The sequence below is a fragment of the Muscardinus avellanarius genome (genome assembly GCF_963383645.1).
Source record: "Muscardinus avellanarius genome assembly, chromosome: 20".
Lineage (NCBI taxonomy): Eukaryota > Metazoa > Chordata > Mammalia > Rodentia > Gliridae > Muscardinus > Muscardinus avellanarius.
The window spans coordinates 15,811,922-15,884,010 of NC_137806.1; the positions used below are offsets into that span (position 1 = coordinate 15,811,922).

At 40.3% G+C, this 72,089-nt stretch overlaps 2 protein-coding genes across 5 annotated transcripts in view; both read left to right on the plus strand.

Annotated features, from left to right (window-relative positions):
- Nucleotides 1-2,842: 2,842 nt before the first annotated feature.
- Nucleotides 2,843-40,007, plus strand: TRDMT1 (tRNA aspartic acid methyltransferase 1; the record flags this gene model as incomplete). 4 transcript variants are annotated; one of them, XM_080717107.1, is made up of 11 exons in its annotated part: nt 2,843-2,906; nt 24,242-24,351; nt 28,547-28,623; nt 31,953-32,024; nt 32,631-32,696; nt 33,720-33,789; nt 34,857-34,940; nt 35,334-35,674; nt 37,504-37,561; nt 39,441-39,570; nt 39,907-40,007. In XM_080717107.1, the coding sequence occupies 11 exons, from the start codon at nt 2,843-2,845 to the stop codon at nt 40,005-40,007; spliced, it is 1,173 nt and encodes a 390-aa protein (XP_080573233.1). The 4 variants fall into 4 exon arrangements, with proteins under 4 accessions (XP_080573233.1, XP_080573234.1, XP_080573235.1 ...); XM_080717108.1 differs by having other exon boundaries at nt 35,334-35,653; XM_080717109.1 differs by lacking the exons at nt 31,953-32,024; nt 32,631-32,696 and having other exon boundaries at nt 35,334-35,653.
- A 22,280-nt stretch (nt 40,008-62,287) lies between these two features.
- CUBN (cubilin) overlaps nt 62,288-72,089 on the plus strand; it is a gene marked incomplete at both ends in the record, with an annotated part of 282,744 nt that continues 272,942 nt past the window's right edge. The window contains 6 exons of the mRNA XM_080716933.1: nt 62,288-62,400; nt 63,099-63,228; nt 64,125-64,220; nt 64,757-64,795; nt 66,669-66,770; nt 68,100-68,203. Of these exons, the coding sequence (XP_080573059.1) occupies nt 62,288-62,400; nt 63,099-63,228; nt 64,125-64,220; nt 64,757-64,795; nt 66,669-66,770; nt 68,100-68,203 (584 nt within the window). The remainder of the gene's footprint in view (nt 62,401-63,098; nt 63,229-64,124; nt 64,221-64,756; nt 64,796-66,668; nt 66,771-68,099; nt 68,204-72,089) is intronic.

Consider the following 72,089-nt stretch of genomic DNA (forward strand, 5'->3'; position numbering starts at 1 on the left):
TCTCACTAAATTGGGGAGGGCCTCACTAAGTAGCTGAGGCTGGCTGCAAACCTTCTATCTCCCTGTCTCAGCCTCCTAAGTACTGGGATTACAAGCATGCGCCACCACACCCGGTTTAGAAAAATGTTTTTTAAAGTTAGCACAGAGAAAAAAAATTAAAAGAAACTGGATTTTAGGTAACTATAGGGAAGAACTTTATAATAATGCAAGCTCTTCGCCATTAGACAGCTCACTCTGTGAAGTGCAGTGTGATCCTCATTAGCAGCTTGGAAGCTTGGGCTTAATGCTAAAGGAGCAGAAACATCTTTGAAATCAGAGTCAAATATGTGGGAACTCACGAGTGGTAGATGACTTTGGGGACCTTTCTAATTCAGATTTCTTCCAAATATATTTTCCTCTTTTGGGGCTATCTATTGTCTGTTTTTTCCCTATGATGACTTCATTTTCCATGTAAGTCATAAATCCTGTTATTTTCTGTGTAAAATCAGCATGCAGTTTGTGCATTACAGAATTAGTGTATCCTCTCCCTGTAGGTGAGCCTCAAAATAAACCCAGGTCGCATATCACTGAAGAGTAAAGAATGGCTTGGATCATGGAAACGCTGAAATGATTGCCAAAATATTTTAAGCAGACTTGTTTAATTTTGTTAGATATTAATGGCAAAGCAGCGAAGGAAAGAGGAAGTGGCCCTGGATTCCAAGTTACACAACAAGCCTTCCAATAACCGAGAGTGTACTATTACTATTTTAATATCCTTGCGGTATTATAATATGACCTTAATTATTTCTGGTTTGCTTTAGCGCTGCCTTCATTTTCTAGACGTTAACATTTTCTGTCCCAAGAGACAATGCACGGAAAATACTAACACTCAAGTTCTGAGATTGGGTTGTAATTAAAAAAAAAAATGTGTTGAGTTTCTCTACTTAGAATAGAGGCGCTATTAGAATGTTTTTAGGATAACTTTATGGGAAACTGTGGGATCACAGAGCTTTTTTTCTCCCCTAGGAACATTTGAGATCCATTTTGAAAAAAATAATTGATAGATATTTTCTCTGTACCTGCTCTTCTCACCTTCCTCCTCAGCTACTCCCTATTGTGCCACCTCTGCCCAGCCATCCCCACTCTCCCCCAGGTCGCACAATTTGTACTAGTGACTGGAAGAGAGTGCATATATAATACAAGGGTACTAGCAGCTACAGATAATCATGAACGCTGATAATGGAGATAGTTTTCATTCTTGAAGTAATTATGGTTAGAAATAGAATTTCCTGAAGAGCCCCTGTTTTAATGTTTAGAGATAATGAATTTAAGTCACGAAGGCTGTAACCTCATCAGTGGAAAGATCCACTGTAATGGACTTACTGAGTGGTCACCTAGGCAGGTGAGGTGTGGCTGGAGAGAGTGGGTCCCTGAGAGTGTGGCCTTAGGGACTGTGCTGGTGTCTTTGAACTCCCTTGTTCTCTCTTGCTTCTGTCCTCATGGTATGAGAGCAGAGCCCTTGTCTCCTTTCTCTTTCTCTCTCTCCTCTCTCTCTCTCTCTCTCTCTCCCTCTCTCTCTCCCTCTCCCTCTCCCTCTCCCTCTCCCTCTCCCTCTCCCTCTCCCTCCCTCCCTGTTTTCTGGCCACCATGCCCTCAGCTCTGCAGAGCCAGCTTGACAAAGGCCTAATTCTGAGATCTCCAGAACACTGTGAGCAAATCAATTTTCCTTCCTATAAGTTGAGTGGTCATGTGTTTTGGACTGCAGCAGGGAGAATCCTGAGTAAGACCTTACTGCGCAGTATGCTCATACCAGGTAAACACTGGGACATAAGGAACAGCAAGGTTTAGAATTAGGAACAAGAGGGAGGGAATCTACATTTCAGCAGGTGAGGAAGATTGAGGAAACTGAAATGAGTCAGGGTTTCTAGCCTGGGAATCTAGAAGGAAGGTTCCATTTGAAGTGTAAATCTTGAAGAAGACTAGATTTCTTAGGGAAGGTAAAGAATACAAGTAAGAAACAGAAAGAGAGTAGTGAAGAGTATGGGTGGGGAATGCTGAGCAGTTTACAGAAGTGTTCAAGACAGGGAGAAACCAAAGTGAAGGAAGAAAAGTACGTTTGAGGCTACTCTGTGAGGATCTTTAAGTATCAGTTTGTAACCAACCTGTGAGGGGACGGGGGTTTAGCTTCTACTTGGGCCCTTATTTTAGTTTACAATTGAGGGCCTCCAACTCACTGGACCTTCAACTTACTGGAGAATCAAGGCCCACAAATGGTCCTATGTGATATTAACAGCATCCTTTCCCGGAGTATTTTACAAGTATCCTCTGTGTTATATCAGCTACTCAGGGGTTTGCTCTAAATATGAGTCGTTCTGGGACTTTCTTTACGGAAGAGGCTGGTCTAATTTATCTCCATTGCCCCAGTGCAGGCACATCACTGAGCATGAGGTACATAGAAGGAATATTTGAACACTTTTCTTCAGGACAGAAAAGCAGTTTGCCTGAAAGATGACATTTTCTGGATTCGTGTTACTTAAGGCAGCTTTTCAGCCCCCTACTGAGCTCTGGGTTTCTTTCCCACTCAAGGCCACCAAAAACTCCAACCAAAGAAAACAAAGTGTCAATCGGTCAATGGAGTGGCTTGCTCTTCGCTTGGGAGACCTATTATTTTCGGTCCTTTGTCTCCCTGCTGGCCCCTCTGCCCCTAGGACTCACTTCACTGCGCGGTGAAGTTCTGAGCCAGAGCCATCAGAGTGGGGGAACTGAAAAGCCGCGGAACCATATGCGCAGGGAGCGGCGCGGGAGCCGGGAGGCGGAGCGGACGGACCGGCAGGCCTAGTTCCCAAGCGGCGGCGGCGAGAGCATGGAGCCCCTGCGGGTCCTGGAGCTGTACAGCGGCATCGGGGGCATGCACCACGCTCTGAGAGGTGAGAGGACGGCCCGCGCCCCCCGACTGGGTCTCGGGCGCTCCTCCGAGCTCCGCGCCGGGGCGGGGCGGGGCGGGGCGGGGCGGCGGGACGCTCGGGCGGAAGCGGGGGGGTCGAGGCGCTCGGTTGCCCTGGAAACCGCCTAGTGCGTCTGCCTTGTCTGCCCCTGTCCAGGCCCGGTCCTTGGTCAGCGCGGTGGGAGCTGGCTTGTGGCTTGCGAGGAGGGATTCTCAAGGCTGTAAAGAAACTAAACTGGAGCCTACCTCCGTCTAGTGCCAAGCTCCACTGTGTGTGTGTGTGTGTGTGTGTGTGTGTGTGTGTGTGTGTGTGTTGTACTGTGGATTTAGCCCACGGGCATTCTAACCACGAATTACACCCCTAAGCCCTATTTTATTTTTGTTTTGAAACAAAGACTCACTAGGTTGCTGAGACTCTCACTACTTGCTGAAGCTCTACTCGAACCTACAGTCCTCCTGTCTCAACCTCCCAAGCACTGGGATTACAGGCGTGAGACTACTCCAGGCTCTAAGTGTGCTGTTACTCAGAAGATGGGGACTAGGTCCTTTACCTCGGAGGAAAGTCACAGCGGGCGGAGGAGGGAGCTCAGTAGGATGCTAACTATGATCCCAGATGGAGGGTAGTAAATAGGTTGGTGTAAATAGGACTGTAGGGCAAGCTTACAAGGAAGACACGTACAGTTCTACATTTAGAGAACTGAGTTCAAACTTGAATTCTCATTTTGTTGCAGAGTGACCTTGGGCGTGTTCTTTAACATTTTAAAACCTGCTACCTGGTTTCTAAGTTGGAAACACCACTTTGAGAGAGAGATTATTGTGATGATTCGAGATAAAGCATTTGAAATGCTTATTAGTGTCTGATACATCGTAGCATCTCGACATATTTTAAATTCTTACCACTGTGACTTTTTATCTCCTTTTTATTATGAGCGTTTTAGTTTCTTTGGTGCCGAGTTGCAACCGTAAGGTTTACTTTGGCTGATATTCACTCAAAAATATTGAGTGGGCCGTTTCATGGCAGGTACTTGCTCCAAGGTTTAGGCACTTGGAATTTGGAGTGACATACTTTGAACGTTTATGTTTTATTTCTACTTTGTTTTGCGGTTCTGGGAATTGAACCCAGGGCCTCACACAGTGCATGTTTATGCTAATGTTTCTAAGACAACCATAAAACAGAAACTTCCTTACTTCCCTTTTTACTAACAAAGGCAACAAGAGCTAACACCTTAAGCTACAATATCGGAGGTGTTCAGCATACAAATTTTCTGAGCAGAGGCTTTGATTCTAGACTAACCTCAGACTTTTCCATTCTAGCTTATTTTTGCTGTGATATCTTAGTTGATAGGTCTTATACAGAGATTCATTAGATTGCTGAGTGATAGGTCTTATACAAAGACTTACTAGATTTACTTACACACAAATATAAGTGTATAAGTATCTGCTCCAGCCCTTGCTTTCAGTTTTGAAGGGGTATTCCTAGGAATGGACTTGCTGAATCATATGTTAAATGCTTAGCTCTTTGAGGAAGTACCAAACTTTCCCGCAACAGCTGTATAATTTTACATTCCCATCAACAGAACATTAGAGTTCATTTGCTTATATTCACATTTTCTATTTGTATTTTTCTAAAATAATAGCCATGCCAATGCATATGTATTGATTTCCCATTGTCATTTTGATTTGTATTTCCTTAGTAACACAAGTTGTTGAGATTCTTTTCATGTGCTTGTTGGTTATTATATCTTCTTTTGAGAATTATCTACTGAAGTCCTTGGCACGATTTGGAATTTTTGGTTCTTTTTATTGTTGAGTTGTAGTTCTTTATATATCCTGGGTATTAACCCCTTATCAGTTATATAAGTTGCAAATATTTTCTTATATTAATGACTTTAATAGTTATAAAAAGCATATTTAATTTCTTTAGCAACATGATAGATTTGCCCAACCCCAATGAACATTTTAAAAACTCAATAAAATTTTTTATCTTTATAAGTATATACAAAGTACAAATGCATTGTTGCAGTCGTTACATAGATGCTTTCATAGTTTCTAAATTTTATGAAACTTTATATCTGCATGCCTGTGTGTTTACATAGTCCACATGTTGTACTGTAGCCTCCAACACAGTGCCTTTCTTCTCACAGGCTCTCCTAAGATGACTGTTGACTTTATTAGTGAATCGATAATTATTCTGTCAACATTTTGGTAAAAATATAGTGGTTTAGCCCAAATTATTATCACTTTATATCATACACATTTCTCAACTGCAAACCATAGAATTCGCTCTCTAGTTAAAATAAGCAGCAAACAATTTAAAGAAGGCTTGGAAGCTCCTGGATCCATGGGACACCCAGCAAACAGGTGAGGTCAGCCGGAGCACAGTCCAGAGCACGTGCTGGGTGCCCCGGTAAACCCCTGTGCTGACATCACAGCCTGCGGCAGTGCTGGGGACTAGATGCCACAAATATCACCACAGTTTTGTCCTGAAAGGTGATTGGTCTGCCACCTTCCTTGCCAAAGAGATGGATTTTCTCATTTACTTTCTCACATTGCTACTTTTCGTTTTGGTTTTGGTTTGTTTTGGTGGTACTGGGGATGGTGGAACCCTTCTCCGGGCTACACTCCCAGACCTATTCTATATTTTTATTTGGAAACAGGGTCTCTTAAGCCAACGAGGTTGGCTTTGAACCCTCGCGATCCTCCTGTCTCTGCCTCCCAAGCGCAGGGATTACAAGCCTGTGCCACCACGCCAGGCTCACATTGCTACTTTTGAATTGACCTTTTACCTGAGTACAGGTGGTTTGTGGGCATTAGACTCCACTCTACTGCTAAGCACACGAACCTTGGAAAGTGAGTTTGACATTTGTTTGGGGGAGAAAGGACTCGTGTGGCAAAGATTCAAACAGAGGAACATAAGCAAAGATTCTAGAGAGCCACAAATACAACAACATCCACTATATTCTTTATGTTTCCCCTGAATAGGAACGACTTAGTACACTCTTAGGTATTACTTATGCCTCTGTAGTCTGTAAAGTTTTGTGTAAAGAGAGTCAGCCAAGTGAAAACATCTCTTTAGCAGCAGTGGGAGAGGCAGCGTCTGGGCTGTGTAAGCATGGAGCCGCACGTCTCTAGCAGGTGAGACAGAGCTTCCAGTCTGCGCTCACTTGGTACTTCTTCTCTGGCCTCCCTCCCGGAGCTTTCGGAATTATTCCACATGTTTCTCTGAGCGACACAAATCAGTACCATTATTTAGAAACCACAGAGTTCTGCCTCATAATAGTTGTGTGGATCTTGAAAAGGTAGTTAACCTTTCTGAGCCTCGGTACCTAATTGTGGGATTTAGTTAAAAAATATAACACAGGGACTCAATAAGTGTTAATTCTTTTCTTTTTTCACATCGTTTTGTAACTGACTTCATTGTTGGGTTACCTTATTGATAAAATCAGGAACATATTACTAACTTTCTAGGGTTGTTAGGAGGATTTCTTTCTTTATTTATTGTGGGTCTGGGGATGGAACCCAGGGGTATTCGACCTCTGAGCTACACCCTCTGCCCTATTTTTTATTCTTTTTATTTTGAAACAGGGTTTCTCTAAGTTGCGAAGGATCTCACTAAGTAGCTGAGGCTGTCTGCGAACCGTGACCCTCCAGTCTCAGCCTCCTGAATGTGTTAGGAGTATTTAATGAAACACCATGCACTTAGTACACATTTGTTCCTGGTATATAGTATATGGTAAGATACACTGATGTCAGGAAATTGAACATTTCCATATGCTTTGTAACTTGTTTATATTATCATTTTTCTTTTTTTATTTCTTTGAAAGAGCATTTATTATGTGTAGGATATCAATTGCTCCTGTCCCTTTAACCTATCTTTATCTGTTGGTGATTTGTCCTTTAGTTTTGTTATATTTTTTCCAAGCAGGACTTTTAATGATGATTGGAGCTTTCCAGATAATAAGGGGAAGGAGACACCACACAGAAGGAACATGCCATCCAGACTCAGAGACATGAATGGCATTTCTAGGTGGAGATGTATACGTACCAGGAAAATATCACACTGTGGAAAGTATGTTGTTAGTAAGAAATGTTAAGGTAGAGTTACTCAATTATGTAATGGCGTTGACAACCTGCTAAGGTGCTTAGCTTTTTATCTTACAGATCTAGTTAGTGAATCTGTCTTAGTTGTGGATTACACATTTTACCCTCTGGCCGTAAGGGAGTGTGGACTGGAGGAAGGGTTAGGAGATGATGGTTGAGATGGTGAACTGAGCTGACGACTGGTGAAAGCCTTTGTTCAGGGGACACGTATAAGCTAAAAGTCAGTAACATACATTAGTTACTTGAATGCTAAGTAGCCAGGTTTCTGTCTAGGTGATTTACTATATATAGTTGCAGACCATGGATGGGAGATAGCAAGAAATAATGAAGTTTATTTTGTAGTTAGAGTTTGAACTGTAAGTGAAACCCATGGAAACATCAATTAGACTCCCACTTGTGGATTTTAGACTGGAAATAAAGCAGGAGTAAATATTTACACACACGCGCGCGTTCTCTCTCTCTCTCTCTCTCTCTCTCTCTCTCTCTCTCTCTCTCTCTCTCTCTTCTCTTTGCATCCCCTTCTCTGACTGTGACCTACCTCTGTCCTTGTGATTACACTGGGCCCACCTGTGTAATTGATCCTGGAAAATCTCAAGCTGTCCATGTCTGCATTGCCGAGTAAGGTAACATGCTTTATAGGTTTCAGGAATTAGTGTGTGGACATAGTTGGGGGTCATTATTCTGCTTACCATCCTTAAGATATGTACTGATAAGCCCAAAGTAACTTTTAAAACTTGACATGCACGTTCCCAGAACTCACTGAAATATCAAACCTTAATTGATGCTCACATCAGCCGAGAGTTTGGATCATACCCTGTCCTTTCTAGCATCTTAAAGTTTTTTTCACTTTTGATGATATGACAATTTTTATAAAATATTACTGTAGTTGGAAACTAGTTTAAGATATCAACTCATTTAATCCTCAGAAAACTGAAATTACTTTACTATCCTTTTACAAATGAAGACACTGAGCTTTCGAGAGCTTAAGCAACTTGCTTATGTCACACAGCTGGACATGTAAAAGCTAAAATTTAAACAGAAAAAAAGCAAAAAAGATAGATAAGTAGATAGATATCCATATCCTGAATCTTACTTCCTTGGAGTGTATGAAAACACACACACACACACACACACACACACACACACCCTCTCCATTACTATGTGCCTAAGAAAGCTTTGATAAAAAATAATACCTCATTTTGCTATTATGTGGCTTCATGAAAACAGATTCATACAGACAGGAGGAGGCTTAGAGAGGGGAAGTGAGGAAGGGAGCCACTGAACTGCACAGCTCTGGTGTCTAGCTTAGCTTTCTAGCCTAGTGCAGGACTGTGAAACTTCTTTTTTAAGAGCTGCTAGGAGCAGAGATTACACCATAACATTTGGAGGGCAGAATCTGAAACTTTAAGCCAATAGTGATAAAGACTTTAAGCTCTCGAGGATAAACCATGCAGCACAGAGGGCTCAGCATGGCAGAGCACATTTAGAGAGGATTTTTGTTAGGTCAGTTCGGGGATCGTTATGAGTGATGACTTAATTATATTTTCACACCAAGTCATTTAACATCTGCAGTTAACTAGATACAGCGCAATTAGTATTGCTGACGTCATTTTCAATTTCCATTGACTTTTCCCCGAATAGGTCAGAAATTTGTCACCTTATGAGACAGCATCAGCAAGTAACATTGTCAGCACTTTATGGTTATATAACATTCACAAATGCGTATGCACGTAGCAAATTTATGTAAAACTCATTCACAATCTGTAATTGGCCGGGTCACGTGTGCTTGCACTGCTTAACTATTTAGTTTCTATCCTTTGAATCTCATATAAATAGCTTTCAACATTACATTTTTGGCCATATGCTACTTTGCTCATCTTTAATTTTTTCTTTTGATTGTTGTTGTGTTGGTGGGAAGAGTTTTGTAACAGTTTACTGGAGTGTGTGTGTTTCCACGGGCTAACTGGTGTTGAGAATTTGCCCAGACTATTTTTGTCTGTTCTGATACTTTTCTTCCCTCCATCCCCGCTCAGGGTTATAACCAAGGGAGGTACGAATTCTTCTGTTCCTGATCAAAATAGTTCTTTGTTCATTTGCTTTGTACTGAATATAAAAGTACTATATCCTCATTGTTACAAAGTCAAGCCCACCATGGTGGCCCAGGCCTGTAATCCTAGTACTTGGGAGGCTGAGGCAGGAGGATTGTAGGTTCAAGGCCAGCCTCATCATTTTAGTGAAATCCTGTTTCAAACTAAAAACTAATTTGAGGTAAATTCAGAGGTAAAATGCCCCTGGGTTCAATTCCCAGTACAACATACAGAAAGAAAAAAAAAAACCTAAAATAATTGAAAGGAAGAAGTAAAAATACTGCCTTCAAAATTTCATCACTTCTAGATATCTAAATAGATAACTGCTATTGACACTTGTTTTTTTCTCTCTTAATTTCGTGCACATGTCACTTACACATATACTTTACAAAACCTGGATCATTACTCAACAAGTTATTCTCTAATTTGCTTTGTGTTAGTGAATAGTATGTGTCTCACTTTAGGTCAGTAATATGGATTATAATTTTTAACTTGTCTATTCTCATACATGCATATAGTACATACATGTATGTATGAGACTCATACATGCATGTACTAATATATGCATGTATGAGAATAGACACTTAAATCTTTACATACTTACACTTAAATCTTCACATACTTGTTCAAATTCTTCCTTAGGGCAGACTTTAAGATATGGACTAGTTAGGTTAATGACCATAAGAGTAAATTAGACTGTTCGAATGAAAATATTACATGCTCCTTAAAAATCTTTGGAGATACCATTTATAAGTAACTCCATATTTGTTATTTAATAGAAATAGGTGATTGAGTAGCCCCATAATAGAGTTCTGGCTCCAACACCCATAATTGGTGTCCTTTGCTGCACAAAAGCATGTTAGTGTAACGCGGTCCCATTTATTTCTGTACTGGACACTTGAGGGTAACTGACAGTGGTCAGAGCTGAGTTTAGATGCACTTCGCTCATTCTGCATCTGTTTATCAAGGGGTGTCAGGAGGTCATGGGGTGCCAGGTGTGCTGCCCAGATGCTGAGGTTGCCCAGCTGCATGGATGTGGCCTGGGCTTGGTCAGGAGGCACCTGTATGAGGAAGCCTAGAGTGTGCCCAGAGAGTGGGCAGCCAGCGAAAGCCCAGGGAAGAATTCATGCCTGATCGAGGGCAAGTCAGAATGACTTAGAACAGAGGAAATAGCGTCGGGCTGGGCAGTGTGGGCCAGGTCTTTAAACAAGGTGCAGATCGCTGGGATTGAGGAATAAAACTCACTTTGGTTCTCTATGTGCTCTTTGGTACTAGATGGGGGAAAGTGTGTGTGTGTGTGTGTGTGTGTGTGTGTGTGTGTGTGTGTGTGTGTGACTTGGAAGAGCCTGGGATTGGTCTAGGGCAGTGTCAAGAGAGGAGGCCGGACAAGGACAGATTGTGCTAAGGAATTTGGGTTTTATCAAGAGACAGTGGTGAGTCACCAAAGACTTCCGTGCCATGGAATGATTTGATTACAACCTAGAAAGAACCCTGGGGAGTCCTATAAGTACAAATTGACTGATGTGAACTCAGAGAAAGAGCCTCTAATGCTATCATTTAAAAATTGATATTAGGTGTTATGCATATTGATGTGTGTGTGTAGTTTATAAATAAACATATCCATTTAAAGTCTTTGAACACTGATAGTCTCCCTTCATGAGGTTTTTAAAATATAGGCTTTCTAAAAGAAACAAAAACAGATGAAGGTTTATTTATTTATTTTTGCGGGTCTGGGGATGGAATCCAGGGGCATTTGACTTCCGAGCTACACCCCCTGTCCTATTTTTTATTCTTTATTTTGAAACAGGGTCTCACTAAGTTGCAGAGAGCCTCACTAAGTAGCTGAGGCTGTCTGCAAACCGTGATCCTCCAGTCTCAGCCTCCCGAATGCTGGGATTACAAGCGTGCGCCACCACATCCGGCTATTTTTCCTTTAAACAAAATATAATTTTTAAAAAATTTTTTGTTGGTGCATTGTAGTCATTCATCTTAATAGAGCACAAGGTGGTAGAGGCGTACACACACACATCACCCAATTAGCCCTTACCCAGTTCCCATCCCATTCTCTTCCCCCTTCCTGCTTCTCATGTTTGGCTTAGTGATTGACTTTGATATGTTTGTTAAAGAACATCATGTGCATTAGAGAATTTCCCTCTCCTCCCCCATCCCCTCAGTTAGGTTGCCCTATTTGCTCATCTACATTATCTCCTTCTTCATCTAGAGTTCATCCTATGACCCATTTTCTCCCTAACTTCTACATATTAGGGAGGGCATCTGATTTCTTATTTTTTGGGACTGACTAATCTCACTTAGCATAATGTCCTCCAGTTCCATCCATTTCCCCGTAAATGATGTAATTGTGTTTTTCTTTATGGCTGAGTAAAATTCCATTGTGTACATATCCCACGGTTTTTTAATCCATTCATCTGTTGATAGACATCTTGGCTGGTTCCATAGTTTGGCAACAGTAAATTGTACAGCTATGAACATATATGCATGCTAATATTTGGTGGTTTGGTTTCCATTCTTTTGGGTAGATACCCAGAAGTGGCATTGCTGGATCATATGTTAAGTTTGTTCCCATTCTTCTGAGGATCCTCCATACAGTTTTCTAAAGTGGCTGCACTAATTTGCTGTCCTACCAACAATGTTTTAGAGTTCCCACTTCATAACTCTTTGCCAGCATTTCTTGTTGTTTTTGTTTTGAATGATTACCATTCTTGTTGGAGTAGGTGAAATCTCAGGGTAGTTTTGATTTATATCTCTCTGATTGCTAATGATTTTGAGTAGTTCATGCATTTATTGGCCATTTGAATTTCTCCTTTCGTGAAGTGTCTATTTAGTTCAATTGCCCATTTTTTAATTTGGTTATTTGTTTTCTTAGTGTTGAGTTTTTTTTAGTGTTGATTTCTCTATATATTGTAGATATTAGTCCACTGAAAAAGAAATCCAGAGAACATTTCCACTCAGCCTATCTCACAAAAAAATAAAATAAAATACTTAGGAATAAACTTAATCAAGCAGGTAAAAGACTTCTACAAAGAAAATTATAAAACATTGAAATAAGAAATCAAAGAATACCTTAGAAGATAGAAAGATCTTCCAGATAGGCTGAATAAATATCATCAAAATGGCCATACTTCCAAAAGTGATCTTCAGATTCAATCCAATACCCATTAAATTACCAAGGTCATTTCTCACAGACAGAAAAATCAGTCCTTAAATTCATTTGTAACAACAAAAAAACCCAGAATAGCCAAAGTAGTTCTCAGCAACAAAAAGCATGCGGGAAGAATCACAATGCCTAACTTTAAAGTATACTACAGAACCATAGTAATAAAAACAGTATGGTACTGGCACAAAAACAAATACATAGACCAATGGTGTGGAATAGAAGACTCAGAAACAAATCCGCATTCTTACAGCCAATTGATTTTTGACAAAGGGGCCAAAAGCATACACTGGAAAAAAGATAACCCATTCAACAAATGGTGTTGACAAAACTGGTTAACTATATGCAGAAAAAGGGAAATAAATCCCACTTTCTCACCCTGCATAGAAGTCAATTCAAGATGATTCCAAGACTTGGAAATTAGACCAGAGACCGTGAGGCTTCTTGAAGAACGCATAGGCATCACATCAACACAGGTAAAAACTTTCTCAACAGGACCCCAAAGGCACAAGAAAATAAAAACCGAATCAATACATGGTATTGCATTAAACTGAAGAGCTTCTGTACAGTAAAGGAGACTATCAAGGACCTCTACCGATAGCTAACAGAATGGGAGAAGATTTTTGCCAAAATATAATTTTAAAATATACAGACTTGCCGGGCGTGGTGGTGTATACTTGTAATCCCAGTACTTGGGAGGCTGAGACAGGAGGATTGCACAGGTTCAAAGAGGAAACAGAGCTTCCTTAGTGGTAGTTGTTTTTTCTCTTTCAACTAATCAATATTATGCTAAATTAGCTATGCAAAAATATTTAACAAGAGTTTACTGAAACTAGAAAACAGTGAGGTCAATTTTAATTGTGCCAGAATTTCAGCAATTTTGTTTTTGAGATTTTGAGTATAATATAATATTGTTACTAATATTATTATTGTAGATAATATTTTTCATATTAGATCTTTAATTTGTTGTTTAATCAATTTGAAATGTTTTATAAATTCATAACTATATTTTCTTAAATCAAGGGCCAGCATTTTCTTCCTCAGGAGAACACAGATGTGACTTTTAAAAAAGTAATGAGAAAGCCAGGCATGGAGGCTCAAGCTTGTAAGACAGGAGGATCACACAGGTTCGAAGCCAGCCTCAGCTACTTAGTGAGGCTCTCAGAAACTTAGTGAGACCCTGTTTCCAAATAAAATATAAAATAGGTCTGGGAGTGTAGACCGGAGGTAGAAAGCCTCTGGGCTTTACCCCCAGTACCACCATAAATAAATAAATAAATAAATAGTAATGAGAATATATAAATAAAATATAAAGTATAAAAAGTAATGAAAATAAATAAATAAAAAGCCATGAGAATATTTGCTTGGTGGAAATTCATTTCTTTTTCTTGTTCTTTTTCTTTTTTTTTGGTGGTACTGGGGTTTCTGGAAACTCTTCTACCTCCGGCTCCGGGTTACACTCCCAGACCTATTTTTATACTATTTTTATTTGGAAACAGGGTCTCTTAAGCCAGCATTGCTGGCTTAGAACCTGCGGGATCCTCTTGTCTCCGCCTTCCAAGTGCGGGGATTACAAGCGTATGCCACCATGCCCGGAGGAAATTCATTTCTTAAGAAAAACTGAGGAAAAATAATCTTATATATTAAGAGAAGAATTCTTGCACCATAGGGAAAAACAATGTTGTTTTACTTTTTTTTTTTTTTTCTGTGGTACTGGGGATGGAACCCAGGGGCATTCTTTTAAAACTCCTGGATCTTACATAGCAACCTCTGTATATCCTAGTAAAGTACTTTGCACAAAAGAACCAGCATTTGTGAAGAAAACTGATCTCGTCTAAATAGGAAATAAACCTGAAATTCTCTTTTTATTACACACACACACACACACACACACACACACACACACAAACACACACACACACACACACACGATTGCTCGTGCCCTCATCTAAACAACTGAGGTATCTATTAAGATTAGATTTAGGGTTCTATTATGACTAAGTTTGTCAGTAATAGAAACATCCAGGATAATAGTGATTTAAAGAAGGTAGAAGTTTCTTTCTCATGTTAAATATGTCTAGATGTGCTAACCTAGGCTGCCGTGTGACCCCCTGAGGTCATTTAGCTTACCTCCTTTCAGTTCTCAGCTTTATCAGCCCTCCAGAGTGGCTCTCCTCCTCTTCTTGGTCTAACAGGGTAACTGCAACTCCAGCCCTCTGCCTGTATTCTAAATCTACAGTACAAAGGCCAGCAAGCACTCTTCCTTTTCAGACCTCTTGAGAGTGTAAAATACTTTTCCTGTGAAGCCAGTCTCCCGGCCAGTCCAGCTGCAGAGGGATAACCTCCAGGCCACTCTCGCTTTTAGCTTGGTACGGTGCCCCAAATGCCGTAAGGGCTTTCATTGGGCCCCGGACTGCCGGTCCAAATTTAACTTAAAGGGGGAGCCTTTAAACTCCCAAAGGGGGCTTCCCCCAGCCCCGTTAAAAAAGGGGAACGGTTCCACCGAGACCCATTGGACAGTACCTCTGGTGACCGGGTTAAGACCCAAGATGGTCGTCACAATTGAAGATAAAAATTATAAATGTTTAATTGATACTGGAGCCGATCGAAAGGGAGTCGGGTTCAGATCCCCGAATCCGAAGTGGCGGAGATGGTCGCCACGAGGCGTCCAGTGCAGTAACGCGACCGATCCCGGAGAAGCCGGCGGGAGCCCCGGGGAGAGTTCTCTTTTTTTGTGAAGGGCAGGGCGCCCTGGAATGGGTTCACTCCAAGAGAGGGGCCTGTGCCTTGGAAAGCGTCATGGTTCCGGCGACGTCCCGTGAGCTCTCGCTGGCCCTTGAAAATCCGGGGGAGAGGGTCTAAATCTCGCGCCGGGCCGTACCCATATCCGCAGCAGGTCTCCAAGGAGAACAGCCTCTGGCATGTTGGAACAACAGCAGTTGAACATGGGTCAGTCGGTCCTGAGAGTTGGGCGAGCGCCGTTCTGAAGGGACGGGCAATGGCCTGCACAAAAGTTCAAGCCCTATCTGTAGAAGAGGCCATAGATTTTCATCGATTAACCCATGTAAATTGGAGAGGATTAAAACACAAATATCCTCAAATCCCTACTAAGGATTTAAAAAGAATTGTTCGTACTTGTAAATCATGTCAACCCTTCTTGCAACACCTCCCCCCCCCCAATCGTCCAGAGTTAATCCAAGAGGCCTAAGCCCCAGTGGATTATGGCAAGTGGATATAACTCATTTTCAACCATTTGGAAAACTCAAGAATATTTTTGTTTCCATAGATACCTATTCCAGGGCTGATTGGGCCTCAGCTCATTTGGGTGAAAAGACAAAACATGCTATAAGTCATTTTCTTCAATGTTTTGCTATTCTTGGTATCCCTGAACAAATCAAAACTAATAATGGCCCTTGTTTTATTAGTCAACATTTTGCCTCCTTCCTACAATTATGGAAAATTATTCACACTACGGGCATTCCATATAACCCAAAAGGACAAGCTTTAATAGAAAAATATAATCGTACCCTAAAAGTTCAAGTACAAAAACAAAAGGGGGAGTTGCTACCCCCACATGATCAATTAAGAAAAGCATTATTAACCCTAAATATTTTAAAATTTTCAAAAGATTACAACCTGTCCCCTTTTCATAGGCATTGGACCACAGAGATTCCCTTTTCCTCCATCAAAGTAGCTAGAGATTGTTGGCTTTATCTTCAAGTCAGACCACCTCAGCCCTTGGCCCTAATTAATCAAGAGGAGTCCCCAAAACTAGATCACCCCAATTGCTCTATGTCCTTCCCATTATCTGTTCAGCTGTTTAAAATATCAATAAATTGGCCGGGCGTGGTGGCGCATGCTTGTAATCCCTGCGCTTGGGAGGCAGAGACAGGAGGATTGCGCTGGTTTGGAGCCAGCCTCACTGGCTTAAGAGACCCTGTTTCCACATAAAGTTAAAAAATAGGTCTGGGAGTGTAGCCCGTGGGAGTGTAGCCTGGAGGTAGAAGGGCTTCCAGGAACCCCAGTACCACCAAAAAAAAAAAAAAAAAAAAAATCAATAAATAATACCTGTTACTGGGCACCCAACGTTGATGGTTCAAGTTTTTGCTCTATAAATATTACTGTTGAATCTCCCTCCCAAAATCTTTATCCCCCTCCCAGGTTGGTTTTTGTTTGTGGCGATAGCATTGCATATGGGTCTTTGCCCCCATCATGGACAGGCCTTTGCACCCTTGCCTCCCTGCTTCCCGATATAAATATTATCCTTGGGGAGGAACCAATGCCCACCCCCCCCCTTTTGATTGGGGAGGGCGAAAAAGGAGAGCAGTACAAGCCATCCCTCTCTTAATCATCCTGGAGATTACTGCCAGAACTGCCATGGGTGCAGCTGGCCTTGGGATGGCCTTTGAGTTACATAGGAAACTCTCCCTCCAAATGATGGTATTAAGGCTGTCTCAGAAACCGTCCTAGACTTACAAGCCCAATTAGATTCTCTAGCCTATGTGGTATTACAAAAAAAGACAGGTATTGGATTTATTAATAGCAGAAAAGGGAGGCATCTGCTTATTTTTGCAGGAACAAGATAAGATTAAACAGCTCCAACATGATCTGGAGAGGCGGCGACGAGATCTTCAGGAGAATCCGTTCTGGACCAGCTTTCATGGACTTTTGCCCTGTTTTCTTCCTTTGTTGGGCCCATTGCTGTTTATCATAGTTTTGTGCATCATAGACCTCTGTGTTTTTAATAGATTAGTTCAGTTTCTGTTAAAATCAACCAAATAGAAGTGCATTACCAAAGGCTTGCCAGCAAAGAAAATGAATCTTATGATTGGCGCTCTGAATATGACTGCCCCTCTCCTGCTTTACAAGTTCCCCAGATGGGGGAAATCGCAACATGTTAAAGGGCTGGTGACCAATGGCGGGTAAGATCCCCATGGGCTAGGGAAACCTAAGACAGTAGGTACAGCATAGATCTGTGCTATCCAATGACGGCTAATCTCTGCTACTCGATTGGGGCAACCCAAGACAGGCCCAGTCCCGATAAAATAAAAGAAAAAAGGGGAGATGTTGGGGCGTGTACATACAGCGCCTAAAGAGATGCAGCCTCCCTTGGCCTGAGCGGCCTGCAGGCTAAGGCAAAGCTTTAGGTAAAGTTTAAGAACTTCTGCAATAAAATGATTCAGCAGAAAAGGGGCTAAGATGGCACCTGGAGGAAGCTACGAAGGCGTGGTTTCCCCATTCATTATGGGTGGGGAGACTGAGTAGTTTTTCCCTTTAAAGGAGCTTTTGCACGCATGAATGGCCTGGGATTGGCTGTGAACTACGTGCTAGTGATCTTTATCCCGATAGGCTAGGCTATTCCCCCATTGGAAATTCCCCTCGTGGTTTTGTACTATATAAATGTTGCTTAAAGAGGGATAAATGAGATCTTGCTTGACTTGACTCCCGGCGTGTGTGTGTGTGTGTGTGTGTGTGTGTGTGTGTTCGAGCCGTCAGCACTCAACCTTCCTGATCAGCCTCGCCACTGACGGGCAGGACCCCTTCACTCACACATGTACATAACATCTGTAGCATCCACAGAAATTCCTCCCTTGCTACCCCCTCAGCCTGCCATGGGCAGGTGCACCTTCCTTGCTTTGTTGTTTTTTTTTCTTCATTATCTAAAGCCCCTCCTGTATCCTTGCTTTTTTCTTTTTTTTTCCAGTACTGGGTTTGAACCCAGGGGCATATTCCTTTGCTTTGGCAAAGGAGAGAAATCATATGACCTTTCTGTGAAGGGCTAATCTCAACATAATGTTCTCCAAGTCCATCCATCTTCCTGCAAATGACATAATTTTGTTCATCTTTACTGCTGAGTAGTATTCCATTAGTTTGTATTCCCTAATTTTTTAATCCATTCATCGTTTGTTTCTCTTCCTTGTAACACAGTGTACTCCCTCAGTGGGCTCCATTTTGAACATTAATTTGACATCTTCCTTCTCCAGATCTAATCTTTCTATTGGTATTTAGTTGAAAAAATAGTTTTTCAAAAGTGTTTCTAAGATGCAGTGCCAGGGAACTCATCAGGTCACAGATCTCAAGCAAATCCTATCCACATTTTGGCTGGTGGTTTCTTGTGTTTACTTAGACATTAGTAATAATAATTTCAAGCATGTCTTGGCCCAAAATAAGTTTTTGGTTGACTATTAGCTTAACTTCCAAGTAGGTGTTCTAAGGAAATTGAATGGATTTAAAAAAAAATGTTTTAAGATATTTTATTCATAGAAGTATTAGTGGATTTTTTTTTTTTTTTTTTTTTTTTTTTTTTTTTTGGTGGTACTGGGGATGGAACCCAGGGGCCTTCTACCTCTAGGCTATACTCGCAGACCTATTTTCTATTTTTATTTGGAAACAGGGTCTCTTAAGCTAGTGAGGCTGGCTTTGAACCTGCACAATCCTCCTGTCTCCACCTCCCAAGCCTGGGGATTACAAGCGTGCGCCACCACACCCGGAATATTAGTGGATTTTGAAGTACAAAAATTGTTAAGAACCCAGAACTATGCTTTGCTAGTTGCTATAGAAATATTTGACATTAATTTTAAATTTGGAATCCTTTTGGTCTGTTTGTGATTAGTGTTTTATTTCTAAGTAAACTGACACTTTGGACCACAAGCAAATAGACATTGGGTGTATTACACTGATCTCCCATTTCACAGCTAGATGTCAGTGTTAACATACCTGATTAATTATCTCAGGTGTGAACATAATGAGGTAATTAAATGCTCAGCTTATATGAAATACAGATTAGAAAGTAAATGATAAAGAAGAAAGGAATTTTAAACAACTACTTATTTCAAAGTGAGCTCATTAGTCTACATGCATTTTAAAGCATTGAATTTTCTCTCATATTATCAGAATGTTTGGACCATTAAATCATTTTTTATTTAGTTAGTAAGTCAGGTAGTTTGGGGTCTTCTGTCTTTTTATACTACTACTGAGCAGAAGTTCTTCTCTACAGCTTTCCCAGAAATGGAGATCAGAAAAAGAAAGAAAATTATTGCTAGTCAACTGAAAATTTCCCTTTTAAAACTCAGCCCTCCTAAACAGAAGCATGATATCTTCATCATCTCCTTTAGATCCAATCTGACAAGCTTTTAACATCATGTATATTGTGTTTCTCTAGCTAGGCTATCTTACCATTTTTTTTTACTTATGCTTCCTATTGATAAATATGAAATCAGAATGATGACTGAAATATTATAAATAAAAACCAGGCGAAGTAATAGTCAAAGTACTGAAAGCTCATCCCTTCCCCCTACTACTACCAAAAGAACCCAAAGGATCTCGTTTCCTAATTTCTCTTTCTCTTGAGAATTACTACTCCTTGGTCACTTAAATGAGAGTGCTCATGTAGGCAAAAGTCAATAAAATTGTATCCACTCTGACATTTTAATTGATATGCCATACACGGTAGTGAGAGCCATAGTGATCCATTTGTATGTGTGCATTATTTGTTATGTCCTCCCCCTTCTCAGCCCGATGCTCTGATTTTCTGAGTCTAGCCTACCTCACTTAGCATGACGCTCTGCAGTTCCATCCTCTTTGTGCTGCAGATGACATCATTTTGTTCTTTAGGGTGGAGTACAATTTCACTGTGTGTATATAGACCACGTTTTTCTGTTGATGCACACCTAGTTTGGTTTCATAACTTGGCTATTGTGATTTTGCCTTTATAAACATGAATATGCATATATTACTATAGTATTCTGACTTTAACTTTTTTGAAAAAACACTGAGGAGTGGTATAACAATATCATAAGATGTTTCCAGTTCTAGTCTTTGAGGAACATTCATAGTAATTTCCATAGTAGTTATACTAACGGAACGGTGTATAAATGTTCCTTTTCCCCCACATCCTCACCAACAGTTATGATTGTTTATATTTTTAATGATTGCCATTCAAGTGGAGTGAGGTGAAATTTCAGTGTAATTTTTTATTTTTTGTGGGGGGGGTACTGGGAGTGGAACTCAGGGACTTTTCTACCTCTGGGCTATACTCCCAGACCTATTTTATACTTTATTTGAAAACAGTCTCAGTAAGTTGCTGAGAGCCTCATTAAGTAGGTGAGGCTGTCTTCAAACCTGTGAGATCCTCCTGTCTCAGCCTCCCAAGTGCCTGGATTACAAGTGTGAGCCACTTGCCTGGCTCAGTGTAATTTTTATTTTAAAGATTTCAGAGACTATCGATTTAAGCTGTATACTAGGAAATATCAAGATAACTTGCTAAGACCAGAGGATCACAGGTTCGTGGCCAGCCTAGTCTGCTTAGTGAGGCTCTCTGCAACTTAGTGATATCCTGTTTCAAAATAACGAATAAAAAATAAGGCTGGGGGTGTAGCTTGGAGGTAGTTCAATCCCTAGTTCCGCAAAACAAAAACAAAACGAAACAACAAAAAACTAACAAACAAACTTTGGAGAACCATTTAAGGATTTAAGATCTTGATAGAACTGATAGCCTTGCTTTTTTCTACTGTTGTTTACTTTTTTCCCTAGAAACACACAGGTATTTTAAAACAATTCTCTTTTGAAGGGCAAGTTGAATGGGTACCAATATTACTACAGGATGAGTACCTAAATTCAAAATTCCAAAATCTAAAATGCTCTCAAAATCCAAAACTTTTCAGTCACCAACGTAACACCACAAACAGGAAATTCCACACTTGTCCTCATGTGATTGGTTACAATAAAAATGCAGGTGCCCGCCAGGCTTGGTGGCGCACGCTTGTAATCCCCGCGCTTGGGAGGCAGAGACAGGAGTATCGCGCAGGTTTGAAGCTAGCCGCATTGGCTTAAGAGACCCTGTTTCCAAAATAAAAAGTATAAAAAATGGGTCTGGGAGTGTAGCCCAGAGGTAGAAGGAGTTCCAGAAACCCCAGTACCACCATAAACAAACAAACAAACAAAAACAAAATGCAGGTGCACTAAGTTTTGTGTGAAAGTATTTTTAGGTTATCTGTATAAGATGTATATGAGACATATGAATTTTGTGTTTACACTTGTGCCCCATCCCTAAGCTATGCAAGTATTCCAAAGTTCAGAACATTTCTGATCCTAAGCACTGGGATAAGGGATACCCAACCTGTATATCCACTTTTCTCTAGTAGAATCTTTTTGGAGCTGGGCATGGTGGCACACACTTGTAATCTCAGTATTTGGGAGGCGGAGACAGGAAGATTGCAGGTTCTCAGCCAGCCTCAGCTTCTTAGTGAGGCCCTTTGTAACTTAGTGAGACCTTGTTCTAAAATAAAGAATAAAAAATAGGGCTGGGGTGTAGGTCAGAGGAAAAATGCCCCTGGGTTCATGCCGTATGTTCTAATTTGGGGGCAGTTTAAAATCCATGCATTAATTCATGCAAAGTATTTGCTTATTGGCTTTGAAATCTATTTTTTCCTGAGAAACAGTTTTCAGCTCATCAGATTTTCAGATCTCTACATGAAACGCTCAATTGGTAGTTGCTTTTCGTCAGGCTTTCTGACCTCCAGGCACATGATACAGAACATCAAATTAATTATTGATTATGATACAGATTTAGCACATCACTCTGGGTGTGCAGTGTATAAAAAGATGAAAGTCACGTTAGCCAACTCCAGGCAATCTCTGTATGCTGCAAATGTAGTGGAAATGCAAGCAGGCCACATCATGCTCATTACAGTATATCTTATTTAGCAAAAGATTAAGTAGTACAGTGAAGTTAACTTAATTGGAGCTCCCTTACGTGATCAGTAGTAGCCTAGTTGTTGACCTGAATTATAACAGTTTGTAGTTTTGCAAATTAATTCTTGGATATTAATTTTTTTTTGTTTAGAAGCCTTCTCAATTTATGCTTCAAGCTTTTTCTGATGCCTTCAACAAAGGTATAATTTGTAACTTTAGATTTAATATAAGCCATGGGACCTTACTTTTCAGTTGGATGCTGAGCTGTACACCTGGCTGTGTGAGGTGCGTCTGGCAGGGCGTAGTAAGCACCATTTTGGAGGCGTGGGCCTTTGTTGCTCTCTCTGGCTTCTTCTCTTGCTGGCCTCCGTGTAAGGTTGTGCTTGTTCTTTGAGTGTATGAGCCTTTTTCCTTGCCCTGTCTCCTGTGATCTGGTTTTATTTCTAGGTAACTGCTTTAGGAAGCCTAGCTCCTTAGAGTATAATCTATTTTTTAATGTTTCAGATAAGCAAAGCTAACCATTAATCAGCAAATTGTTATTAAAAAGTAGCTATTTGAATCTATTATGTAATATTGTTAAATTTCCCCTAATGATTTTTTTGTCTCGGAACTCTTATTTTTTAAACTTTTCACATTTTTCTACACATAATTGGTTTTGTACATGTAGTGTGGAAGAGGATGGTAAATCCAAAATATGGCAGCAGCTGCAATTATAGAGTTAAAATTTTCACTGCCATTAAAGAATATGTTAAGCCAGGTGTGGTGGCACACGCCTGTAGTCCCAGTAGTTGGGAGGCTGAGACAGGAGGATCGCAGTCTTCTGGCCAGCCTTAGCAACTTAGTTAGGCCATTTGTAACTTAATGAGACCCGGTTTCCAAATAAAAGAATAAAACAGGGGCCGGGATATAGCTCAGTGGCAAGGCACCTGCTTTGCAGGTGCGTCACTCTGGGGTTCAATCCCTGTTTCCCAAACGACAAAACAAAAATAACAAAGAACCCCTTTATTTTTATTTTTTTATTTTTATTTATTATTATTATTATTATTATTATTATTATTATTATTTTATTATTTTTTTGGTGGTACTGGGGTTCCTGGAAGCCCTTCTACCTCCGGGCTACACTCCCAGACCTATTTTATATTTTTATTTAGAAACAGGGTCTCCTAAACCAGCGCGCGTGGCTGGCTTCAAACCTACACGATCCTCCTGTCTCTGCATCCCAAACGTGGGGATTACAAGCGTGTGCCACCACGCCCGGCCAAAGAACCCCTTTAAAAGAATAAAATAGGTCTACGGGTATAGTTCGAAGGTTGAATGCACCTGGGTTCCATCCCCAGTACCACCAAAAAAAAAAAAAAAAAAAAAAGAAAGAAAGAAAAATAAAAGAAAAGAATATGTTACAATTCTCTGAATCATTGTAAAAATGTTTTGTTTTAAGGCAACTGTGGTGGTGCATGCTTGTAATTCCAGTACTTGGGGGTGTAGGGGTATAGCTCAGAGGTAGAATGCCCCTGGGTTCAGCCCCTGGTTCCGTAAAATAAATAAATAAATAAATAAATAAATAAATAAATAAATAAATAAATAAATGGTTTTTTTGGCATCAAGACAGATGGGCAGCAAAAGCAGGCCTTTAAAATTACTTCCCCTATTTTATAGTATCTCCTGGTCTGTCAAAATTTAAGTTTTGGTCTTACATATGGGCACCAATTAATTGTTTACTTCACTTTAAAAATGTATCTAAACTTTAAAAGCAGATAAATTTGTGGTATGAGAATTATATCACATACTGTTATAAAACTATTATTTAAAAAAACTTAAAAATATTTTCATTGGCCTTATGAAGCAGCTTTGTTTTAATGTAAGAGAGTATAAACACTTGGTAAATTATTTATTTAAAGTTCCAAATATTATGGATTTTAAAATATGAGTTTCCTTTTCTGAGTTGTTTTAACTTGGGAAAACTTCCTATTTGACTCATAAGCATAGATCTTAATGAGAGAGGAAAGAAAATATTTGAGGTAAATGACTAAAATTTAAATCTTATTTTTAGAATTGGGATACCGTTAAAGCAATTAACTAGAATTACATATTCAGGTATTCTACTACATGCCTGGTTCCTCCTTGCCTGGGCTTCCATGCAGGTCTGAGATCTAGCTAGATAATTGAGGAAATCCATTACTAAATTCCGCTATTTTGATTTTTCTCTATGATGAGCAAACTGATATCAAAGACTTCTCTTTTCGAGATGTCCTGTTATCATTACAGAGAGCCGTGTACCTGCTCAAGTGGTGGCTGCCATCGATGTGAACACTGTCGCTAACCAAGTGTACAAGCATAATTTTCCTCATACGCCACTACTGGCCAAGACGATCGAAGTGAGTAGTATTATTGTAACATGTAAATAGGAAAGAAAATGTGATTGGGAAACACTGCAAGTCATGGTTTCTGGCAGCTGAAAGATTGGAAGATAAATCATATAAATAAAAATGCTTAGGAGGAAGATATTAGCATTTCATCTTTTACCAGATGACAGATGACAGAATTGCATGCAATCACTACATAGCTTGTGTAGGAAGAACCAAGAAGGAGAGAATGGTAGGCAAGAAGAAAAAAATTTATTTCATAATTGTTTGTCAGTGGTTGTTGAAAGTCAGGAGAGGAGATATTAAAACCTATAGCCCACTAGTACAGAGCATCTACTGCAGCCTCTGTAGACGTCCTTATCATGGTGACGGGGACTGGGAACCTGCTTCACAGCGAGGCCAGGACCGGGGCCTGCTCCACAGCAAGGACAGGACTAGAGCCTGCTCCACAGCGAGGCTGGGACCGGGGGGCTGCTCCACAGCGAGGCCAGGCTTGGGGGGGGGGCTGCTCCACAGTGAGGTCTGGACCAGAGCCTGCTCCACAGCGAGGTTGGGACCGGAGCCTGCTCCACAGCGAGGCTGGGACCAGGGCCTGCTCCACAGTGAGGCTGGGACCAGGGCCTGCTCCACAGTGAGGCCTGGATTGGAGCCTGCTCCACAGCGAGGCCAGGCTGGGGCATGCTCCACAGCGAGGCCGTGACCGGGGCCTGCTCCACAGCAAGGACAGGACTGGAGCCTGCTCTACAGCAAGGCCTGGACCGGAGCCTGCTCCACAGTGAAGCCTGGACCAGAGCCTGCTCCACAGCGAGGCTGGGACCGGGGCCTGCTCCACAGTGAGGCCAGGCCAGGGGGCTGCTCCACAGCGAGGCCAGGTGGGGGAGCTGCTCCACAGTGAGGCCAGGACTGGAGCCTGCTCCACAGCGAGGCTGGGACTGGGGCCTGCTCCACAGTGAGGCCTGGACTGGAGCCTGCTCCACAGCGAGGCCAGGCCAGGGGCTGCTCCACAGTGAGGCCTGGACTAGAGCCTGCTCCACAGTGAGGCCAGGCTGAGGGCTGCTCCACAGCGAGGCCGGGACCAGGGCCTGCTCCACAGTGAGGCCAGGACTGGAGCCCGTCCCACAGCAAAGAGCCAGCGGGTTCCTGCAGCCATGTGGTCAGGAAGCACTTGCAGCTGCTGCTGCTTCACCTCATCTCTCAGCAGATTTCCAGATCCAAGTGGCCTCTGTTAAAAAAAACTGGTAACAATGAAAAAAGAACCAGTTAGAAGCTGGACTTAGTAGTTTTTAAAAGAGGAAAGAAATAAAAATTAAAAAGCAGAATATAGTTGGTGTGGTGGTGCACATCTGTAATCCTCATATTTGGTAGGCTGAAACAGGAGGATTGCAAGTTCGAGGCCAGCCTCAGGAACTTAACAAGACTCTGTTTCTATGAAAACAATGAAAAGGGCTGAGATTGTAACTTGAAGGTAGAATTCCCCTGGGTTCAGTCTCCGGGACCAAGACGAAACAAAAACAAAACGCAGGAAACAGAATATGCAACAAAAAATGATGCTAAAAGCAGAAGAAAACTCAAACAAATTTTCATGATCTTTAAGCACTAAGAACATGCTAGCAAATAAATATGCATGACAACTTAAAGAGCAGTGGTAAGACTTGAAGTGTGTCAGAGGCCTGGGAGGAAGAAGAGCAGTAAAGACACCACAGAAATGAAAGTCGGCGGGAGCAGCTGAGGCCAAGCAGCGGCCAAGATTGGAGCTCGGGGAAGAGAAAGCAAAGCAGGAGAAGGAGGAGGAATGTTGTAAAGACAGCGAGAGCCTGGGGATAAGGGGGACCCGTGATGAGTGTAGCTAGAGCTTCCAAAGAGAGTGTCACACCCGAACACAAATATTAACTCGAGCAGGTGAAAAACTTTTAAAATAAACCCTGCAACAACTCCTGGGCAGTAGTCTCCAGAGCCTTCTAGAAACGACCTGGTCACCTGCTCAAAGTGAGAGGCGAGTCAGAGGAGAGAGCCTAGGCGGTTCTCTGAGGTACGGGGGATTAAACCCAGGACAGTCTACCTCTGAGCTACACCTCCAGCTTTTTTTATTTTGTATTTTGAAACAGGGCCTTGCTAAGTTGCTGAGGGCCTAGGGTCTCACTAAGTTGCTGAGAATGGCCTCGAACTTGCCCTCTTCCTATATTAGCCTCCCACGTACTGGGGTTGTAGGTGTGTGTCACCACACCTGGAAAAGGGGTCTATTTTTAGAGACATTATTTAGTATTATTTCCAGGAGCTTAGTAGAGCTAGGGAAGAGAACTGAGCTGAAGGAGTTAAGCCTTTGTTCACCTCCTGTGGTGGAATCAAGAATCTAGAACTGGAGGGAAGGCCTGCTTCCCGCCTGCTCTCCACGGATCCCCAGGATCCCCAGGGACGAGGGCCTCGCTACTGAGGGCACCTGGTATCAAGGGGAGGAACAGTGAGGAGGGAGAGGAGCAGAAGCAGTGCTGGGTGCTGAGTTGGAGTGAGGAAAATGTCTTCAAGATTTCCTCCTCTCCCTAAAAGGAGGCCTTGGCAGGTGACTCTGCCCGCCTGAGAGCTCAGATAAAGGCCCTGGAGAAGGCTGTGGGACCAGCAATGCAGGGTGCCCAGTGCATGGCTGTCCAGAGCTGGAGCTTTGGCTGCGCCTCATCACGCCAGATCCGGATTGGGGAAGGGCCCTCTTCCCACAAGGCTTGCCTGGGAAGCCTTGGTATTGCCCATGGTTGGGCCTGAAAACAAAATCACACACGGGTTTTTAACTGGGAGTAAAATGTCTCAGTCAAAAAGACAAGTTACCTAGGTTGCAAGTGGTTTGAATTTGTAACCACCAGTTTGTAACCTTGGCTTGGGCAGGAGCCCCAGAAGGATGTGTCCATCCTCCCAGCCTGGCTAAATGCCTGGCACAAACTGGTACTCCAAAATATTGGTGAATTAATTTAGGAACTTGTTTAATGAACAACATATTGTGCCTAAATTATTAACAAATACCAAATGCTAATAAAGGGTACAAGGGGGGTCAGGTTGATATTAGGTAGGATAGATTTCAAGGCAAAAGCTTTTAAAAGTCATTGAAAATTACTTTATAATGGTAATTGGTACAGTCCTAGAGAAAGGTCTAATTGTCATGAGCAAGCATGCATAAAATAAGATCAGAGTTCATAGGGAGGACATGAGCATCGACCCTTCAATACATTTGTGTTTAATACCTAATATATGCTACAAAATAAGAAGACATTGTTTCGATGGATGTGAATTTGTTAATTTTTGGTAAAATATGAGAGCAAATGTATCAGAAACATATTAGAGGAATGATATAACTGACCAAAGCGGTCTTTGTTTCAGGAACACAGTAGTTTAGGATCAGGAATTCTCTTAATATTATTCACCATATTAATAATTAGAGCAAAAGTATGTCGGAAAACATTTGACAAAATTCAGTTTCTTTTTCTGAATATTTTTATTCTCTCAATAAAAGTAGAAATAAAAATGGTGCTGCCTCAAGGTACACCTGCCACCTGCCGCCCTTGTATGTTACTGACTTACTGCAGTCGAGGAGTCGGCGCGCCCAGTCAGCTCTTCACAGCTCTCACTGTGAAGATTTCCTGCCTCGCCCATGAACTTGAACTTCTTAGAAACACCTCATAATTAGGAAGGTTGTGATTCTGGGCTCATTTCTTTTAATTTCTGGCTAAAGATGTGCACCAGAGTGCTTGACAGAGTTGCTGAACCAGTGACTTGACTATTTTCTAATCAATAAAAAAGGAGCAAATTAAGGATGATTTTGATTATTCCTGTCTACAGCTTTTTGAAGATTCGCAGAATAAAAAACACTTTTTATAGGTGCTCCAAGGCTTCCCAGACCCATGCTGGAGATCATTAATTGTAAAATAAAGTTTTCCGTGCTGGTTCCGGGAAGCAGAGCAGTGTTACCTCGGACTCCGTGGGGGCTCGGTCCCTGCTCGGCCTGGGCTGGCTCGGGCGCCTGGAGTCCACACCGGCTTCGCCCTCAGAGCGGCCTTGCTTCATCAGGAGAACGTTCTGGGAAGTTGCTTTAACTGAGGTTGACTTGAAAGTATTGTGTTTTAGATGCTTGGCTTTTTCTATGTTTAGTTATAACCAGCTAGTGTTTTTCTTCCTCATTTTATTCATTTTTACTTTTGCTTTTCTCTAAATGTTCATTCCTTAGGGCATTACACTGGAAGAGTTTGATAAGTTATCTTTCAGTATGATTTTAATGAGCCCTCCATGTCAGCCGTTCACAAGGTATGTGTAATAAGTATTGCTCTGTTAAAAAAGAATACTTTTGAAGACATTAGCTGCATATTCATGGTTTTGAAATTGTTCATAAGCAACTCCTTTAATCTGTTCATATTTGTAATTCAGCATTTTTTGTAAAAGAAATGACAGTTATAGTCAAGTGAATAAAATGTCTTTATCAGCATTAGAAATGCAAGACTATTTGTATTTATGGAAGATACAATGTTTATTTCTGGCCCAAATTACTATCATTTCTTTAAACTATTGAGCATTCAGAAATCTTTCTAATACTGATTAGTGAAACTGATTTTCAATAATAAATATTTCAGTCACAAATTTCTTAACTAAAAACTTAAAAGCTAGTCTAGTATGCATTTGTGCATTTTACATTTTAAAATTTGATGTGTATATTTAATAATTATGATTTCCATAGCCACATTATAATTTCTTAATTAAAAATTAAATGGCATTTATTTGACTATGTGTTTCAAAGAAAAAAATTATGGTTTTGGGAAATCAAATCCAGGGTCTCCTGTAGGCAGGTGGTCTACCACTGAACTATAATACCCACAGCCCTTAAATTAAACCTTCTTTTTACTGGTACTGGAGATAGACTCTGGGGGCACTATACCCCCCAACCCTATTTTTTATTCTTTATTTTGAAACAGACTCTCACTGAGTTGAAAAGGGCCTCACTAAGTAGTAGCTGGAATTACAAGTGTGTGCCACCATGCCCAGCCCTTACATGAAATCTTGACTGACTTTTTGTCACTTAGTTATTTTTAATACTGGTATTTTAAATAGTAATAAGAATAGTAATAATCCTCCAAGTGTCTTAAATGTAGTATATCATTTAACGAGCTTATTGGGTAGGGGCTGCTTCTGTCATTATTTTACAAGTAAGAAACTGAGGCATAGAAAGGCTGAGTAACTTTTTTACAATTATGCAATTAGAGAATGTCAGACCCCAGAGCCAGGGTTTACCAATCATTGTATATATCACTGTTTTCATATATATGACTTTAATTGAAATATCATATGTAATAGGTACTCTGATTCAAATGAATATTCTCACACTAGGTTTAATAGCTCACTAGGAAGCTAATCTCCCAAGATTTTTTTGTGCACCTATATACCATACATTAATTTTGGTGCTTTAATTCCTTTTCTCAAGGAACTTATCATCTAATGTGAATGATTGACAATAATATATATGTACATATATGTTAATATATACATATATATACTGATTAGTGAAACTGATTTTCCATAATAAATATTTAAGTCACAAATTTCTTAACTAAAAACTTAAAAGCTAGTCTAGTATGCATTTGTGCATTATATATATATATATATATATATATATATATATATATATAGTGTGTGTGTGTATGCTGTACTGGGGATTGAACCCAGGGGCATTTTACTTCCGAGCTACACCCCCAGCTCTATTTTTTATTCTTTCTTTCTTTCTTTCTTTCTTTCTTTCTTTCTTTCTTTCTTTCTTTTTTTGGTGGTACTGGGGGTGGAACCCAGAGGCTTTCTACCTCTGGGCTATACTCCCAGACCTATTTTATATTTTATTTGGAAACAGGATCTCACTAAGTTGCTGAGAGCCTCACTAAGTAGCTGAGGCTGACTTTGAACCTGTGCAATCCTCCTGTCTCAGCCTCCCAAGCGCGGGGATTACAGGCATGCGCCACCACGCCCGGCTTATTCTTTATTTTGAAACAAGGTCTCACTAAGTTGCAGGGGGGCCTCACTAAGTAGCTGAAGATGGATATGAACCTGTGATCCTCCTGTCTTAGCCTCTCAAGTACTGGGATTACAAGCATGTGCCACACTACACCCAGCTTCTTAGAATGTTATATAAACTATATACTAAAAGAGTACTGTTAAGCACCATGGATCTATTCTAGAGGAGACTGGCTGGCTGCATTCCAGGAGTGGCGCTCTCTTGCAGAGGTGATGTCTTACCTGGGCCTGGAGGCAGCTCACGGGTTCATCAGAGAAGGCAGAGGACAGTCCATACAAAGGTGGCTGTAAGCCTGTGCAAGAGTGTAGCCTTTTAAGTAATATGTGTGGGATAGAACATCAGCACCTGGAAGCACCGTGCGCACTGCACCGTGCACAGCGGGCCCTCGGCCACCCTCACGCTGCATTGGCCCAGCTCCAGCTGCTGATGAAGCAGCCACTGCTTCTGCAGTTGTCTACATTTGGCGCTCTAAGGGAAGGGCACAGACCAGAACATGGCGATTCAAGGCTTCTGAGGAATCTGAGTCCAGTCCAGTCCCCTAGCAAAGCCGCAGATGGACTGAGGGTTTGGGCCTGCTGTTAGGTAAGAGGAAACTGATAAGTGATGTTAAGTAGCGTAAGACTTTGAAGCTAATAATTACCACGGTTGTAAACCCTGGTCTTCTGTCCTGCTCTGCAGGCTCACGCTAAGTCTTCCATTCTGGTTGATCCTTGACCGTATTGTGAATCGTACAAGATTTCATTGCCAGCCCTAATACTGCTTGTTTATAAGGCCTATTTTGAAATGGGTTAGTCCAGCCAACTTGCAACTCCTGCTTAGAGAGTCAAGCCTTCAGCTTAACTCTTTATTTACATTGGGCAAGACTGTCTCCCTCCGTCTTGCTTACTACTTACCTGCTTGAGTGATCATCCCCAGAGCCAGCAGCTCCGCATGCGGCCCTGCCCTCCAGCTCCTCCCTCTGAGCTCTGCTCTTTTCACTTGGAGCCAGATGAGAGATTGCGCTAAAAGATCACATGTATTACTCCTAAAGGAAGTGATTTGAAGAGATAATTGGTTTTATTCCTCATTCACTTCTTGTTCTTCTTTGCTTCCTATAAGTTAATTTAGCATATAGCTTTGTAAAAAATTAATTTCAAATTATTCATTAGATATACACATCTGTTATTTCATATTAAATGAATAGATGCATTTTGCTCCCCATGGCAACAGAGATAATCATTGTTTTGTGAGAACTAACTTATTCTCATTCTCCTAGTTTTAACCTTTTTAAAGTGATTTGATGTCAGCCAGGCGTAGTGACACGTGCTTGTTATCCAGTAGTTGGGAGGTTGAGACAGGAGAATCACAGCTCTGAGACCAGCCTTAGCAACTTAGCGAGGCCCTCAGCGACTTAGTGAGATCCTGCTTCAAAAATACAAAATAAAATAGGGCTGGGGGTGTTGCTGAGAGGTAGAATGCCCCAGTACCACCAAAAATAAATAAATGAATAAATGAATGAATGAATAAATAAATAAATAAAGTGATTTGACATCTTTATATAAAGCTCTTGATAAACTTTTTCATGTTTTCTTTACTTTAGAATTGGTCTGCAGGGTGATATGACGGATCCAAGGACAAATAGCTTCTTATATATTCTAGATATTCTCCCAAGGTAAAAACTTAGATTCTTGTACAAGTTTACCTGAAGTTTAAAACTATGGGTCTAGGAGAATAAGTCTTCTTATAGAGATCAGCGATTTATATACTCCCTTTGGATTCTGCGTATATCATTTATCGTGTGATGCCACGACCGATAGAATAGCTGCAGTTGTTCGGTGATTCCATGCTTGCCACCACGGCGAGTGACAGGAGCTGCCGCTGCTCACTGGCTGATGCTGTTGCCTCTGCTTGTAGTAGTGATGCAAACGGTGCTAATGTTGGTGAGTGCTGTCACCCAGAGCCTAGGAATCTGTGCTGACAGAAGTCATCATTCCATGTGAATGAACTGTTTGAGCTATACAGTGCAGAAGCCCTGTGCAAATACGTGTTCTGCAGTGAGCTTCAGTGGAAATGAACATTTCAACTGTGAGCACTGTCAAGTGTGTCACGTTCATGCAGGAAAATGAATATAATTTAAGTTGTTTTCCTCAGCTAAAATTCTTTTATAAAATGAGAATTCAAAAAATTACTTAGCCTTATATTTCCCACAAGTAGTGATTTTCTTTGCTTTTTAGTAATAAAATATCCTGAATTTCATGTGTTTTTGTTTCTTTTTTAGATTACAGAAATTACCAAAGTATATTCTTTTAGAAAATGTTAAAGGTTTTGAAGTATCTTCAACAAGGTAAAAAATGAACTTTCTTGCATACATTTTAGATAGACTTGGTGTACTTTATAATAGGAACTGTTGTAAAATAAAGATTTCAAAAACAGACACATTCAGCCGGGCATGGTGGCCACGCTTGTCATCCCCGCACTTGGGAGGCGGAGACAGGAGGATCGCGCAGGTTCGAAGCCAGATGCGCTGGCTTAAGAGACCCTGTTTTCAAAAATAAAATAGATCTGGGAGTGTAGCCTGGAGGTAGAAGGGCTTCCAGGAACCCTAGTATCACCAAAAAAAAACCCAACAAAACAAAAACCACATTCTAATATTTTACATATACATATCAAATTGTATACATCTTATAATTTATACATTTTTACTTACTAATACAGGTTTTGCCTAGTAATGCAAAGTATTAGGATGGTTTGATTTTGTTTTGTTTTATGGTGCTGGGGACTCTGAACGTTTTGTCCTCCCCCCCATTCCTCCCGTTTTGATGCATCTGATTTTTTTCTAGAATCAGCATTAATTTCTAATGAGAATGATATTTCTTAGTTTTAGTCACTGATATTAGTGCTTCTGTCTTTTGAAGTAGAAGTGTTTTCAGTAAGGCTTGGTCCGGTGGATGGGCCTTTGGTGCCCTGGAGTGAGGTGCAAGGAGAGCCCGCGCCAGTTTCCCTCAGGCTCCGTCCAGGTGGAGGGAGTGTCCATCCACGTCCTCGAGTCACCGGCTGCCCATCACAGCGGAGTTCCCATCTGTGTTGCTGTCTCGAAGAGTTTTTAGTCTTCATGGCAAATTCATCATCAGTAGATTAGCAAGTCAAACTTTAATCAATATAGGTACATTATCTAGAAGCGCTGCCTGTGAGAGAGGATTATCTATATCTTTGTATTAAATGTAATTTCTCAAGTACCAGATGTAGTACACGTAGGATCATTTTCTCAATAGTTTGAGTGCAGTTATAGTTTTCGCTTACAATGAAATTTCACGGACACTATTTCATATAAGAACCTGTTTTCTTTTGTTTTATTTTTTCTTTTCAGAGACCTGTTGATACAAACAATAGAAAATTGTGGCTTTCAGTACCAAGAATTTCTATTATCTCCAACCTCTGTAGGTACCACAATTATAAACCTTATAAAATTATAATTTAAAGGTTTTTCCTAATAGGAATTTGATTTAACAAACAAAATGACTATATTTAATAATATTTTATGTAAATCTTGAAATTAGTTCAGGCATCGTTCTTACTTTCTAAAGAATGCAGTACTGCATGTAGATTTACTTATGTATCTTAATATACATATATATTTTATGAAAAAAATATATACATTGAAAAAATATATACATTGAAGCTCATAAAGAATATAAGTTGCTTTTTTTCTGTAGTGAGAACTAAACCCAGGATCTTGTGCATGCAGAAAAGTGCTCTACCACTGATACTTTTGTCTTACAAAATAAAGGATACGATGTTTTGGAAATACGTGAAATTTGGCATTTCTAATGGAGGCGTGCTGTGTCTAGTGGTGCTTCAAAGTCATCAATCATAGAAAGCAAAATGAACTACCTATTTTTGTAATTAAATTGCAAACATTGCTTCTACTTCATGGTTAGAAAATCCAAGTAATTGGTTATGATAAGGAATAGTATTTGATGGATTCTTATTTTTCAACTATCACTGTTTTTTGTTGTTTTTAGTTTCTTTCTTTAGCCATATATTTTATAATTCTTTGCCCAGAAAACTCACTTAAAACTTAGGCATACAAACTGTAGCGATATACTTGGTCTCTTTAAAATTATATTTACTGCCTTTTAGCTTCTAAAATATAGTGAGCCTTTATTAATAAAAATAATGAATAACCAAGAATAGCTATATTTGAATTTAATTTCTCAGGATTAATAATGTCAAAATGTCTGTATTTCCTTTTACCTGGGGAATAGAAAATAAAAATGACTCAGAGACATATAAGATTCCTGAGATTCAATGTTTGCTTCATTCAAATAAAGGTACAGAAGGGCAGTTAAACGGGTTTAGAATTTGCTACAAAAAATTCTTCCAAAACCAATAGCAGAATTTGTCCTGGCAGAAGTTAGATGTTTCCCTGAGTACTTTTATAAGGTGCTGGAGTTAGTACAGATTGCTGCGGCTCTACGTAGTAACTGCTCTTCTCCATCCTCAGCTTGGCATTCCGAATTCAAGGCTCCGCTATTTCCTTATTGCGAAGCTTCAGTCAGAGCCATGGTCTTTTGAAGCCCCTGGTCAGGTATTATTATTTTTATTGTTATTATGGTTTATTAGTTGCAAATACAACCCAATCTTCTAGTTTATTTTCAAGAGCTACTTTGTATAGGCTTTGTCTGTCCTACAGACCATACCTTAGGTGAATTTCTAAGGCTTTTTCCTCTCCTGATGCCACTTTTATTGGTTTAAACTAGACAAAACCAAAACAAAATGCATGAATTTTTCTCTTTATTAGAGAAAAAAAGTGCAAAGAAACAGGAATAATAATTTGTACAAATATGAAAAATCCATTTTCTTTTTATTGGCAACACTATAAAGGTTAAAGAGTTTTTTAGAGTGTTTACTTGACACTGTTGATTTGTCATTTATTTTTAGTAAAGCTTTTGAAAATTTGAATTTTTTTACTTAATGCCAGGTACTGTTGGAGTTTCCCAAAATTGAATCGGAACATCCACAAAAATATGCAGCAGATGCAGAAAATAAAATTCAAAGAAAGAAAATTGAACCAAATCTTTGCTCTGATAGTACACCGTGTTCTGGAAGAGGCACCATTCTTTTTAAGCTTGAAACTGCAGAGGAAATTGACAGAAAACATCAACAAGACAGTGATCTGTCTGTGCAGATGTTGAGAGATTTTCTCGAAGATGGCGTTGACCCGAGTCAGCACTTGTTACCACCGAAGTCCTTGCTGCGATACTCTCTTTTGCTAGATATCGTTCAGCCCTCGTGCAGAAGGTCCACGTGCTTTACCAAAGGGTAGGTTTCAAAGAGACCATTCCTGCCGTATTCAAGGTAACCACATTTTAGAGCAAATGTTCTTTTCATTCTTCTCAAAATGAGCGCTTTATACATTTTCTTTTTGCCCCAAACTGCCTGCTTTTGTGTTCCAGTAGAACATGAGTGAAATTCCTTCTGGCAGAACATTGTGTGCGGCTCCCACGGAAGTATTGAAAAGACGAGGGTTTGTTTAGCGACCTTCATAGAGGCGTAAACACTCATGGTGTGAACATGGTCTGTTTCTCATGAGTTACCAGTGATTTAGCACCTTTTTTCCATGATACACCAAACCTCAAAGAGTTATATTCACTCTCATGATCAGTGTATGAGAAGTTAAATTTTAATCTAAATAAATAAAATTGAATCTCTGGAGCATATTTGGGTGATTTTAAATTTAAATTTTATTCTGTCTTTTGAATAAGTAGTACATTCCCATTTTTCAAAATTCATAAGGTACTAAGATATTTTTGTTTTGTCTTTTGTGGTTCTGGGAATTAAAACCAGGGCCTCAAGCAGGCTAGCCAGGTGCTTTACCCCTGGGCTTAGTATTCTAACCCTCAGGAATCCAAGGTTGTCGGATTCCCTTCTACTTCTGTCTCTTGGCCATCCAGTATACCTCCCTACATGCAATGTGTGGTAGCAATTTACTTTATAGCCTTCTAGAGAGATTATTTATGAGGGTGAATTTACGTACACATGTGTATTTTTACTTTTAAGTAAGTGGGAGCCTACAATATTCAATATTGCTTCACTGTACAATATAAATTGGATATTATTGCACATCTGTGCATAAAGGCCTTATTTTTGTGATACATATCCATATATCAGAATTTGTTTTTCTGTTTACTTATTGATCAACATCTAGAAGATTTCTTTTAGATTTGTCATGAACATTTAATACATTTTTATCATTTTTTCAAACCTAGAAAGAAAGGCAAAATGAGCTTTTTCAGGAATATTTTGCCCAAGATCTCTGTTTCGTGAATGCCCTGAACCTCATCTGGTAGGTAGCTGTGTGACCGACAGTTCCAGCCTTCTCTTCTTGCCCACTAGCTAGTCGTCCTGGACAAGACGCCGCCTGATGCCACCGCAGCAGGCTGACTGCGCCGGCCACTCTGCCCTGTGCTCGCAGGGGAGAAGGTTTATTGCTTCATGTTATCTTGAGAGACTTCACTCAGCTGTCATCTTCCCAGTCCAAGAGGTTCTGTTTAGGACTCTCATAAAATAAGACTTATCAGTTTTGTACTAAAAAGCAACCTTGAAATTCTTTCATAATACTAGTAGAAAAGAAGCTTTACTGAAGAAGTCTATTTTACTATAGATAATGTATACATGTATGTTTTTATGTGCAAAATATATGAAAACACAGTTTGAAAAAATATTTTTCCCTTGTGTAATATTTTTTCTAAGTTATGTAGTAAGTTTTTCACTTTCTTAAATAAATAAATAAATAAATAAATAAATAAATAAATAAATCTAACATGTGGGACAGCCAGCTTGACAATGATAATGGGGAAGGAAATATTAATACCTTTTATTTCTTAATTTTTAAAAATACATTCTGTGTATGATGAATACACAATGCAGTGGTATTTATATAACTAATAACTGTGCCATATTTAGTTTCCGATAATTTTATATAGTTATCTCATGGCTTTTACCTAGTCATTTTTCCAGAGTATATTTATATGATATCATTCCAGATATTTCAGAAGTATGTCACTAGGTAGACTAAACCATTCAAGAAATATTTGAGAAATTTAACATTACCAGGTACATTAGGCATAATATTCGTGTTGATTTTTCAGGTACGGAAGCTACGTAGAAGGAACAGGGTCTGTGTTACAGACTGCAGAGGATGTTCAGGTACTGCCGCACTGTGGAGTTTCAAAATGAAAATATTTAAAAGCTTTTAAATAATATTATATGGGCCAGGAGTGGTGGCACACGCTTGTAATCACAGTACTTGGGAGGCTGAGACAGGAGGATCCAGGTTCACAGAGAGCCTCAGCTACTAGTGAGCCCTCTATAACTTAGTGAGACCCTGTTTCAAAATAAATAAAAAATAGGGCTGGGGATGTAGGTCAGAGGTAGAATGTCCCTGGGTTCAATCTCCAGCACCACACATACAAAATAATACTAATAATAATATTACATGGTGGAGTGCTTTCCTGGTGCACACAAGGTTCTAGATTCAATGCCAAGAACCACACAAAAAGTAGATAAATAGGTCAGTACTATTATGCTGGGCTGGTGGTGCACACCTGTCATCCAGCTACGTGGGAAGCTGAGCAAGAAGACTCTGGGGTTCAGGGCCATCTTGTGCAATGTTGAGACCATCTCAAAATATAATGTTTACTTATGTTTAATACTTAACCTGAGAGTATTTAAATAATTTTAATGATCAACCAGGAATAGATGTCTATGTTATTCATTTATGCGTATGTATTCACATATATATAATATTTCTTTGTGTAAAATAAGTCTGACTGATGTATGTGTTAATGCATAAGGAATCTTTTTGCTTTTTTTATAGTCTACATTTCTTTTCATTCTATAAATAGTAAACTGAAATTTAATCTTTTAAAATTTCCACAAGTATTAATATTGGAGTCTTCCTTTGTAGCACATTTGTTCTTCTTTTACCTTTTAAGGAAACAAATCTGCTTAATAATATACTTTCTTAATTCCCTGGTCATAAACTCTTCATGCTTTCATGGTGGAATACAGCCTGATAGAATATTTTATATATTTTGAGTAATTTTAATTTAAGATCACATTGTTTTGTATTGATTCAGACTCTTTACTATTAATAAAATTTACCCATGATAAAAATCATGGCTGGGTTTGAGAAATCAGGTTCAATATCTTTTACCTTTTTTTTTTTTAGTACTGGGAATTGAACCCAGAGACATTCTACCTCTGAGCTATACTCCCAGCCCAATTTTTTTTTTTTTTGAAATAGGGTCTCACTCAGTTGCAGAGGGCCTCACTAAGTAGCTGAGGCTGGCAGTGAGCCTGAGATCCTCCTGTCTCAGCCTCCCAAGTACTGAGATTCCAGGCTTGCATCTCCATGCCTGGCCATGTGCATCTTTTTTTTTTTTTAATTTTTTTGGTGGTACTGGGATTACTGGAAGCCCTTCTACCTCCGGGCTACACTCCCAGACCTATTTTTACATTTTTTAAAATTTGGAAACAGGGTCTCCTAAGCCAGCGTGCGCAGCTAGCTTCAAACCTGCGCGATCCTCCTGTCTCTACCTCCCAAGCGCGGGGATTACAAATGTGCGCCACCACGCCCGGCTGGCCATGTCCATCTTTTTGAAGCTATTGTGAAGCTATTGTTGAGACAATTATATAATTTATTGTAGAAAGACATTTTGCCTGTGTATTTTGTTACCATGTGTTATGGCAGACTATGTGTCCATCTTTTGTTCTTTTTGTGTGTGTGTACTGAGGATTGAGCCCAGGGGCATTCTGTCTTTGAGATATGCCGCAAGCCCTTTTTGTTTGTTCATTTGTTCAATTTATTTTTGAAACAGGGTTGCTGAGGATCTGGCTAAGTTAGTGGGGCTGTCTTGGAACCTGTGGTCCTCCTGTCTCAGCCTTCCAAGAACTGGGATTCCAGGCTTGCATTTCCGTGCTTGGCTGGGTCTGTCTTTTTGAAGCAGTCTCAAAATTAGAAATCTTATTGTAACAAATCTGGTTGTACATTAATTTTTCAGCTATCTTGGATGTTTTCTTACAGATTGAGAATATCTATAAATCACTTACCAACTTGACAGAAGAAGAGAAGATAACAAAGTTGTCAATGCTTAAACTGAGATATTTTACTCCAAAAGAAATAGCAAATCTCCTCGGATTTCCTCCAGAGTTTGGTAAGTGAGATCATGCAGACCTCAGCTCTCAGTCACGGAACCCTCCCTCCCCTAGAATTCATTAGAGACTCACACGTGTGTTTTATGAATAAACCTTTGTCTATATGGGTAGGTTCAGGAAACCTTTCTCCTTTCCTGGTTGCACCTGGTCCTGAAGGAACCTTAGGGAGCCTCTGTTGTATCTGCAGCTCACTGTGGACTGAAGCATGAACACTGTTATGTATGCAGCACGGGACTGTTTATGAATGGCCTTTGCGTCTTACTAAATGATACATGCTTTATCTCTTGCAATTACTATTACAATTTTTTTTATAAATTATTACTTCTCTTTTTTAGGATTTCCTGAGAAGCTCACAGTGAAGCAGTGTTATCGTCTTCTTGGAAATAGTCTCAACGTGCACGTAGTAGCTAAGCTCATTAGAATCCTTTGTGAATAATTTTGAAATCATTCCAGAAGATGACCTTGATATTCCTTCATTTCTAGATAGTGATTCTGAAATTCCACTTTGAACTAATTGTAACGAAATTCTACTAAATTATCCTTTTAAATAAGACACTTAGAATTTACTATAAAATTTCTTTTTCCTTAAATTTTTATTACTGTATTTTATAAAGTGAAAATTGTTGTACCTTATGGAGAATATATTTTTATATGAAACTATTAGATATATGTGTGAAATATTATCTTTATCAGTGGTATAAATAAATCTATGAACATTTGCATGTTAATGTCTATATGAGTATTTTATGAAGTATCATAGACATTATATAATGAACCTTATAAATGGCATATTTTAGTATGTTAACTTAAAGAGTTATTTTATGGTTGTTACAATTTCACATTTTTGTTAGATAATTACTCCTAAATCTAAAATAATAATTCTTAATTTTGGCTTATCTCAAATATTGAATGTTTTATTTAATTCCCGTCCTTTATAAATGTTTATGTAATCTAAACAAATGAGTATAATATTCTAAATGAATTGTCATTATTCAACTTATACAACAAACAGTCTGAAGAATGTATCAGGAAATGTGCTCTGCATTCCTGATTTCCCCCCTTCAGGAGGTCAGAGGTGCAGGCGTGTGCTCCCAGGACCGCCTGCCGTCTCTATCTGCAGGCCACAGCTCTGTCCCTTTTCATTTGCAGGTACCTCGCTTCAGTTTGTTGTTATCAGGGTTTATTTTTGCCTTCCTTCTCAGCTTGTGAGTTAAATTTGTCATTAAATTCTGAAGAATGTAGTATAGCATTGAGATTCCAAGGAGAGCTGGGTATAGTGGCACTTGCCTGTAATCCCAGTCCTTGGGAGGCTGAGACACAGGATCACAGGCTCAGAGCTAGCGTTGGCAACATAGTGAGGCCCTCAGCAACTTAGCAGGGCCTGGTCTCAAAATAAAATAGGGCTGAGGGTGTGGCTCAGAGGTAGCATCTTCTGTGTTCCATCCCCAGTACCACAGAACAAAAATTTTAGGGTGGAAACATCTTCTAACCCTATTCTCTATAGTGCCAGCCCTTCCTTCCTTCCTTCCTTCCTTCCTTCCTTCCTTCCTTCCTTCCTTCCTTTCTTTCTTTCCTTTCTTTCTTTTTTTCTTTCTTTCTTTCTTTCTTTCTTTCTTTCTTTCTTTCAATTTTGGTAACATGCACTCTGAAATAACTTTTAAAACTTTTAGCTTTCTTGTCTCTTTTTGTCAGAGACTTTTTGGAATTAGGGTTTCTGATGAGGCTTAGTCTTAATAAATCCTGTGGTTTTGATTTTGATAAAGTAAGTGATAAAGACATGAAATGAACAGAAACTAGACCATAACTTATGACATACTAATTCTTATTTTTAATTCTTAAAAAATTGTCATTCCTATGTGGAGAAACTAGAACCTTTGTGCATCGCGAGTGGAATCTTAAAATTATGCAGCTGCTGTGGAAAGCCATATGGAGGTTCCTCAAAAACTAAATATAGAATCTGGTGATCTCTAATGCTGGCAATTCCACTTCTGGGCACATACTCAAAAGAAATGAAAGCAAGAATGTAAGCAGATATTTGTACACATAACTGTTATTCCCAATAGCCAAAAAGTGGAAGCAGCCTGAGTGTCCATCCCACCAATAGGTGAATGGGTGAACAAAGTACAATATATACATAAAGAAACGAGATTGTGACACATGTATGATCTAGATGAGCCTTGGAGACCTTATCTTAAATGAAATAAGCCAGTCACAGAAGGACAGATAGTGTCTAATTCCACTTCTGTGAGGTACCTAGAAGAGTCAAGTCCATGGAGACCACAGGGAATGATGGTGGGAGGGTGAGGCAGCTAGTGGGTACAGTGTCTTCCTGGGGCAGTGGGAAGGTTCTGCAGGTGGAAGGTGGGGTGGTCACACAACAGTGTGAGTATACTTAATGACACTGACAATACACTTAAAAAGAGTTGAAATGGTGAGTTTTATAGTACATATATTTTTTTTGCAATTTAATAAAATTATATTTCATTACTTTTTTTCCCCAGAACTCACAGGTAAATCTTTATATGGAGAAATTGATGCTCAAATGCATCAACAGTCACTGTTTTGTGTCAGTGTATAAAGATACATCTTCTTACAAGCCTCATAACTTTACATTCTGAATCCATTTGGCACTTTTGTGGAGGTTTTCTAGACTGCTAAAAGATTTCTTATCAATAAAATGGTTTATAGTGTAGCTCTAATTATACCACGATTGTAAATATGCTATGATAATAGTGTCCGATGCCCCATTGAGCAATTTTATACACCGTAAGTATTGAGTTGCAATGCACCAACTATAAACACATTAAAGCTTGTGGAGAGATTTGCTTATAAACTGAAAGACAGACGAGAGCTTTGTGAAAATTTTAAATGTTCAAAGTATGTATTCATAGTAGTTCTTGCTCTTAACTCATATTGAAAATATACAGTGGCAAGCATAAAATTTATACCTTAATGAAGAGATATTTACCAGTATCATTTAATTAAAAGATGTATATGTGTACATATGTGTATATATATGCATAATTAATAGTGGAAATATTTTGTTGAATGCTACATGTTGGTAATTAATCTGCATAAAACTCACATTGGAAATTTTGTTTTCTGATATTCATACTTACTCATGTATTTAGTATGTTGAAAAATATAGCCTCTCCTTTGCAAACAACTGCATATAATTAGATTTTTGTCATTCTTAACAGAAAACTGGCTTTTTATTCTTTTTTGTGTCATCTTTGCTTGCTAAAGAGCTTGGTAGGTAATTCTAAGGTCCTTATTACCTTGTCTTATATTTTTAGTGTGTTTTAATGCCCCAAAACTAATGGATAAAATAGTCAAATGTATTAATGCAGCAGAATGGGTTATTTTGGAAAATGATTTTGAAGAGGAGATGGTGGTCATCCTGAAAGTCAGTCTGACCCTCTGTGGCCGGCGGTAAGGCTGAGTGGCAGAGGGAGGGCATAGGACACCATACTTAGGATTGGCTGACCTTCTCCAGAGGACCCTGAACAGTGAGCTCGGGCTATTAAATTGGGCATTAAATGCAAGAAAATACATCTAACCACCAGCCAATTTGCTCTTACACAACAGCTAGGTCCTTCTAGAGAGGCAAAACCAGTAGTTGAAATTAAACGCTGAGAGACTACCAAGAACTTTTTTTAAAGAGTATATCTTTTTAATGACCCAAGATTTTTAGGATGTAAAACTTACTTTGTAGAAAAACTTTTCAGCTTCCCTGACAGGCACATCACTACTATATCAAATTGAAAAATGGATGGTGTTCAAGGTGAGCACAAGCAATTCTATGCATAGGTAGGGGTAGGATTCGTAGTCACTATCTGTCTTTGGTTTAAATTTCAACCCAGTTCAGATCAGAAGTGATTAAGTTGGAGACTTCCTAGGAGGGGAGCTGAAGCTAAGGAAAACAAAACTGGTTTACTCCAGCTTTAGGGAACAGAATAAAGAGGCACGCACATTTCATCCATTATCAAGCATGCACTTTATGCTCTGCAAGCCAGTTACTGAATCTCCAGCCTAACTGAAGTCACTCTGGATAGTGCTCTTTTTTTTTTTTTAAGGTACAGGGATGGAACCCAGGGGCATTCTATATCCAGGCTACACCCCCAGCCCTATCTTTTATTCCTTATTTTTTGAAACAGGATCTCACTAAGTTGCAAAGGCCTCACTAAGTAGTAGCTTAGGCTGTTCACGAGCCACGATCCTCCTGTCTCCACCTCCCAGATTCTGGGATTACAAGTGTGCACCACCGTGCCTGCCTACCTTTTTTTCTTTTGACAACTTTATAACTTATAGTCAGAAGGTTCCCAGTAAGTCAACATAACACAGTAAGGACCATATAGACAAAGTGGTTAAAACATGTTTTCTGAATTGCTGATGGTATTGAACAGAACTCTAACTTGGGCAGAAAAATAGCTCCATGGTAGAACTTATTCTTAGTGTGCTCAGGCTCCTAGGTTTAATTCCAGCCAAAAAAGAAAAGAAAAAGAAAATTTGACTTGTAATTTGGTCTTCTGCTTGGAATTGACTATTTTAAGCCACTAGTTAATACACTGACATACTGCTAGCTTTGGACTTTGAAACTGAGTGAGGGTCATACAGTCTCAGCAGTTTTCTAAAGCCTGTGATTAAACTCAGCTTATATAATTTTTTAATGACCTGGCCTTTGCTCTCTCTCTCTTTTTTAATGGGATACTGAGGATGGAACCTAGGGGCATTCTACTCTTGAGCTACACCCCAGCCCTATTTTTTATTCTTTATTTTGAAACAAGGTTTCACTAAGTTGCAGAGGTCCTCACTAAGTAGCTGAGGCTGGCTCTGAACCTGCGATCCTCCTGTCTCAGCCTCCCAAGTGCTGGGATTACACGTGTGCGCCACCGTGCCTGGTTCATCTTCTTGATGAGTATCTTTCTGGTCCTCTCCCTGGCTCATCACGCCCTCCACATTGTAGAGTGGTGCCCATCATGTTTCACTTAGTATTAGTAAAGGACTGTGAGAAGCTTGCACATATTCTCCAACTCCAGATGACTTCAGGCACCCTGTCCACACCATTTTTTTCTCATCATTCCTTTCCTATGCTACTAAAAATTTGAAGTTTCTTTTATTAAAAAATAACTTCTCCTAGCCTCTGTTTCTCTCTTTAGGACCTCTAGGAACACTTTATTCTGATACTTAATGCTCTTCAAAATCTTATACAACCATGGTTCAGCTTCATCACCAAAAGGTCTTGAGTTTGTTAAGTTTTAAATATATTTGTTTAGGAAATATGAGCATGTGCAAAGAGCTATTTTGCTTTTTATTTCCCCATGTTCTCATTTATTCTTAGATTTACCATAGGAACTGAGTCTTATTTTCAACCACATTTAATACAGGACTTCTCTCCTGCACATCATGATTGACCCCGAAAGCTTCCAAAATCTTACTTTTCCTATAAACATAAGTCACAAAAAATAGATGATAGTTAATTTTCTCATAGAAATCTTCTCTTTATAGTCTTTCAGTGTTCTCATTTTCTTGCTCTACGTAATTTGGTTTAGTGTTTATGTATTTGCCCTGTGTTTTGTTTGCATTTTTGTGTCTATTCATATCAGGACAGATTGAAATTATGAGCATACATAGTTGTTTAGCTGAGTTGGGTCTATAATCAGATGAGATCACCTAGGGAGGAGAAAGAAGTGGGTGGAGGTGGAGCTGGATGCTTTGGGTCCAGGCCTTGGGTCTCTGCCCTTCCCAGTTGAGCCATTTTTCTCAGCAATTCCGACAACTTGTACCCTTTCCCTAATGGCACCCAGATAACCCAGATCTGATACTTTTCTCAAGTCCCTGCAGGGCATTGCCAATTTGCTTGCTCAAAATCTAAACATCCTCTATTCAAAATCAGTCTTACTCAAGACTTCAATCATTCTCTTTACAGAGCTGCCACGCTCCCTCCCAGCCTCCCAAATTCAGACCCTGCAGCCCAAGATCACTGCACCTTTGATCCACTCTGTCTTCCACTTACCAGCTTCTGTTAATGAAGTGGCCTTCCCAAGGAAAGCCTTCCCCCAATAAACAGTTATGTATTGGGGGGAAAACTGATAAAATATCACCTTAAAAATCTCAACACATCTGCATATTTGTACCAGAATTTAATCTAGCTGAATGTCATTTTTACGAAAACAGCTGTTGCTTTGACTCAGTTCTTTACTCAAGTACAGTTAAGCTTCAAATATGAAAATATTGAAGATGTCATACTCCTGGTGTGGTAGATACAAGTTGATTTCAGTATTTGGGAACTAATCTTGTAAATGAATAGACATTGAGCTGGGGAGTTCCCAGGATTTGAGTCTGTTTTCACAAAAAATATTATATGTTTTAGAGAATATAAACTTCCAGAAAGCAACAATTTTAACCTTTTTTTTTTTTTACTGCTACATTCCTAGTAGTTAAAATAGTACCTGACATCAGGACTCCACCAGGTGAGAAGAGGAACACAAATTACTTAGGGACCCTAAAATTAAAGGAAAACGTCTTTCCAAGGGACCTGCCGGCCCTTCCACCCATCAAAGGAAGGTGGCCCAAGCTTAGTGTTTCCTACTCTACAATCTAGCAACAGAAGACATCTCCAAGAGACTTAGCCCTGCCCTAGACTGAACTGAACCTTGCCAATAACCCAGGAGAGTCTGGCTGCATCATCAAGGGTGGGGTATCAGGAACCCCACTGTCAAACATCTAGGCAGAGAACTCTGCTTCCCTGCCAGACCTGAGACTCCTCTCACCTGATCAGAGGTGAGTATCCAGGGGAACCTGGTTAGGAGAGGATCCATACCACCATGAAAGCACCTAACTCAGAAAACCTTTTCTTCACCATGAGCCACAGACTCCCTTCTGCCTGAAGCACCACATGGTCTGGCCTGGGGAAAATCCTTCCTCTCAGAGTGGTCCTCATCAAGGACCACTTAGAGTGCCAGCAGCACCAGATGTACCAAACAGAACAAAATAGCAGGGCAAAGGCTCTGAAAATAACTGCCATTAGAATCACAGCCTCCAACACCAGCCAGGGGCCACACTAACAGTAACTACCTGCTAAAACAGCACTGCAGCAGGACTCAGTCTTCCTGGCATAGTAGACAACATGTCCAGGATACAACCTAGAGTCACCATCATACCAAGGATTAAAAGTCCAATAAGAAAGAGTGGTCAACTAATAACAATACCAAGATGAATGAGATGCCAGCGTCCAACAAGATTTTAAACCATAAAAATGCTTCATCAAGTAATTGCAAATTCTCTGGCTCAAACAGAAAATCTTAGGAAATAGAAATTTTAAAATATTCAGTAAAATAAAGTAGTTCAGTATTTGATTAAGTAGTTTTTAAAAAGAATCATGGTAATATATTAACTAAAAGTAGCTAAAAACACAAGAAAAAACTCAGCAGTGACAAGCAATTTTAGATTATATCCTGAATATTTTGTCGATTACATTAGACTCTTATTTTCAGAAGTTTATGATGTGTCCTGGCATGGATTTTTTTTTCTGAGCTTATCTTATTTTGTATCTGTTTAGCATCTTAACTGCACATTTATATCTTTTTTCAATTAGGGATTCATAGAGTGGAAATGGCAGAAGATTGAATCAGTGAACTTGAGGACGAATCAGTCAATCTAAATAACAGAGGGAAAACAGTGACAAAATTAATAATACATAGAGCCTTAGGGACCCACAGGATAGTAGCAAAAGAGCCTCTGTTCATATATTTAGAATATTATAAATAAGTGAATAAAAAGAAAAGAGGTGAAGGAGTACTCAAATAATGGCTGAAAATTTACCAAGTCTGTCAAGGCTTCCCCAGTAAGAGTAGAAGCATCCAGAGAGAAACAATGCAGTGCTATAGGGGGCGTGGGGAGCACACAAGAGTGACAGTGGACGTCTTATGAGAAACTACCGGGTCCAGAAGTGGGTAGCACCGTCAACTGCGAGTTCTATATCCAGCCAAACTAGCCTTCAGGTAATTTCTCTCCCTCCTTTTCTATTTTTATTTCTCTTTCTTTGTTTCTCTATTTATGTAGCTTTTAACAATTATTGTTAAGGAAACCAGGTAGTGAGTTGGAATTAGGTGGAAACCTAATTTTATTTTATTTTTTATTTATTATTATTTTTTTTTTTGGTGGTACTGGGGTTCCTGGAAGCCCTTCTACCTCCGGGCTACACTCCCAGACCTATTTTATATTTTTTTGAAACAGGGTCTCTTACGCCAGCACGGCTGGCTTCGAACCTGCGCGATCCTCCTGTCTCCGTCTCCCAAGCGCGGGGATTACAAGCATGCTCCACCACGCCCGGCGTGTGGAAACCTAATTTTATTCATGTGTATCATGTGATTATAAATACAATTATTCATCATAAAATAGGTTGGAATAACAATAGATAACAGATATGTGACTAAATTAAGATTTTACTTTTTCTTCTTTATATTTTTCAAATTGAGTATAATATGTCACTTATATACTTAAAAGTCTTTCTCTCAAAACACATTCAAGTCTCTGTTATTGAGTCTTATCATTGTAAACTAGCTTTTAAGTTGCTTCCTCATTTACATTCTGATGACATGCAGTACAATCTCTTCCCGGACCTCTTCCCTCCTAGACAGACTATATCTTCCTCAGCCTGTTGTAACCTCAGCACTTCTCTCAGCTGCTGAAAAATAGTACATACCTAATAAATAATCGTCCACTTACCTGACTTTTTGCTGAGTATTGTAATAGAATTACAGGTTCTTCCGTGGCTTGGAGAGTTATTTGAATAATCCTATTAGCTACACAAAACACGAGAAGCACATTTAATGTTATTGGGAAAGTATTTAATGCCAGAATTGTGTATAACTTTTAGGGGATTGTTTATGCCTTCTAAACACAGGGTAGGCACTGTTGACAGAGCCTAATTTAGCACTGCTTCCATAATAAATACAGCCCAGGCCACCAGAAAGAAAACACACAAAGAGACAAAGGCTTTATTTTTTTATAGATCTTAGAATAACGACACTGAAAAAGACTGGGAGGTGAGGTCATCTCATCCTTCCTGCCCTTGATGACAACACCTTCAATCTTCCCACAAATCTGTGTGGCACTTCAATTAGCAAATCCCCTGGGAATGATGGCCCTGGAAGGCGCCAGCCTTGTGAAGTTGGTCTTCCCCAGTAAATCACATCAGGAAGCAAAGCCCCTCACGAGATAAAGATGCCGCTCTGTGCTGCTTCATTGGTGTCTTCCCAACTACAAGGAGGGGGCTCTCAAGAGTGCCAGCATCCCCGACTCTCCTGTCTCTCCCTTCCTGGTGGTGGCACCCCACTACACTCACTCCACTTGTCTCATCAAGAATAAAATAAGCATAAGATGTACGTGTCAAAAATGCATCTTTTTTGTTAGTTTTTGGAACAAAGTCATGCTAGATTGATGGGAATCTCACTAAGTTGCTGAAGTTGGTCTCAAATCTGAGATCCTCCTGCCTCAGTTTACTAAGTACTGGGATTGCAGGCCTGTGCCCCCACCCCAGCTCATCTCCCCTCACTCCTTCCCTCCATGTATGTATTAGAGATTGGAGCCAGGGGCATTCTCCATCTGAGCCACACTCAGCCCTTCTTTATTGACTTTGATACAGGGTCTTCTAGGTTGCTGAGGCTGGCCTTGGACCTTCTGTCTTCCTCCTGTTTCAGCCTTACAAATACTAGGACTGCAGGCATGGGCTACCATGCTCTGCTCAGCTCATTTCCTCATTTTCAGAAGATCAAACCCAGGGCAGGCAGTCTGCTGTTGCTCACCACCAGTGCTCCTACAGTCGTCCATGGTGGGGTACTGATGCTTTCTTTTGATTCTAAAATGAATGGTGTTTAATCTCACTTCACGGCCTCATTCAGAGAAGTTTAGGAGTCACTGAGTAAACTCATTTTGTCCTTTTTAGGTTTATTTGGAATGAGGTATCAGGAGGATTCACCCATGGTCCTCACCAAAGATAGCCTCTGCTTCGTTGCTTGACACCTTCATGGAAATCGAGCGTGGATGGACCAGGGCAGGTGCTGAAGTCCCTCTTCCGAGAGCTGTTGGATACTTGTCCTCAGGGTAGTACATCGCCTGTCAGCGCTGTGGCTGTAACTGCAAACAGTAGAATCCCAGTATTTCAAGTTTCAGAGAAGGCGTAAGGTCCATAGTAAATGCCTCGACCCACATGTGCAAATAAGTGGATAGAAATTATAGAGGTTCCTTTTGCATGCGAGTACCAGATGAATCAACTATGGTTTATGTCTTGTCTGAGTGACAGATGAGAATACAGTCATCATGTCTGGCTAGCAAAAGTCCAGTGATATTTAAATAGTTTTTGTTGTCTATGTTTAGGGCTAAGCATGGTAGGATATCTCATTCTACTTGGAGCCTTAGCTATTGTTGTGTTCAGATGTATTAAGGTTGTTTTTATCTATTTTAACTCCAAAGATTTTTATAGCTTATTACCACCTTACCTTATATACTTTATGGATTTATGTACATGCTTATGTGCATGGGGTTGAACTCTTAATGCAGATAAAATATATGTTTTACATAAGAATAAACATTATTAAAACTAGTACATTATTAATGTGGAAAGGCATAAGGCCCAGTATTTGTAGGGTATAGAAATTACATCGATTACTCCTTCAACATCTATGTAGAACTTGATGACAATTTGTGTGCTTCACGTAGAGGAATCAGGAAGTGTGTAAGTACAATTTTAGTTTGGGGAGGCAATGTTGAAGCTGGAAATTTATTCCTGGAGGGTCATAGGGAGAAATATTCCCTCATTCCTGGTTTACAAGTCCAAAGTATTCATTGTACTAGTAGGGCTCTTCATTTAAGGAGGTTGTTTTTAAGTAGATATGTTAAAGGCATTAAAGATAGAATAATAGCCAGGCATGGTGGCACAGACCTATAATCCCAGTACTCAGTAGGCTGAGTCAGGATCGTAGATTGGCTTTCTGTCTCAGCAACTTAATGAGACTGTTTAAAAATATAAAAATAAAAGCCGGGCATGGTGGCGCACCCTTGTAATCCCCACGCTTGGGAGGCAGAAACAGGAGGATCGCGCAGGTTCGAAGCCAGCTGCGCTGGCTTAAGAGACCCTGTTTCCAAATAAAAAAGTATAAAAATAGATCTGGGAGTGTAGCCTGGAGGTGGAAGGGCTTCCAGGAACCCCAGTACCACCAATATATATATAGTGTTGGGGTTGTAGCTTGGAGGTAGAATGCATCTGGGTTCAATTTCTAGTACCATAAAAAAAGGGCTAATGACAAATAAAGGATATGCTCTTCGGCCAGTAATGATGGGAGGGTGCTCACCTTCAGTCCATGTAAGGGTGAGGAAACTGGATGCTAAGATTTGAAAGAGACATTTGCATAGTGGTTGAAATCTGCTGTGATTATTGTAGTAAAGGAAATTAAACCTAATAGAATCAAGAGTACTAAGATAGTATTCACCTCATTTACTGAGGATAGATCAGTTAGATAGAATTGCATAGGCAAATAGAATATTATTCTGGTTTAATATGAGAGTGTGTGAGGCAGGTGTGCACATCTGTAATCCTAGTAGTATGGAGGCTAAGACAGGAGGATTGTAGGTTTCTGACCAGCCTCGGTAATTTAGCAAGACCCTGTTTCAAAATAAAAGGCAATAGGGCTGTAGGGGTGTGGCTCAGAGATAGACTGCCCCTAGGCTTAATCCCCAGGGTGGGGGGGGGGAGAGAGAGAGAGAGAGAGAGAGAGAGAGAGAGAGAGAGAGAGAGAGAGAGAGAGGAGGGACACTTAATTTAGGGGACTCTTTGGGGCCCTTTAAGGTGTGTAATTGTGTGACCTCTCAGATCTGGAGAGAACAGAACTAAGGTTAATAAAATTGAAATAAGGACTAACAAGCCCAGGATATCCTTAACTGTATAGTGAAAATAAACCCAGTGTTTTACCTGGATTGGAAGTTATTCCTGATGGATTTTTTTTCCTGGGGTACTGGGGATTAAACCCAGGAGTTCTACCTCTGAGCTACAACCCCAACCTTATTTTAGAGACAAGGTCTCACTAAGATACAGAGTCTCTCTCAAAGTTGCTGATCCTCCTGTCTCAGCCTCCCAACTACTGAGTTTACAGGCATGTGCCACCATACCTGGAGGAATAGGTGTACTATTGCTGGGGCTGAAGTAAAATGGTAAAATAAAGTAAAAGGGGAAAATCATGTTAAGGTAATTTTATGGTCTGAGAATCCCCCTCAAATTCATTGTACTAGGTAGTGCCAATATAGGGAATTGTGTAGAGAAGATGATGATTACATTTGCACCCCAAAAAGACAGCTTTGTTATTTCCTCATGAATGTTTGGAGACCTTAATTCCTGGCAATTTATGTTCTTTTGCTGTATGTCCTGTCCTTAACCAGTCCCTGGCTCACAATACAAAGCCCTCTGGCACATACTTGATGTTTTCTGCAATGTATGTTGTTCCCTTGAGTTAATATTTACTGAGTGTGTACACACACTCAAATGTATGTGTGTGTTTATATATGTGTGTGTATACACACACACACACACACACACACACACGTGTGCCATCAATACCCCCAAGCTTCTTATATAAAACCTTCTCCTATTACATTTTATCTCTGGATCCGAATCTTCTGACAATACTCTCACTGTTTATGAAAGAATTATTGTATTTAAGAGAAAAACTTGAATGAAGTAGAAAAGTCCTTGCAATTCCCAGTAATGGGTAACAATCTACTTTCTCAAGAAAAAATCTGCCTGACCTGAATTATTCAGATGGTAATGACTAAACGCATGATTCTTTTTCTTTGTATTCCATGATAATTGGGATCACTGTAGGAATGAGCCTGGAGAACAAATGCCTGTATGATGTTCCCTGACTCAAGACCACACTGCATTCAAAAACATAAATTCATGGCAGGGGAGACTCTGTTCTAAGGGGTAATGCTCCCCATAAAATAAGCCAATGATTACTTTTAAACTTCCATGAATTGTCATAATTATTTTATGTAATCCCTCATGGAAAATGGATACAGTTGAGGTGGTACCATACTGCCCCAAAATGTAGAGAATCACCAAACTGGCATATGTAAATGTTCCTTTGAAACAGTGCTATCTTCTGCAAAAGAGAGCTAAGTACCAGAAAGGTTAAAAGAGATCATTGTATCCACAAATGCTTCCATCTGTGGATGCCTAAAACCAGGTTAATTATACACTTTTCTGTTTGAAACTCATATAAAAATTCAAAGCGACCAAAGAGTGACAGACGGAAGCTCCAGAACGTAGCAGCAGTGGAGGCTCGCCAGCTCGTCCTCTTCCCAGCTCTCCTCATCCTCATGACCTCCACTCTGATCCGGCCCTCCAGGTAAGTCCGCCTGGCCTGCCAGAAATCTCACCCAAGGACTCACACTCAAGCAGCATGAGCCTCCCTGTTGACATCAAAAGGTTTAATCCACACGAATCAACCTGCTTCTTCCAGCCCTTCACCAGTGTCCCCACTTGTATTCAACCACGTTTCTCTAAGACGGCTCTGCTGAATTAGTGAAACACCATTCTATCATCTCCTCACCTGGGTGGGGGGCCGCTTTTCCAGTGTGGTCCATGTTGGTTTCCCAGCAGCATATTGGTATATATTCTGCCCATGTTGTCCCACCAGTCTTTCTAATGTTACTTGACTTTAGCCCTCTGGATTCATACTGTGCCTACTGCACACCAGAGAAGGTCAGATTACTTCTTTTAAATTTCCCTCATCATTAAAGACTTCATATTGTTAGCAATAAATGCTTATTAAGACTATAAAAGTACAGAATTTGGGTAAATCTAATAGAAATAAGAACAGTACCCTGTAATAGAAAATAGCAGTTATAGGAAATGTACTAATGTGGCCATGAAAAATTTCCATTAATTTGGAGGAGAAGATAAAGAACAAGGGGATAAACCAAGTCTGAATACTTCTAGACTTGTGAACACTAGCTGTGTGGCCGGGAGGCAGCGAGCAGGATGAGTGTTCTTCAGATCTTCAGGTTTCCAGATCTGAACTACCTTTCCTTTAAGACCTTCCCTTGATTATTCTGTTAGTCACTTGACATTTCAGAACCCAATTTCATTTGGGCTTCCCCAGTGAGATTGCCAGCCTCTCGCTTAGTCCTCTGTGATAAGCCTTCCTGCTAATAACTCCACCCACTAATAATGTACACCGAGCTCATCATCGGTTGTTTGCTGACTTATTCTTAAATTTAAATGTGCAGACAAGGATCAAGGGGGTAATTGCAGAAAGATTTTAAAATGAAATAGAAAGACCTACGCAAGCAAGCAAACAAAACAGGAGAAGAGGAGCTGAGAGAAAATGGAGCCCACACAAGACACACAACAAAAAGCAGCCCTAGCATTTTTTACAGTAATAGAAAACGTGACAGCTATGAAACAATGTCAAGTATTTGAAGTTAAAATTATAGCACAAGCCAGGCATGGTGGCATGCACCTGTAATCCTGGTACGTGGGGGGCTAAAGGAGGAGGATCATAAATTCAAGGCCAGTCTCAGCAATAGCAAGACCCTCACACACTCAGTAAGACCCCGAGGGTGAGGAATCTGGCTCAGAGGTTTAACTCCCCTAGGTTCAATCCCCAGAACCAAAAAGAGCATTTAAAAAAAATAATATTACCAGAAAACTGAAAGGATAAATTTTCTTAGAAAATAGAAGCATTAGCCGGGCGTGGTGGCGCACGCTTGTAATCCCTGCGCTTGGGAGGCGGAGACAGGAGGATCGCGCAGGTTCGAAGCCAGCCCCGCTGGCGTAAGAGACCCTGTTTCAAAAATATAAAATAGGTCTGGGAGTGTAGCCCGGAGGTAGAAGGGCTTCCAGGAACCCCAGTACCACCAAAAAAAAAAAAAGAAAAAGAAAAAGAAAAAAAAAAGAAAATAGAAGCATTAGTCAGTCACAAAAAGTTAAAAATCAGATGCTTTCCCTGATATGGGGAAGCTAGGGAGAAAACGGGTCATACGAGAAAATCTAGATGAAGAAGGAAAAACCACAGATGAGCGACTAAGGCGACCTAAGTGAGGGGGACGGGAGGGCAAGAGGGAAGCTCCCAGTGCATGTGATGACATTAAAAACATCAGAGTCAATCAGCAAGCCAAACATGAGAGGAGGGAGGGGAGGGAATGGGGGGTTGCGGAAGGGCTAAATGAGTGATGTGTGCGTGTCTGCCTCTGCCATCTTGTTCCCCATTAAGATACATGACTAGCCGGGCGTGGTAACACACACTTGTAATCTCAGTGGTTGGGAGGCTGAGACAGGAGGATCGCACAGGTTCGAAGCCAGCCTCAGCTACCGAGTGAGGCTCTCAGCAACTTAGTGAGACCTTGTTTCCAAATACAGTATAAAATAGGGCTGGGGTGTAACCTGGAGGTAAAAAGCCCCTGGGTTCCATTCCCTGTACCACAAAAAAAAGATATATAACTATAATGCACTAATAAAATAATAAAATAATTTAAAAATTAAAAAGCTATTTTTGTAAACCATAAAAATGCACCAATACAATAAAAAAGAAAGTAGAAGCAAAGAAGACACAAAGGTAGAAAGATATTAAAACAACAAAGACAAACCTGGAAGGCCAGTGCAAAAGCAGTGTGGAAGCAGAGATGCAGTATGGTCATACTTGGCTCCTCCTTTTGGTCTTCATGGATGGGCCCGTGAGAGGAGGAGCCTTGTAAAGGGCAGGTACTGATGGAGCAGGCCTGAAGTAGAACCTGTGATTCTGAGTTTCTGCCAAGCCCTGTGAGAGGCCTGCTGGTTTATGGGCACATGCTAAGTAGCACAGTTCTAGATTAGGCCACTTCTGGATCTTCAGAACATGGACTGTGAGGCAGTAGGTGGGCGAGTATTCCTTGGATCTTCATTTCCAGATCTGAACTCCCCTTGTTCCAGACCTTCCCTGATCGCTCTAAGAGTTAGCTGATGACATCTCAGGCTGATGACATCTCAGTTCTTCCAGCTTCTGAAGTGAGAAACCTGAGCACTCACCCCCACATCTAATATTTCTAAGGAAATATTGGCTGGATGTGGAAGTACATTCCTGTAATCCCAGCACTTGGGAGGCTTAGACAGGAGGATCGCAGGTCCCAAGCAACTTAGCAAGTCCCCTGCATGTACTTGTTTAGACCCTGTTTCAAAAATTAAAATCGCTTCTCGGCCTTTTGACTAAGATCAAGTGTAAAAATAAAAAAAATAGGGCTGGTGGTGTAGCTTGGAGGTGCAATGCCCCTACGTTCCATCTGCACTAACACACACACACACACACACACACACACACACACACACACACACACTCCCTCTCCTCCAGGCCTGTCCATTGCCTTAACCAGGGCCCCAGATCACATCTTTTTGGTTATCCTCCAGTCTCCTAACTCTGGATCTGAGACTTGTCTCTACTAGGATTCTTAGAGAATGCAAACATGACGATTTTAATCTCTTCCCTAAAAGATGATTATAATTCCCCATTATTAAAAAGACAATAAAACATGAGTTCACTAAAATGATATTTCAAGGTCCTTATTGAACACACACACACAGAGCGATAGCCCAGCTGGGATAGATATATATATATATATATATATATATATATATATATATATATATATATATATACACACACACACATATATATATATATACTAGAAAGTTTTGTATTCTCTATTTCTCTGCTTGGGACTCTGGATCCCTTTTCCTGGAGAACCACTCATTCATTAGAACTCAAGCCAGGTACTTCGGAGGCTGAGACAAAATGATCCAGATTCGCGGCCAGCCTCAGCTACTTAGGCACTCCCCACAACTTACTAAGACCCTGTTTCAAAATAAAGAATAAAAAATCAGACTGGGGGTGTAGCTCGGAGATAAAATGCCCCTGGGTATCATTCCCAGCAACACACACACATACACACATACACATACACATACACACACACACACACACACACACACACACACACTCCAAAAAAAAAATTAAAACTCAAGCTAGGGGTGGTGGCACACACAGTACTTAGGAGGCTGAGAAAGGAGGATCGCAGGTTTGCAGTCAGCCTCAGCAATTCAATGAGACCCTGTTTCAAAATAAAAATAGAGCAGAGAGTATAGCTTAGGGATAGAATTCCCCTGGGTTCAACCTTCAGTGCCACAACAAACAACACACAAAACCTCAAATTGACTCCTAAGTCTGTACTGCATTTCCCAGTCAGAATTAACTGGGAATAAATTGTGTGTGTGTGTGTGTGTGTGTGTGTGTGTGTGTGTGTGTGTATTCCATTCATCCTTACTAGTATTTTAATTTCATGATCTCTTCTTGATTCCAGATTCCCCTAATGTGGAATTCCAGCTTATTGGGATTTACTTTCATGCACGTTTTTGATGACCATAAGAATTTTCATTTGTGAATTGCGTTCAGGATTTACATAAAGGTGAAGTGGGTGAGGGTGGCTGAGCGTTCAGGATGTAAAAGGAGGTGGAGTGTGTGATACAGAGGATAACATTATGCCAAGATATCTTGGAAAAGTTAAAAGCAAGAAAAGAGAAATTGATGCTGTCTTATGATTACATGCTGGTGGCTTGAGATGGAAGGAAGCGGGGAAAGAAAGAAGCTAAGTCATCTGCGAAGAAGACTATAGAGACAGGATGGAGAAAGAAAAGGTGAGCAAGGAGGCAGGATTGGGAGCCAGTCGACAATTACTGATTAGAGGTCAGTGGCCATTCTGGTGGAGACACTGGGCCAACTTAATTCCATACACCATGCAAATGATCTGAAACAAAGCAAAATACAGTGACATCAACATGAAGAAGAGAATAAAGACTGGCAAATAGAAGACGAGAGTACTATCAACACTGTTACAAACCTAACACGTATAAAATACCATTGATAGTGTTCTGATTTAGTTGCTGTTTTGATTTAATGATTACAAAAATATGTGTATACGGGTGTTCTTCGGTGTTTTGCAAGGAGATTCTCACCCCTGATCTCCTGCCCCAGTATCGAGCAGCACCCATGGGCAAATCTTCCTGCCCAAGGCTCAGTTGCTAGCATCTTGTAGAAAAGCTCCTTGCCCTGTTTGCTCAGATCCACTTTAAGGAAGGGACTTTTCCCTTTGGACTGCCTGGATTCCTGGATTTAAATCTTATCTTGCTCTCCACCTCCCAACATGGAGCTGTCCTGTTTCCTGGGTCCACCTTGCCTTGCCCTCAGACACCAGCTGGCCTTTGCTTCATATCCAGACCTCCAGGTCAGCTGTCATCTTGTCACTCAACATCTTCAGTGTGCCGGTCCTCTGGAGTCAGGCTCCCCTGCTTCTCCTTGCACCTAAGTCTAAAGTCAACTGTGAATTCTTCTGTCATTTTCCCCTTAAGCAGCCTAAACCTGAGATGGAGTAGATAAGGGTGAAGGCTAAATTGTATTTAATTACAGCATATTGATGATAACAGTTAATATTTAGTGAATGCTTATTACATGCCAGAGAGTAAATATGCTACACATTGTGTATACCTTCAGTGCTGTTACTATCTTTCTCCTAATGAAGAAACAAAGTCACATGGCCATGGAATGGTGGAGCTGAACAGTGATGATGAGCTTCAGGGCCCAGGCATCTGCCCTGCAGCCACAGGTCTTTCCTAGAGCTGAGACTTTGGAGGGAAGAATCCGCCATTTATTCCACTTTGTGTGTCGATCGCCTCTAGCATGGCTAATGAGTGTATAAAGAGCACACAAAGACTTTTAGTGGAATGTATTCTGGATTAGAGAGGAGATGGGAGCTCTGCCAGTCAATGAAAGATGGAATTTCAAGTCTACAGAATGTTTACTTTGGGAGAGAGGCGGCTGCTCACCTTCTGAGCCTGAAGGTCAAATACTGTAAACCTATTTTAATTTGTCTTTGCTGGAGAAATTCCGAAGATAGCAAGGAGACAGGATGAGTGATAATGCTGTAGAAACAGCAATTGATTTTTAGATTCCTTCCACAGAGTCATCATATTCAGACAGTCTCTCTTGACTATTGATCTGAGCTAAAGTCAAGTCAATGAGCTGGAGGTAAAATTCCCTAGCATCTTATCAAAAGCCAGTCAGATCCTGAGAGAGCATTGCTCTCTTTCTTTTTTTGTAACCTAAGAAGCAACTAGACTAGAAATTGCATGCCTAGATTTGGAAGCGATGCATTTTTTTTTACTTTGTTGAATAATAAACACATGAATAAAACAGGAAAATCTTGCAAAAGAGAAAGTTCTGGACATCATGCTAGAGACCTCTGACAGTGTGTTAGAAAGATTAGCTGAGTTCAGTGCCCTTTAGGAAAGTCTAATCATAAAAATAGTTATGTTGAGGGTTCAGAGAGTTTGAATTCTTCTTTATTGCTGAAATATTCTTATTTTATCATACTCTAGAGTTGCCAAATACTTCACATTATCAAGACTTTCCCTTGTTCCATGCCAAGCTGTTAGGCTTTCAAACAAAAGTAGATCATTGTAATAAATTTTTCCTGTTATTATTTATATAAAAACTATTGAATATGTTTTCTTGAAATTTAATTTAATAGTAACATTTATAAGTATGTGAGACAAATTATACAATCATTTTTATTGAGTAATAATTTATACAAAGGTCCAAATTATATCAATAGTTATCTATTTTAAATTTATAGTTGTATGAGTTTCAACAGATTTATACATTCATGTGGCCACCATCACAGTGAAGACAGACGACTTCCATCACCCTGACCTTCCCTGTGCCTCTTGGCACTCAGTCCCCTCCACTCCTGGTCTCAGACAATGACTGATCTATTTGTTCAGAAGATAGTTTTGGCTTTTCTACGTTTTCATGTGGAATCACACAGTTTTTTTGTATCCTACTTATTTTGGTCCTTGAAAAATACTCCTAAGCAAATGAAATAGCATTGCACAGGTCAGGAGAAAATTAGATGCAAACTGTGTATCTGAAAGGACTCAGAATATGTGAACTCTTCTATTAAATAATAGACACCAAACCAATTTGTAAAGATCGGCAAAAGATTTCAATAGAGAATCTACCAAAGAAGATACACAAATGACAAATAAACAAAAAGATACCCAGTACCTGGCATATTTAGTCATTAAGAGAAATGTAAACTAAAATCACAATGCCATACTCTGCATGCCCACTAGAGTAGCTAAAATTAAATAAAAATTCTGACAATAGGAATTATGGGGAAGATGTGCAGCAACTAGAATTCACATATACAGTGTGGGGAGACTCTTCAGAAAGTGGTTGGACACTTCCTAATAAAGTTAAAATTATATTTACTCTATTGGCAATTTTACCTTTATATTTACTCAAAAAATTTAAAAATCTGTTGATACCAAGACCTGTTTAAAAGTGTTTGTAACTAATGTATGTGTATCTATGTTAATAGCTGCACAATTCACCACAGCCAAACTAAGGAACCAGCCAAGATGTTCATCAACAGATGAATGGATTACAAAACTGTGGGATATATACACGATGGAATTTTACTCAGCCATAAAGAAAAACACAATTATGTCATTTGCAGGGAAATGGATGGAACTGGAAGACCTTATGCTAAGTGAGATTAGTCAGTCACAAAAAAAATAAGAAATCAGATGTTTTCTCTAATATGTGAAAGTTGGGGAGAATTGGGTCACAGGAGGAACTCCAGATGAAGAAGGAAAGCCTATGGAGGAGAAGATAAGGTGACCTGACTGAGGCGATGGGAGACGGGAAGAGGGAAACTCTCTAAAGCACAAGATGTACTTAAACAAATATATCAAAGTCAATCACTAAGCCAAGCATGGGAAGGAGGGATTGGAGGGAGGGAATGAGGTGGGGATTAGGTAAGGGCTAATTGGGTGATGTGTGCATGTACGTCTCCACCATCTTTTATCCCCTAAGATGTATGACTACAATGCACCAATAAAAAATAAAAAAAGTGTCTGTGGCAATCTTTATAATTGTCCCAAACTGGATACAGCTCAAGTTTGTCCACGGATGAGGAGTAAGCAAGCAGGCAGAGGATGAAGTACGACCGAACTCTACATGGTCATAACGAGGAGCCAGTTAATGTGCACGCTACAGGAGGAGTGGACTGCAGAAGCCCGATACTGAGTACAAGAACCAGATACAAGAGATTATACAGGATTATACAAGAGAAATTCAGAGGGTTTAAAGAAAATAGAACCCAGCAAATGTCTGAGTATCATAGAAGAAGCAATATATGCTATGTTACCTGATGAGTTTTCTCCTCAGAAACACATGAATATTAACCAATATTATTTACTAATTTTTTAAGAATGAAGCTTTTATAGAGTTGTTCCTCAAATAGGGTTCTGTTTAGTTTTAATGGCTTAAGTGCTGATGGAAAGATGGAACACATCAACAACTGATTTCACAATCCGCAGATAGAACATTTCCTCTGGGCAAGGTAGTACAAGCCTGTAATCCCAGTGAGCCAGGAGGCTACAGTGGGAGGTTCGCTAGCTCTAGGCCAGGCTTGGCAACTTAGTGAGACTCTGTCTATAGATAATAAATAATAAATAAATAAATGTCAGGTGTAGATTAATGGTAGAACACCCCTGGGTAATCCCCAATACTGAAAAAAATAGAAAAGATGTAAAAAATTTCTATTATTCCCAAATGGCTTCTATAGTTCCAGCACAGAATCAGAGGGAAACATGAAGAGAAAGATTTTAAAAAAGGAGAAAAAGGAGGAGGAGGAGGAGGAGGAGGAGGAGGAGGAGGAGGAGGAGGAGGAGGGAGAATAGGAAGAGGAAGGAGAAGCCAGCCACAGCACCTTAGCAAGGCCCTCGGCAACATAGGGAGACCATGTTTCAAAATAAAAAACAAAATAGGGCTAGGAGTATAGATCAGAGGTAGAATGCCTCTGGGTTCAATCCTCAGGACCACAAAAAGGAGAAAGAGTAGGAGGAGGAGAAGGAGAACGTCCCTATAATATCAAACTACTCTTCAAATTTTCACAGATTGTCTTACTGAATTTTTGAAGGCAACAAATCTGATAGATCTGGAAATATTTTCTCCAATTCTATGAGCTACCTTGTAACTCTGTTAATAATGTAATCCTTTGTTTGTTTGTGCTTTCTTCTTTTGTTGCTTGTGCTTTTGGTGTCAGACCCAAGAAATTATTACCAACTCCAAGGCCATGAGGCCTTCCCTGTTCTTTCTTCTAAGCATTTTATAGATACATCTTTTAGATTTAAATCATCAAGCCATTTTGCATCAATTTTTGTACATGGCACAAGTTAAGAGTCCAACTCCCTCTGCATGGGAATATTCATTCTTCCCAGCCTCAAATGTGAGTGCTCCCAAAACAAGGATTGCTGTTAGTGGATGTTTCCAAAGCTACTCATAGTAAGTGTTTCAAAGGTCAAGCAAATAATGATTAAGTTGTGCATCACTTAAGGTAGATTTTGACCTCTCACAAGTTGAAGAGTACTGAAGATCTGAGATCATTTACATTCCTGAGGGAAGAGAAAATAACCTAGCCTTCTTGAGCAAAGAAGAAAAGACTGAAAAGTTAACAAGATGTTCCACTGGTCAAAGTACACCTGCCTGCTCTGCTGTTATACAGACTCCCAAACTCAGTGGTTAGAGTGGCCTCCTTACCTGCCAACCCAGCAGACGGGCGAGGAACATGTCCTCGCCGTTCCTCTGGAGTGTGGTTATTCTGTTGACATTTGCTGAATTAGATGGTGAAGCTGGAGGACTTGGGCTGCAGCAGCAAAAGAGGAACGCCGATCTCCAACAGTAAGCAGATTCGTGGGTCTCCTTTGCGGATGCACTAGGGTGGTTCCTTGCAGGTTTCACCAGTATAGCCAGATGAGCCCGAGTGCAATTTTTCTTGAGGGAATGGTGATATGAAATAGCCAACAGGGAAAATCATTTGGACTGATAAATGAAATTACTGTGTGTGTATGTGGTATTGGGGATTGAACCCAGAGGTATTCTGCTTCTGAGCTACACCCCCAGCCCTGTTTTATGTTTTTACTTTGAAAATGGGTCGCACTGGATTGCTGAGGGCTTCACTAAGTTGCTGAGGCTGCCTGTGAACCTGTGATCCTCCTGTCTTAGCCTCCCAAGTACTGGAGTCACAGGCATCTGCCATCATGCCCAACTAAAATTATTTTATTATACAGAAGTTATCATTTGCTTAAAATCTAAGTACAGCCAGGCATTATGGGGCACGCTTATTATAATCCAAGCATTTGGGAGACTGAGACAAAAAAAAAAAAGAAGAGAAAGAAAGGAAGAAAGAAAGAAAAAGAAAGAGGAAAAAAGGAAAAAGAAAAGGGCAAAAAAGTCAAGTACAAGATTACCAGGAAATATCTCCAGGAAATTTACAGAGGAAGAAGTAGCAGATAAGCATATAGTCAGTGAGAAACTTTGTTTAGGTTTGAAAATTCTATGTGCTAATAACTAATGCATTCTGTGTTTGTTTTATATAGACCTCGTATATCTTCAGAGAAAGGAAATTTAGTGTTTATTACAGGATCTACCCAAGACATTGAATTTAGAACTGGATCCCTGGGAAAAATTAAATTAAATGATGAAGACCTCAGTGAATGTTTACATCAGGTATACACTGGAAACCCACTGACATTATTTTATGTATCCTTGTATTGTGAAATAATTGAATGGCTGTGCCTTCAATCTTTAGCACACAGAATGTAATTGGAAGCAAGATGATTTTTTTGTAAAGAGCAATGAGCTAGGGTTAGTGGTGGGTAGAGGGAGGATTGCCAGCAGGAATGGCTCGCTGATCAGGGAAGTCCACCTTAGTCAGAGATGCTGCAGAGCACAGTACTAGAACCCCACGAGGCAGGCACAGAGGAGGGGACCAGAGAGAGGTGTTGCTGTGGCAACCTTACACCTGCCACAGAACAGCACTGTCCAATTGCTCTCATGCCTTTCGAATGTTTTTGCATCAGTATTTACTGCAGCATACTTGCATATGAGTCACAGTAGAGAGCTGCTTTGTTGAGAGCTTACTGTGGGTCAGTGCTAACTGTAGAAGTTGATGCACGGGATCTTTTCTGACCCTCACAGCAGCCCAGTGAAGTGGCTTTATCATTACTCCATTCAGAAGAGACATAAAGCTACCCTAAGGCAGTTAAATAATTTGCCTGAGACTCACAGTAAGTGGCTAGGCCAAGGATTAAAACCAGAAGAGTCTGATTCCCAGCCAAGCTTCTTAAAAGTCACCCTAAGCAATTATCAGTGAAAAAATGCAAATAGAGAATATATCAATTCTTGTTACTGAAAAGGGTAAGTGGAATTATGCCATGGCTATTTTGGTCTAGTGTTTATTATACATGGCATTGCTTTGGGTTTTTTTTTTTATAATAAGCAAGATCTTAGTGCTTAAAATAGAATCCCACTCAAGGTTTTTTTTTATTATATTCCTATGAGATGCACATGATTTTCTCACTAGAATTCTTTCTTTTTTCTTCTTTCATTTTTTTAAAAATTAGATCCAGAAAAACAAAGATGATATTGTAGATTTAACAAGGAATGTAGTTGGTCTGCCTCAAAATATATCTGGCCAAATCCATCAACTTAACTCCAAGGTAAGTCTGATGTCCATCTCCTCAGAGTAAAATGATTTCACCTTAATTCGGCTTTGTAAGTAATTCACTTTTCAGGGAACATCTAAACTTTGAATCTCTTTAGAGATTTATCGTCGTAATTATGGGCTTTTTAGTTAAGCAGCATAGCTCTAACGGTGATGGACAGAAGGCAGGAAATGCTATGACAAGGGCCTGTTTTATACATAAGCCTTGCTCGGGTTCCCATAGCAACCTTCTTATTGGAGAAAGGGGCTAATCACTGAAAATCCCCTTCACTGTGTGCAAAGAAGGTATGAGTCAGCTTATCAGTACTTCTTTTAAAAAGATCTTTTTAAGAATGAATTCTATGTGATGGAAGGGAATAAGAAGAACGGGAGGCCTGGAGGGGAGAGGAATGAGGAGGGAAAAGTCGGTGAAAGTAGGAACAGTAAGTCCCTATTGGGGTGCATTAGGGGACTACGTCACGGGGTTCAACACTGCATATGAAAAGCCTTCAAACCAGCTAATCGATGCTTTCTCCTCCCCTCCCCCATTAGCTTGAGGATCTTGAGAGAAAATTCCAAAGCTTTCAGCAGGTAAGGTCATAATGGCTAGAAATCTTTTTTCTGAAAACATTGATAGAGTTGGCATCTTATTTGAAGGTTAGTTATATAATCAATATCAAAGACTTGCTTTTTCCATACTTTAGTTCTCCTCCTAGGATGCAGATGAGGAACCTGCATCTAAGAGAGATAAAGTGGCCAGCCCCTGGCCACTGAGAATGTGAGGTCTCTTGACTCCAGGTTCACAGTCCGAGTCCATCCCCCCCCCCCCTTGGTACTGGTTCCCTTTAGTGATGCCATAGTAGGTTTAAGCGTGTTGTGCTTGGTCAGCTAGTGAGACTTCAGCTTGCTAATTGTGGCAACAAAGACTGAGTTTTGAAAAGCCATATATCCTCTCTCACATTAAATTCAGAAGTCTGGAGTAGATATTCCCATTTTTCTTAAAACTACATTTGTTAGTAATTAAACTTGAAAATTTCTTATGGAAAATATTCTGTAACACATGATTGCAAACTGGTCTATGTGATTTTAAACTTTTTTTGTAGAAGATGGACTTGACTTTTTTATAAAAACCATGACCTTCTATCCAGAAAAATACACAAAATCTCCCCAGATTTAAGATTTTGAGGGCTTTATTGTTTTTTTGTTTTTGTTTTTGTTTTGTTTTTTGCGGGTTTGGGGGTGGAACAAGGTCAAAATAAGCTCAGATCATCTTCTTTCTCCCTGTCTCTCAGAAAAAGTTTTTAATGATTTTTGGGGATGAATGCCTTGTTGCCTGTAGACAGGGCAAGAGCTCCTTAGCCACCAGTCTCTGCCACTCCCTCTTGTCTTCCTCCTGACTGCTGATTTCACTTCCTGCTGGGCCCCAAAAGGTTTTAGAGTTTTTAATCCCTGGACACTGTTGTACACCAGAAAAACTTCTAATGAGCTTGTGGTGAACGTTTCTAATAGTAACTTTTGATGGATGCAGCTCATTATGATACTGGCGTAAAGACAAACAGAATAATAGAAGAGAACAGAGGCCACCGAGACTCCTGCGTGGATGGTCCTGATTTATGACAAGGCTGGAGACAGAATAGGCTCTAATAAATGGCACTGGGCCACTCAGAGGTCTCGGACTCTCTATTTCATCTGTAAAACAAAGGAAAAGGGCTTGGTTTTTTTCCCTGTGCGTCATTGTATACACACATAAAGGTAATGAATATTCTTGTCCCTATTTAAACTAAGAGCTAGCCTGTAGGTAAAATTAATAAAATAGCTTCATTGCATGATCACGTGCCCTCCCCAAAGCGCCCAACAATATTAAAAATCTTACAAGATTAAAACTGGTATCTGACGTAAGGTAAGATTCCCCAGGTCATGTAGACAAAGGTAGGTCTGTTTGCTGTTCAGGTCTGAAAGGGTCTGAAGCGGTCAGGTGAGCCCAAGGGTGGAGGGTGTATCTTACTGGCCACATTTCAAACAAAGGGGGTTGGAGTGAAACGAGTTCAGTCATCTTAACCCAGGGAGGCGGGGTGGCTGTAAAAGGAAATCAGATTTCAAAGGCCTTTCTGGAGGTACCAAAGATAAGAATAATGGGCAAAAGAATGGGAAATTTCCACTTTTTCTTAGTGCAGTCGGAATATCCATTTTTATTCCCACACATGAAACCTTCACTCTTGATTATTGACATATATTTCTCAGAAAAACAATACTTTTTCTAAAGAATGGAGTGAGATTCTTCTTTCTTCATGCCTCACTCACAAAAACACTTAAAGAGTTAAGGAATCTCGGCGGGAAGGCGTGAGTAATGGATTGTAAGCCCACTGATGAGGACCAAAACCAAGTCCTCCTGTGGCCTGTTCTGAGACGGCCTCTGGCTGCCTCACTGCCAGGGCCACCCTCTCACTGGCCTGTTTTGTTTCAGACAGTGGACAGGAAAGCTTGCAGCAGCAATCCCTGTCACAATGGAGGAACCTGCCTCAACCTCTACGATTCCTTTTTCTGTCACTGTCCCTCATGGTGGGAGGTGAGTCACATAGTCCCTGATTAAAAACAGTGAGGAGCCCTGTGGTTTCCCTGGAATCCTTTGGACACGTTCAGTGTTCTGTGTAAAGTCTGTAGGATAGCATGGCCTCTGGAATCAGAGTGAATTATACCCCGTATGCCAAATGATGGCAAATCTGATTGGACAACCCACGGATACTATGTCATCTGAAAAAGGGGCTCACCTGATTGAAGAGCTCCATGGAAAAACACAATGTATAATGTGTGTGTGTGTGTGTGTGTGTGTGTGTGTGTGTGTGTGTGTATAATTTATTTTATTTTGTCAAAAATTTAGCCGGGTGTGGTAGTACATGCCTATAATCCTGGCACTTGGGAGGCGGAGACAGGATTTCAAGTTAAAGACCAGCCTCAGCAACTTAGTGAAACTGTTTCAAAATGAAAAATAGCAAGAGCTTGGGGTGTAACTAAAAGGTAGACTGTTCCTGAGTTCAATCCCTCCCACCATTGTTTTTAAAATTATGAATATATTATTTTATATATATTAAATATTTTAAAATATGAAGTTTGTAAAGCTATAACTTTTTTTTTTGAGGTACTGGGGTTGGAACCCAGGGGAATTCTACCTCAGACCTACACCTCCAGCTGTATTTTTTAAGTTTTATTTTTAAACAGGGTCTCACTAAGTTGCAGAGAGCCTCACTAAGTGGCTGAGGCTGGTCGCGAACCTGTGATCCTACTGTCTCAGTCCCCCAATCCTGGGATTATAAGCGTGCGCCATCATGCCTGGCTCAAGGTATAACTTTGTATTATGCTTTATGGGTGCATGGTAGGGCATGATATTTCTGATAGCATTGATTTAAAACATATGACACACCTATGTAAGTGTTCTTGCCCTCTTCTGATAAGGGCAAAAATGTCCCCAGCCTTCACATTAGCAACAACAAAACTGTTAAGTCTCCAGAGGCTCAGCAGCTTTGTGAAGTGTACTGCTCTGGAGAAGGAATTACCTTGTGTGACCACTGTGAGCCCAAGAAGAGCTCTTCGGTTCAGTCAGGTCGCAGAGCATTCTAGAGGAAGGCTGGCGGAGGTGAACATTAGTATTATCATATTTGCATTTGAGGATGTATGCACTGTCCACATGTAACTTCTTATGCATGCTGTATAATGATTGGCCCCCGATGTCTCTATCCTTATACATGCTTTATGACGATTGGCCCCGATGTCTCTATCCTTATACATGCTTTATGATGATTGGCCCCGATGTCTCTATCCTTATACATGCTTTATGATGATTGGCCCTCAATTGTCTCTATCGCGGTGGCACCTGACTTTGCTCTTTACGTGACTGCAGGGCCCTCTCTGCGCAGATGACGTTAATGAGTGTGTAGTTTACTCAGGGACACCCTGGAGCTGCCAGAACGGAGCCACGTGTGTGAATACAGTGGGGAGTTACAGGTAACTATGTATATGGATTGTGAATATCCAGGTACATTTCTGAAGGGTTAAAATATCCAGAGTAAAAACGTTCAAAATTTACTATATTACCAGTAAAACTAGGTACTCCATGGGGGTAATTTATGCCTCTTATTAAACATATGCACAGTTACTTTTACTTAGGTGAGCAAAAGTTAAGGAATCCCCAACTCTCACCCTGAGAAAAAAATCCTTTCTCCAGCATCCTGAGTAATGGGTAGAAAGTGCTAAAACTGGCAAGATGGCCTGAGCATTAGTCAGGGTCTGAGTGTGGAAGAGGCAGCCTTGAAGAAGGGGCATGCCGCCATCCCGACATACCACAGCTGGACACCTCATAGATTAGCAAGCTCACGGCTTTAGTAAAGATAGTTCCATCCAATGAGGCATAAAAATGTCATCCAAAACATTTGGATGACATTTTTTCTTTTTTTCAATTAGCCACAAGGTCCCTGACTACAATCCCCACGCAGCTCTATCTTTTCTAATTTATTTTGTCAAATGACTAACCCACAGCATTTTCCTGCTCAGCAATAATGTCACCTTTCCAGGGAAACCTTCCCTTCCCTCCCTAACCTGAGTGAGGGTCATAGTGCCCCCAGTCCCTCCTCACACTTCAGGAATGTGGGCCATCAGAGACATGCTGGCCAACACATTACCTTTTTAGTAATCACGTCCTGGCCAGGTGTGGTGGCACATGCCTGTAATCCCAGTACTTGGAAGGGTGAGACAGGAGAATCAGATTCAAGGCCAGGAGCCTCAGCAGTTTAGCAAGATCTTCAGCATCCCAGTGAGACCCTGTTTCAAAAAAAATATTAAAAAAAAGCTGGGCGTGTAGCTTGGAGGCAGAATGTCCATACAGTAGCAACAATAATGACAACAAATAATCAAGTCCAGAAATTTATGATGGATCATCATCAAATTTCATTGTGTGTAGTTCCTCAAAGTCGCTTAAAAATGTCTAGACATTATCTTCCTCCATATTTTGGCTGGTTTCTTACATTCTGTGAACATTTACAAGAAATTTGTCCTACGATGGCATGAACAAATTGTCTCAATTCTCTTGGACATAATCTCACTGGATTAATAGAATTTATTTGCTGTCTTTCTACTCTCTCCCGCTATCATGTTTTTCAATTCTCTTACAAAAATATATATTCTGGCCAGTGTGGTGACACATACCTTTAATCCCAGTACTTAGGAGGCTGAGACAGGAGGATCGCAGGTTTGAGGCCAGTGCACAGTTATTTAGCAAGACCTTGTTTTAAATAAAAATAGATAAAATAAAAAGGGCTGGGGGTATAACTTGGAGTAGAAAGTCCCTTGATTCAGCCCTCGGTGCCAAAAAAAAAAAAAAAAATTCTGTTCTTTCCAACAAATTTAAGTGTCATAGTTTTGTTTTTATCCCTGTCATCTGTTAAGACATTATTTTCTCAAAAAACAATCTTTGTCTTTTTAATCGATTCTTTTGTTGTTTAATCAAAAACTTGATTTGATCTTGAAAACCTTTGCTCACTATAGGTTATAAACTTAACACATTCAAACCTCTGGTGGACATGTTTATGAGTTCAATCATTATGCAAACGGAAATTAACCACTGCTACCTTAAACTTAATGTTACATAATCAAAGTGCCTCTGCATGGTGCAAAAGGACCTGGGATGTTAGGAAGAGTCTGAGCTTTTTTATATTATTATTTTAATGAAAGCAATGGTCCTGCCATTCCTTACCATAAAAATACAATATTCAGAAATTCAAAATGTTATACATTTTGAACTTTGATCATTTTACAGATTTTCTTACAGTTGAATAATAAAAGAATAAAAACTTTAGCACTTTCCAAAATACCTGCAGTGTTTGAGGATACAAATTATGAAAAAAATAAATAATCCAAAAGACTGGAGCAAGCTCACTTCAAAATGAAACCCTCTGCCGGGCGTGGTGGCGCACGCTTGTAATACCATTTACAAGCATGTGCTACATATCAAGGGTTCATTTCTGGTTCAATTTGATACATATGAGGGGGCAGACAGAGAGAGAGAGAGAGAGAGAGAGAGAGAGAGAGAGAGAGGGAGAGGGAGGGAGGGGGAGGGAGGGAGAGAGAGATAGAGAGATGAGAGAGAGAGAGAGAGGGAGGGAGGGAGGGAGGGAGGGGGAGGGAGGGGGAGGGAGGGAGGGAGAGAGAGAGAGAGAGAGAGAGAGAGAGAGAGAGGGAGGGAGGGAGGGAGGGGGAGGGAGGGAGAGAGAGATAGAGAGATGAGAGAGAGAGAGAGAGAGAGAGAGAGAGAGAGAGAGAGGGAGGGAGGGGGAGGGAGGGGGAGGGAGGGAGAGAGAGAGAGAGAGAGAGAGAGAGAGAGAGAGAGAGAGAACCATTTTGTTTCAAACTGTGTTTTTTCTTTTTAAATATACCTTTCTTGGTGCTTTGTTCAGAGTGATAGAAACAGCACACACAGCAGGCGGTGTGTTTCCCTCCGGATTCCAACCCTCTCTATTTCCCCCAGTTCATGTTATTGAGATTGGTGTTGAAAATTTTATATATGTACATAACATCATACTATTTTCTTCATTAAACTCCTCCTCTCATACACACACTTCCCTTCCTTGACCCCCTTCCTCTGTTTTCCTGGAATCTCTCATTTATTTAGTTTCTTTTTTCCCCTAATTTCTCCACATATGAGAAAAACCTACAGCCCTTCACTTACTTACTTTTTAAAATTATATATTGCGTGTCTGGGATGGAACCCAGGGGCATTCAACCTCCGAGCTAAACCCCCTGCCCTATTTTTTATTTTTTCATTTGAAACAGGGTCTCACTAAGTAGCTGAGGCTGTCCGTGAACCGCGATCCCCAGGTCTCAGCCTCCTGAATGCTGGGATGACAAGCTGCGCCATCACACCCGGCTTCCCTTCCCTTTCTGAGGCTGGCTGGTGTCACTTAGCAGAACATTCTCTAGTTCCGTCCATTTTCCTGCATAGAGACAAGAACTGCATTTCCAGGCAGTGGGTTCACTCTGTGAGAGCAGTTCTGATTCCTTACGCTGACTCTGGGAATGATTTCGATTTCTAGTCTCTGCCCTCCATCCATTTGCTGGAGGACATTCGAGCTCAGAACAGCCACAACTGGTTTCTGCCTCTTGATATGGGGAGAGGCACACGATATGATAATACAAAGCCTTGACTCCCTGTTAGTTACATATACTTTAAATATTCTAATCCGGGCATCTACCTGTGATTTTTTAAAGACATAGAATGAAATCAAGTTCATGAGTATGAAATTTAATTCTTGCACTGTGTAATCGTATGTAATGAAGCACTGAAAACTTAGACATTTTTTGAGTTCTATTAATTATGTAAGGTGATGTCCTTGTTAATCAGTAGTTTCAGTGCGATTTGAAACCTCTTTGGGTAATTTCAACACACATTTCCTAAGGGAAAACTTGAGCCAATATCGAGTCATCTGTACCTGCAAAAATTGGTCCTAATGGGCAACATTTGCTTTGAATTTGAGGCTTGCTTCAGTTTTCTTAACTCTTTGAGCCAATTTACTTGGGGAGGAAAATGAAACTTTTAACAGAATTGATTAATCATAATTGTAAAGACGTTTGAAAAGATAAAGCACTATAAAAATACTAATTAATTGAGAGCCCTGATTCATGGACAATTTTTTTTTTTTGTAGCACTGGGATGGAACCCAGAGGCTTTCTACCTCCAAGCTACACCTCCATACCTATTTTATATTTTATTTGGAAACAGGCTCTCACTAATTGGCAGAGGGCCTCACTAAGGTGCTGAGGCTGGCTTTGAACCTGCGATCCTCCTGTCTCAGCCTTCCAAGTACTGGGATTACAAGCGTGCACCACTATGCCTGGCTAC